Genomic DNA, 72,089 nt, shown 5'->3' with positions numbered 1-72,089 from the left:
GACTATGTACTCTGTAATGTGCTGCAGGAGATGTCAGTGCTATATAAATACATAATAATAATATGGTAGGACATTAGACTATGACTATGGTAGGATTAGAGTGTGAGCTCCTCTGAGGACAGTCAGTGACATGACTATTTACTCTGTAAAGCGCTGCAGAAGATATCAGTACTAAATAAATACATAATAATATGGTAGGACATTAGGCTATGGTAGGATTAGATTGTGAGCTCCCCAGAGAAAAGTCAGTGACATGACTGTGTACTCTGTAAAGTGCTGCAGAAGATGCCAGTGCTATATAAAAACATGTTAATATAGTATGATAGACTATGATTAGAAAGGGAAATGAGTGAGAGACGTGTAGAGGGGTGCAAGATAGGAAGAAAAAAGAAAAGGGGAGGAGGGGAGATTTGCCTCACCAGGACACTGCAGTCTGATTTAGCCATGTTGTTTGGCATGCCCATGAAGACACAGAAGAAACTGCTTTGTGGAAGGCTAGGTTCACACTGTGAATGAAATTTGACCACTTTCTGGAAATGGAGACCAACAAATACACAGACAAGTTGCCGGATCTAGGTTACCTATAGGATTTGTTCAGACATGTTCACTTTGAACATATCAATCTCTGGAAAGGGGCCCATAGACGTAACGATTTTCCCATCGATATACAGCAGATTCGATCACGGTGATCGAATCTGCTGTGAAATTGTTGCGCAAACGCTGAACTATTGATTTTCCGGGCAAAATCGATCATTTCAGTCGATCCGTGCAGAAGATTTCGCTCGTTCGGTGGCGGGTCGGGAGTGTGTCGATAGCGGCGTTCGAATGTCTGACGATCCAACGCTAGCGGCAATACATTACCTGTTCCGCTGGCGCGTGTCCCCGCTGTCCCTTCTCCGCTGGGCTTCGAGTCCGGCAGGCTTCACTTTACTTCCTGTCCGGACAGAAAGTTTAAACAGTAGAGCACCCTCTACTGTTTGAACTTCCCCCGGCAGGAAGTAAAGTGAAGCTGTAGCTGTGGAGCCGAGGGCGGAGAAGGGACAGTGGAGACCAGGGGACTCGCGCCGGCCGAATCAGGTAATGTATGCGGGGGGAGGGGGGCCGGTGTAGCTCCACAGATTGTGAATCGATTTCATAGTGAAATCGATTCACAGTCTGTTTGCAGTAGAGGCAGCCAATAGATCCCTCTCTGATCAGATTCGATCAGAGAGGGATCTATCTGCTGGTCGATTTGATGGCAAATCGACCAGTGTATGGCCACCTTTACAGTAAATCCTGGCCTGAACAACTTTTCTGGACACTACACAGAAAACAGAAATGGATGGACACAGCAGAACGTACATCGGAACTGCAGTGACTGTCCATTTTGCAAGTGCATTGTACTGCTTCCCAGCACATCGTACTGCTGCGCAACGCAGTAGATGTGAACAGTAGAAGGGCTGTCTATGCCCTTTTGCCGTTCCTGCGTTTCAGCACATCATACGCGCTACCATATCCGCACGGAAGCGCTTATGATGTAAGGCCTTTAGGGCTCATGCACACCAGTGCGTTTATGTCTTTTTTCAGCAACATGTATCTGTAACATTATGTGCTGAAAAAAAGCGGATAGAAGCGCATAAAGTGTGAGGGCTGATTCAGACAGGAGGTAAACCTGGCAAAAGTGTTGTTCACATAAATGCTACAGTAGATCCATTTGTCTTGGATGCTACATATAACTTCCAGTGTCAGCTGCGTTCCTGTGCTTCCATGTCCAGCAAGGGGCTCAAAGCTCAATGCGACGACAAATCGCCGGGAACGGATGCTGAGCGCTTATCTGCTCAGTAGTTGCTAGTTCAGCCCATTGTTTAGCATCGGTTACGAGCCGCCATAAATTGTTCCGCAGAAACTCATCTGAACCAGCCCTTATCCTTATCCTTCTGCCTCTACTACAAATCCACACACAGCCGATTCCAAATTACTGGTAACCTCAGTGTCTACAGTATGTCTGTACTTAGATTAGTTGTATGAGATGCAGACACATTTTTTACACTTTGCTATGAAGGTCATAATTATTTTCTAGTGAGCAGAAAAACCTAAATGCTATAAGATGGTGGCCAGCAGCAGTTCAGAGGATTGCAGGACACATCACTTAATACACTGTTCTCTGACTTCATTCAGAAAACCAATTGTGGTACCTTATCCTAGCATACTACCTTATTGCACAGTTCACATTCTAAAGCCTTCATGCACTTTCCTCCGCAGGAGCACATGAAGCTGTCCGTCCTGGCTCCCTCGTGCTGCGTTTGTGTCCGAGCAGGGGGGCGGGGCCGCTGCAGATACACAGCATATTCTTCTCTCCCAGTCAGATCACACTATCAGATAACGGCAGAGGGGGAGGGCGGAGGGGGGGGGGGGAGAAGCGCCCACTCAGCCTCTGTAAATAAACAAATTGAGCTCCGGCTAATATGGAGCATTCAGGCACACTTCTAAACCTCCAGGCAGCTGTGGACGGGCGGACAGGGCTTTTCTATGATAGGTAATGGCATGTGCGGCTCTCCACCCGCCCCATGAAATGACAGTGAAGTCTCCGCCCTAGTCCCCGGCCTTGGGGGCCTGCCCAGAAATCCGGCCCTGCTTCCAGACATCTTAGATGTTTTGGGCGTAAACACAAAAGTTTTTTAAAAGGGCGGGTGAAAAAGTGGGGTACTTTAATGGAGTGGGTTGGTGGGTGAGGTGACACTAATCACTAAGTGATTAGATCACTAAGTGATTAGTACAGTACAAATACAAAATACAATAATCGGTATTGGTAATCAGTAAGTGTGAACAGTGAACACAGTGAGTGTTTCCAATAGTACGCTAACTAGAAATTACAATAATCAGTAGTAATCACAAGGAAATAGAGTGTGTGTACACTACAGACAGTGAGTGCACGCACACACACGCAGGAGCTAGCCTATGAACAGTGACTGAGTGTCCCTTGTACAGTAAGTAGTAACAGTAAGTAGTAAGTACAACTAGAAATTACAATAATCAGTAGTAATCAGAAGGAAATAGAGTGTGTGTACACTACAGACAGTGAGTGCACGCACACACACACGCAGGAGCTTGTCTATGAACAGTGACTGAGTGTCCCTAGTACAGTAAGTAGTAACAGTAAGTAGTAAGTACAACTAGAAATTACAATAATCAGTAGTAATCAGAAGGAAATAGAGTGTGTGTACACTACAGACAGTGAGTGCACGCACACACACACGCCGGAGCTAGCCTATGAACAGTGACTGAGTGTCCCTACTAGTACAGCAAGTAGTAACAGTCAGTAAGTACAATTAGAAATTACAATAATCAGTAGTAATCAGAAGGAAATAGAGTGTGTGTACACTACAGACAGTGGGCCTGATTCACAAAGCGGTGATAACTCAGTTATCACGCCTAAAAGACTTTAGGCGTGATAACCTTTGCACTAGCAAAGTTATCACCGCTTTGTGCTCGAACTCGCGCGAAGCTCCCGCGCGCAAAGTTTTGCGCGCGCAAACGCGTACGCGCGCAAAGTCCCATAGGGCTTAATGGGCGCTGCGCGCGAAGCGCGGTGCGTTGCGTTGCGCGCGGGAGCTTCGCGCGAGTTTCTTCACATCACGCCTAAACTAAGTTTAGGCGTGATAAAGGGCTTTTCACAGGCGTGCAAACACTTTGCACCGCTTTGTGAATCAGGCCCAGTGAGTGCACGCACACACACACACACGCAGGAGCTTGTCTATGAACAGTGACTGAGTGTCCCTAGTACAGTAAGTAGTAACAGTAAGTAGTAAGTACAACTAGAAATTACAATAATCAGTAGTAATCAGAAGGAAATAGAGTGTGTGTACACTACAGACAGTGAGTGCACGCACACACACACACGCAGGAGCTAGCCTATGAACACAGTGACTGAGTGTCCCTAGTACAGTAAGTAGTAACAGTCAGTAAGTAAGTACAACTAGAAATTACAATAATCAGTAGTAATCAGAAGGAAATAGAGTGTGTGTACTGTACAGACAGTGCACGCACACACAAACGCAGGAGCTAGCCTATGAACAGTGACTGAGTGTCCCTAGTAGTAAGTGTAGTAACAGTAAGTACAACTAGAAATTACAATAATCAGTAGTAATCAGAAGGAAATAGAGTGTGTGTACACTACAGACAGTGCACGCACACACACACGCAGGAGCTAGCCTATGAACAGTGACTGAGTGTCCCTAGTAGTAAGTAGTAACAGTAAGTACAACTAGAAATTACAATAATCAGTAGTAATCAGAAGGAAATAGAGTGTGTGTACTGTACAGACAGTGCACGCACACACACACGCAGGAGCTAGCCTATGAACAGTGACTGAGTGTCCCTAGTAGTAAGTGTAGTAACAGTAAGTACAACTAGAAATTACAATAATCAGTAGTAATCAGAAGGAAATAGAGTGTGTGTACACTACAGACAGTGCACGCACACACACACACACGCAGGAGCTAGCCTATGCACAGTGACTGAGTGTCCAGTACAGTAAGTAGTAACAGTAAGTACAACTAGAAATTACAATAATCAGTAGTAATCAGAAGGAAAGAGAGTGTGTGTACTGTACAGACAGTGCACGCACACACACACGCAGGAGCTAGCCTATGAACAGTGACTGAGTGTCCATAGTAGTAAGTAGTAACAGTAAGTACAACTAGAAATTACAATAATCAGTAGTAATCAGAAGGAAATAGAGTGTGTACTGTGCACGCACACACGCAGGAGCTATGAACAAACAGTGACAGTGAGTGTCCTAGTACAGTTACAGTATAACTACAAAATACAATCACTCAGTAGTAAAGGACAGCAGAAACACTGGTATAGATAAGATGAGAAATAAACTAACAGAGGACAGGAGGACAGCTGCCCACATAGGCAAGGCCCTGAGGCCTAAAGCTGTAAGCTTGCCTGCAGCAGCTGGCTGTCTCTCTAGTAACACACAAGCTACTAACTAAAATACAATGTTTATCTAACTAACAACAATATAGGTGTATATAGGAGGTGTATGTGAGCAAAAAGGCTAGGTGATTGACCACAATAAAGCACTTGCTAAGCCAAAGCACAAAGGAGCAACTCTCTCTCTGTACAAAGTCAGGCAAGGACGGAAAAACGGAACATGGCGGCCGCTATTTATAGGGTAGGGGCTGGCCAGGGTCCCCCTCTGTGATTGGCTGCCGTCAGAGGGCCTGGGAGCCCTCTGATTGGCTCTAAGGACATCAATCTGGGCTATGACGCTATTCGAGCTCGGTATTCGAGCTCGAATAGCGCTGTTTGCTCGAATAGCGCGAATAGTGAACGGGCTATTCAAGTTTACTCGAATAGCCCATTCGAATAGCTGCAGCTATTCAGGGCTCGAATACCGAGCTCGAATAGCTGAAAAAGAGCTAGAATATTCGAGCTACTCGAATATTCGAGCTCTGTTGAGCACCACTGCTCAGCAATCATGAGGCCCCCAACAAGACAAATTCAGCAATCATGAGGCCCCCAACAAGACAAATTCAGCAATCATGAGGCCCCCAACAAGACAAATTCAGCAATCTTGAGGCCCCCAACAAATCATGAGGCCCCCCAACAAGACAAAGTCAGTAACCATGAGGCCCCCAACAAGACAAATTCAGCAGTCATGAGGCACATAAATAGACAGCATTTCACATAAATAGGCAGAATGCCCCCTTAATATGGTAGACACCTCTCACCTGGCAGCAGTTCCCCAAAATACACTCAATCTGACAGCAGTGGTTTCCCAAAAATAGGTAGCCCCAGGTCTATAGGTGTCCCCAGAATAGGTGGCCAGCGGTATAGATGCCCCCAGAACTGGTAGCCAGGGGTAGAGATGTCCCCAGAACAGGTAGCCAGGGGTATATGTGCCCAGTAAATGTAGGCAAGGGTATATGTGCCCAGTATATGTAGCCAGAGGTATATGTTCCCAGTATATGTAGTCAGGTGTATATGTGCCCAGTATATATAGCCAGGGGTATATGTGCCCAGTGTATGTAGTCAGGGGTATATGTGCCCAGTATATGTAGGCAGGGGTATATGTGCCCAGTATATGTAGCCAGAGGTATATGTGCCCAGTATATGTAGCCAGGGGTATATGTGCCCAGTATATATAGCCAGGGGTATATGTGCCCAGTATATGTAGTCAGGGGTATATGTGCCCAGTATATGTAGGCAGGGGTATATAAGCCCAGTATATGTAGGCAGGGGTATATGTGCCCAGTATATATAGCCAGGGGTATATGTGCCCAGTATATGTAGTCAGGGGTATATGTGCCCAGTATATGTAGGCAGGGGTATATGTGCCCAGTATATATAGCCAGGGGTATATGTGCCCAGTATATGTAGGCAGGGGTATATGTGCCCAGTATATGTAGGCAGGGGTATATGTGCCCAGTATATCTAGGCAGGAGTATATGTGCCCACTATATGTAGGCAGGGGTATATGTGCCCAGTATATGTAGGCAGGGGTATATGCGCCCAGTATATGTAGGCAGGGGTATATGTGCCCAGTATATGTAGGCAGGGGTATATGTGCCCAGTATATGTAGGCAGGGGTATATGTGCCCAGTATATGTAGCCAGGGGTATCTGTGCCCAGTACATGTAGCCAGGGGTATATGTGCCCAGTATATGTAGCCAGGGGTATATGTGCCCAGTATATATAGCCAGGGGTATATGTGCCCAGTATATATAGCCAGGGGTATATGTGCCCAGTATATGTAGTCAGGGGTATATGTGCCCAGTATATTTAGCCAGAGGTATATGTGCCCAGTATATGTAGCCAGGGGTATATGTGCCCAGTATATGTAGCCAGGGGTATATGTGCCCAGTATATGTAGTCAGGGGTATATGTCCCCAGAATAAGTAGCCAGGTGTGCCCCAGCAGGAGGGGAGCAGCGCAGAGAAGAGGGAGAGCTATGGGCACTCTCCTTAGGGGGCTCTCCCTCCCTTGCTCTCCCCTCCGGAACGAAGTGTGCAGCGGCTGGCAGCGGGCGGAACTTACCTCGTCTCGTCGCAGGCGCCGGATGGATTAGCCGCAACTCTGGTCTGGTCCAGAGTGCGGCACCAGAACTTCCGGCGCAGGAGCGAGACGGGGTAAGTTCCGCCTGCTGCCCAGCCGCTGCACACTTCGTTCCAGAGGGGAGAGCGAGGGAGGGAGAGCCCCCTAAGGTGAGGGAAGGGGGGGAGACGTCCGCCCTTCCCCGCTGTGCCCATAGCTCTCCCTCTTCTCTGCGCTGCTCCCCTCCTGCTGGCTGCACGGGCACGCGGCCAGGGGGGGCAGCGGGCGGCCAGGGTCGGGCAGATGCCCGGTTTTGCCATATGTGCGGACGCCCATGGCTGCAATGTGCCTGCTGACTGTGATGTAGAGGGTCAAAGTTGACCCTCATAGTGCATTATGGGGCGAATCGAACTTTTGCAAAAGTTCGCCTTCGCAGGCGAACGCGAACCACCCAAAGTTCGCCTGGAACCGTTCGCCGGTGAACCGTTGGGGACATCTCTATTTACATGTGATAACTGAGTTATCATGCTTTAGTGAATCGAGCCCCTTGTCATAATAAAATGCCTTTTAAACCAGTGTTTCTCAACATATTATTATTATGTACCCCTTTTAAAGCCCTGTACTCACCAAGTACCCTCTAGCATAGGAAACATTAACACAAGTACCCCTTGACGATAACAGGAATAAAGGGCGCTGGCAGCTAGTTGACAAAAAGGGCACCGTCATTCACTCCCATTATAAATATCGTTTAACCACTTGCCGACCGCACGCTTATACCGTGCGTCGGCAAAGTGGCAGCTGCAGGACCAGCGACGCAGTACTGCGTCGCCAGCTGCAGGCTGATTAATCAGGAAGCAGCCGCTCGCGCGAGCGGCTGCTTCCTGTCAAATCACGGCGGGGGGCTCCGTGAATAGCCTGCGGGCCGCCGATGGCGGCTCGCAGGCTAAATGTAAACACAAGCGGAAATAATCCGCTTTGTTTACATTTGTACGGCGCTGCTGCGCAGCAGCGCCGTAAGGCAGATCGGCGATCCCCGGCCAATCAGCGGCCGGGGATCGCCGCCATGTGACAGGGGACGTCCTGTCACTGGCTGCACAGGACGGATAGCGTCCTGTGCAGCCCGGATCACCGTGGAGGGGATAGGTAGGAGAGGGAGGGGGGAATTTCGCCGCGGAGGGGGGCTTTGAGGTGCCCCCCCTGCTAAATGCCTGCAGGCCGGAGCGATCAGACCCCCCCAGCACATCATCCCCATAGGGGGGAAAAAAGGGCGGCGATCTGATCGCTCTGTGTGCCCTCTGATCTGTGCTGGGGGCTGCAGAGCCCACCCAGCACAGATCCCATCAAACAGCGCTGGTCCTTAAGGGGGGGTAAAGGGTGGGTCCTCAAGTGGTTAATGGGCGCCGAACAGGTAAAAAGGGCGGCGGAGATTATTAACGTTTATGATTTTATTAATGTGCTTGCGATGATTTAAGTTTACAAAATTCGCCCGTGACAAAAAATGTTTACAAAAATACTAAACATGTTAATCGCATTTAACGAAAACATTGTTTAAAATTAAAACATTATTATTCACAACATAAAGCGATCAGTACGTAACGTAAATTGCAATATATTTTTCACAGTCACTATTTGTAAAACATTATTATCCACACAATAAAGAGATCAGAAAGGGGGGGTTTTAGGGTTAGGCACCACCAGGCGGGTGGTTAGGGTTAGCGGCGAGTGGTGGCGAATCGTCGCGGAGCGGTGGCGAATCGTCGCGGAGCGGCGGCGATCGGGCAGTACACACAGCTAGCAAAGTGCTAGCTGCGTGTACTTAAAAAAAATTATGCAAATCGGCCCAGCAGGGCCTGAGAAATCCTCCTGCGCGGCTTACCCCGAACTACATTCGGGGTTACCGCAAGGAAGGTTAAAGAGAACATGAAAACTATCTCCTTGAAGAAAAAGTTAATTGCATATGGGCCCGGGTCTCCCAGAGTGCACTGGGGCATACGGCTGAGTGAAATTATAGGCTAGGCTAAATGTCATTGGGAGAGCAGGGTTACATAAATAGTGCATGATGAAGTACATATCATCCAATAAATTATATGATTTTAAATACTGTTAAGATACCATAATACTCATATGTCCACGTTTTTGTTTGTTTTTTAAACAAACAAACAAATGAAATAGTAAATGAACATTAAATAAATTCTATACAATTGTAATAACTACTACAATAATTATGGCAATCTGGATAGTGGGTGGATAGTGGCTCAATAGTGTAATGGTTATGGGCTTTGCCTCTGACACAGGAGACCTGGGTTTGAATCTTGGCTCTGCCTGTTCAGTAAGCCAGCACCTATTCAGTAGGAGACCTTGGGCAAGTCTCCCTAACACTGCTACTGCCTATAGAGCGCATCCTAGTGGCTGCAGCTCTGGCGATTTGAGTCCGCCAGGAGAAAAGCATGATATACATGTTCTGTGTTTGTTGTTTGTTTTAATCTCAAGGGAACTGTGCGTATACAGTTCTAAATTGCTCACTGGGGACATCTAGTGTTTCAAAGGAAAACGTAACTTTAAAGTGAACCAGAGATGAAAATAAACTAAAGAGATAAACAATTGGATCTGTCCTTCTACTCCTTAAAAATTACTCTTTTAGATATCTCGAAGGTTTTATTTTATGTTTAAACATATACAAAGCGTATTTAATGGTTCATAGTCTCTGCTCAATTGTAGTGTCTCAAGATTCCCAGAGTAAGAATACATGAACTATTGAGCTTTTTATCTTTTTCTCACACAGTAAAAAGCCCAGGTATCTGCTTAGGATAGGAAAGTGTTTTATAGCTGTTATTTGTTATCAGTGAGCCGACTGAGTCCTGAGTGGAGAAAAACTGTCAGATCCATAGCTAATTATAAACTCTTTCAGGCAGGGAAAGAAGAAAAGGAGCACAGCACAGGTGTCTGTATGCTTGCCACTGTATATGCAAATGTCTATCTCATAATGTCACATGTCATTTCTGGTACACTTTAAACAAAACAATACATTAACCTCCTTGCCGGTTATCCCGAACCCAGTTCGGGGTAACCTGCGCAGGAGGATTGCTCAGGCCCCGCTGGGCCGATTTGCATAATTTTTTTTTTGTTACAAGCAGCTAGCACTTTGCTAGCTGCTTGTAACTTCCGATCGCTGCCGCTCGCCGCCGATCCACCGCAATCCGCTGCGCCGAGCCGCTCCCCCCCGCCCCAGACCCCTGCGCTGCCTGGCCAATCAGTGCCAGGCAGCGTTGAGGAGCGGATCGGGATTCCCTATGATGTCCCGACGTCCATGACGTCGGTGACGTCTCCCCCCCCCCCCGTTGCCATGGCGACCGGGGAAGCCCTGCAGGAAATCCTGTTCTGAACGGGATTTCCTGCTTACTCTGATCGACGAAGGCAATCGGAGTGGGTGGGGGGATGCCGCCGCTCAGCGGCTATCATGTAGCGAGCCCTAGGCTCGCTACATGATTTAAAAAAAAAAAAAAAAAACTCCTCCGCTGCCTCCTTGCCGGAGGAATTGAACCGGCAAGGAGGTTAACAAATACACTTTTTATATATTTTTTATGTATTGTACACAGATACATAATACCTTTTTAAAACTAATTTTAGCTTGAGAGGTAAAGCTTAGCAGTGACACAGACAGCCATAAAAATCACTAACAGTATTAGCGCTGAATCCTACAGCCAGACCCTACAGCCAGATCCTGTTCAGTCACACTCCAATGAGTTCTGGGTCACCATGAGCTTGCTGGTTAGTCTGTACTGTTCAGTAAGGAGGCGTCATGCAGAACAATGCTCTAGAGTGGCCACTAACAATATAAGAGTACTCTATGTTATAGATGATCAAAGAGATGCAAATATTTCTGAGATTATACAAATTGATGAAATGTTTTATGCAAATATATGCAGCTTGAAAATGGACCAATCAATTTAAACCTGTGTGGGACTTGATTGGTCCATTTTCAAGCTGCATATATTTGCATAAAAATTTGCAAAAATGTGCAAAAACTCTGATGTATTTGCATATTATTGAACATCCCTACTCTACGTGCTGAAGACAAAAGATGTACAGGCTGTTATAATTTAAGTAGGCCTCAGTTATTTGGACTGAGTTAGTCAAAAAGGCTTGATGAGCAGACCTGCCCTTTAAGGGGATTTTCTCTGTAGAGAGAAAATCTGCAGTTCTGTCAGCAGAACTAGAACATACCAAGAAGCTGTTCTGAACAAGGCCGCAGGTCTCCCTGACCTGGGCCTGGAACAATAAACATCAGTCATGTTTTGTAAATATTCACATTCCTGCATGTATGTCAAATGTCTCATTGATTATTAATCGAGTAGGCGGGTATGATGACACCATGAGTGGGTCCACCAATAGACTGATATAGGGGGTGGCGAAGATGATGTCATATTTAACTCTTTCCTAGTCGGTATTAAATCTGGAGCGAGCAATGGAGAACTCACTTCTGCTTCTTCCTTCTGCACTAGCTCGCAAGGCCGACTTGGACCTCTAAGCATGTTATTCCTTTATGTAAGCTGATATAATGTATGCTATGTACATAGGTAGTTTAGTGTAACGTAGGTAGGAAGAAGGTACCTGATAGACTTCGGTAGGGAGTCTAATCACGAGCTTATAATGCAACATGAAGAGCGGCATAGCTAGGATATGATGACTGTATCTATCTGTCTTTCTGTGACTTGAATAAATAACGGAAACATTGGAGAAGCCTGAGAAAGTCTATTTCCTGTTTGCTGTGTGGAGAGTCAAGTGATCTCACAGTCTGTGAGACGATGGTGTCGAAGCAAGGTGATAAGAACAGTTTATAACAGTGGTGCCTGAAATCCTTCCCTGCCTAACAATACAGGCAGACGGGGCCGGGGCCGAAGGAAAATGGTTTCAAGATATTCCACAGCAAAACAAGCGGAATAGACGGACACGGACTGTAAAGCTTATCAAGCTGAGACTGATAAGCTGGTGTGAGTAGTGTGTGGGAGCCGAGCACACACGGGCACGGGCTGCAATTCGAGAGAACCAGCGGCGACACTCGTGGATGTTAAACTTAGACTGAAAGTGCACATCAGTCCTAGCCTAACCCGGATCGCAGGTGTCTGGAAGCTCCGAGGCCGGCTGGCAGCTGCCGCTGGAGATTGATCCGCTGAGCCAGTGTGGGTACACAGAGCTGACGCTCATTAGTTCTAGAGATCCACTCAGTGTCGTGGAAAGTTGCCAAAAGCTGGTCGAATTCGCAGGCTTACAAAGTCTTCTGCTCAGGCAAGTATGTTTTACGTTGTTGTGTTGCATTATCTTTATTGTATGAGAGGAGGATAATGTGTTAATGTGTATATTCTGTGTTAATTGCAGCATGGTGGCTGCGGGCTGTTGTATATTTACGTAGTGGTTATCTCTGCATTTGTCGCAGGCATGTTTTTGCTGGAAAGAAGTCGATTGGGTTGTTTTTTTTCTCTCTTCTCTTCTCTCCCCGTCTCTACAGAGGCTGGGAAAAAGGGGGGGGGGGGTCCCCCGCAGCAGGAGATAAGCCAGCGGTGCTTCTGTTAGTACTGGATGTGAGGGAGAGGTGATAGAGAGGAGCGTAGTGAGAGGTGCAAGCTTATCTATTTCCAGTCAGAGTTGCTAACATGCTTGTAAATATCTGCATCTGTTATGTTGTTCAGCCAGCTCGTCTGTTGTTCGTCTCAGTAATAGCGCTGTAATAGTTCTGAGTTATGGCTGAGATAAGCTGCAGATGAGTTGTGGAGAGAGGGGATAGAGGGAGAGAGGAGGAAAGCGAGTGTCTTTCTGTTTGTGAGATGTTCTGCACGTTTCTCGCATTTCCAGTCGGTGCTGCTGCTAACATGTTTTTTCAATGTCTGTATTGTGTTGAAGTTCGAGCTGGGATGCTAACAGTTAAAACAGTTACAGTGGTTTGGAGTCGTATAGCTCGCTCGGGCGGTTCTTAGTTATGTCTGTGATAGAGTGAGAAAGATTCCTACGTCTCTGGGGATCCGTATGTCTGATTGCAGTTCAGATTACAGCTGAGACGTGAAGGAATGCTGAGGCTGATTTTTGTGCATTATGGATAGATGCTGTGTGTAACTATGCATAACAAATGTATGTTCTGTGTGAGTTTTGTTCTCTCTCCTAGGTCTATAGGAACGAGAGGCTGCTATGGGAGCAGCCATCTTGGCTGGCAGTCCAGGACTCAAAATGGCGGCAGTGGAGAGAGCCCGCCCCCGTGAGTCATGGCCCCCACACGTCATGGCAGGGGGGAGGAGGGGCTGGGGGATCCACGTCACGTCAGGCTGTGCTCGCGGCTCCGGGCAGAGCAGCTGAAAGGAAGGGGGGTAGAAATACAGAGACATTCTCCTGTGTGTCTCGGTTCTCAAAGTATTTCCCCAGAGCTTTTCCCTGGGTCCATGGAAAGGAATGCCAGAATAGGAAGTGTTTCCCAGCTAGGTGCAGGGACACACGTAGCAGTACAGATCAGAAATGGGTCTGTACTGGGTTGCTTATGGGATTATTCCTGTAAGTGGGGCACCTTAATGGGTGGTGCAGCATGAGTTCCCAATAGAGTATAGGGGGGGACAGTGCATCAGGGGGGTGCCGGAGTTGGAAAAAAGGGAGTTGACCAATTCGGGTTTCCGTCGCCGCTTCTGCAGAGCGGTAACGTTTTTTCCGGTTTTGTCGTGAACAGGGCCAGAGCTGGACTGAGAGGTCTATGCTGGGCTGGAGCTGTTTTTGTGTGCGTTTTTTTTCGTCCACTGATTGGTCAAATATGTTTTTTCCAGCTCCTATCAATTGTAGCACAAAGAACAAGGACTGACAACAGTTCATGGGGCAATTATACAGATGATAAAATTGCCGTTTACAGAGTGACAGTGTATCAGTACGGTGTTTGCCATGTGACTACCTACCAAGTGGGCATTCAGGGATCTGCATACAGGCATGTGACGCTGGTATGCTTAGCCCTGCACCCTGTGTAGTTTAAGTGCAAAGTGCTCCTTCCTACAGGGAGGCAGCCGTTTTTTTTTGTGAAGTCTGGGGGTAGTGGCACGGCAAACATGGATCAGAGGGTACAACACACAGAACTTCTAGCAGAGCTGGTATCGCGATGAAGTTCTAGATAAGTAAATGCGATAATGAGTAAGAGCATTGCAGGCTCACCTGCAAAGCAGCATCAGGTGTGGCATCCATAATCTGTGCATGCGACGGCCGCGCATGGACAGATAAGGGGGGATGTGGAGGAGTGAGCTGCAATGGGGTGAGAGCTTCCAAAGGTGAAGCGAGCTTCCAAAGGTGAAGTCCGCGGGAGCATATTTAAAACAGGTAAGTACTGAGGATAGTACTGAGGTAGGGGGGTGAAGTTTAACTCCAATCTACCAATAAGAGTAAACAGAGTTCATGAGAACCATAAAGCAACGAGATCAATTACGATATATATTGATCAATCTAAAGTGTAAAGAGTACAAGCCGCAGGGCGAATCCCAAATCATTAATAAGAATTGATTTGTTTGTATTTCGATTTCAGGTATTTGGCAATATGGAATTGAGACAGCTGCAGTGCTGGCAGCAAAGATGGAGATGTCAGTCGGATAAGCGAAAGGTTCCAGATGCCAATCTAAGCTTGGAAAACACGAGATTCCTGAAATTGGAAAGAGACTAAAACACGAGATTCCTGAAATCGGAAAGAGACTAAAACACGAGATTTCGGAGATCGGAAAGAGACTAACAAAACTGTCGGAGCAAAGCATAATGCAAAGTGCTAATGTTTTTCTTTCCCAGGGTGGTGCTTTTATAATGAAGAGTACCATGCTGATGGTGATCCTAGGTTGCCATTTCGTCCTAGGAGAACGAAGAGAGGACATTCTCATGTATAATAAGGGGTTAATGAGAATGCAAGGCCCAAGCATGTTAATGTTGGGTGACAAAGGTACTGATCCTTTCACACCTCCCTCTGATTGGCACAGATGGACCAAGCAGGGATGGAGGGAAAGAGCACTTGTGCCAGGAGAAAACAAATTTCATGGCACAATGTGGGTGAAAGGTCTGAAGGGTCAAGTGTGCGGGCAGTGGGAATTTAATGGCAGTGTAAATCTGCTATTGAATGCCACACTCCCAGAATCAATGCACCGATCCAAAGGTTTGTTAAAAGGTACATTGCAGTACAATGGGTACATGCAAAAGGTGGAGTGTGTGATTCAGGGGTACCTTGTCTTGGTTATGCAGAGTGAGATGGGTCCAGATTGGAGAGGAACGAGCAGGAGGCGTCAATTCTCTTACCAGAGAGACGCAGGGGACCACATCACACTCTGGAGCTACCAACAGAGAGTGCCTCTGAAACAACTATACACACGTAAAGGCTGGAAAGCCAAGGGTGGGTGGTTCTCGAAACAAGAAGTAACAATCGAGATCAAGCCACATTTCCAGGTGACAAAGAGGGTGGGGAGAGCGGTCCCGGGGGAGGGAAAGCCCACACAGGGAACCCCATTCACACCACACGGGTCACAACAGGGGACGATATTACACAGTCCATAGGCAGCAGCTTATCCTCATGATAGTTGGGTAAGTGAAGAGGTACTCTTAATCGAAAGATTGCAGAGAGTACAGTCTTCCCGACCTCAGGTACATATTGTGCCTCAGGACGTAAGGGGGGAAGAGGTCTAATCAGGACAGCTGGGGACATATTTTGTCAGCGAGAGATTGGACAAGGGGAGGTATATTAATTTTTCTGGAGAAGGATCTTTTGCATGGCAGCTTCGAGATGTTTGGGTGAACAAATGGAAACGGTGCAACATTCCTTTAGGCACCGCTACTTCCTTAGTTCCCACCTCAACCCGTGTCTTACACCAGGACCTGAGAGGTCAACCTTTTTTGGTGCTAGACGGGGAGGTGAAGCAAGTAGAGTTGTCCTCATGCGGGCAATTCTTGCAGAAGTATCTGCGTTGGCCGGGGCAAGCCAAATTTAGTGAAGAAGCCTGCAGGCTCAATAACGCAGAATGCGAGGCTACCATTCAAAAGATCCACCCTGAAGCCAAACCAATAGTTCCGGTGGCTGAAGGAAAGGTTTGGTTTTTTAACATAAGGTCTAGTGATACATTCAAGGTATATTCTCATAATTGTTCCGATAAGGGGGAGTTTCCAAGGGGAACATATTGTGTGAGTGGAGATCCCATATGGATCCTGTCATCCAGGTTTGATGACGTTGTTTCTCAAATTGTTAAGAGAACTCTAAAGGTCAAAGTTTCACGGGTAGTTCCCGTCCTGAAAGAGAACGCGACATGGGACAAAGGGGAACAGGGTTTGATCCAAGACGACCACATTTTGTTACAAAGGTTAAACAAACAGTACACTAAGTTAGAGGTAAGATTTCACCATGATACAGGTGATCTTAACGAGGTAGAACACAAAAATGAGCAGGTGAGTTCCAGTCTGCCCTGGTGGACAAAGGTTCCGGTGATGTTCCAGGGACACTCGGACGGGGCATCTGCAGTTCCAAAGTTCTTTCTACACCCACTGGTCGTCTGGATGGGGATGACAACTTTAGGCATCATTGTCCAGGTGAGGTTGCGGGTTAAAATTACGTAAAATAAATTAACCTGGTCCAGAGATTGGTGCCTCATAAACAATCTACTGAACCAATAGTTTAAATTAAGGGATCTACAGGGTTACGGGTATAGGTTTAGTAGTACCTGTGATGGAGCTGATTGTATAAAGGCGCTCTTTTAGAAGGCACCTGGCACTGCTCCATCGAGTAACAAACAAACGAGTTTCACTTTTCTGTGGTCATGCAAGTTTGTGAGTGATACGCAAGTGACGCAAATGCTGAGCATGTGGTATTGAGGGACTTAGAAGTAGGGCCTCCCCAGAGAGCCTGGTTACAGGAAGACCAAGAGGTCTTGCTCTCTCTCTTCCAGGGGTAACCACCGAGAGCAGAGAAGTTGTGTGAGCACGAACATCGAAAAGTGAAACATAAACGAAAGAAACCAGGTACTGGGAGGTTCAGATGCTGGGATCTGCGGGTCAAGCCGTTTTAGGGGGGATTGTTATAATTTAAGTAGGCCTCAGTTATTTGGACTGAGTTAGTCAAAAAGGCTTGATGAGCAGACCTGCCCTTTAAGGGGATTTTCTCTGTAGAGAGAAAATCTGCAGTTCTGTCAGCAGAACTAGAACATACCAAGAAGCTGTTCTGAACAAGGCCGCAGGTCTCCCTGACCTGGGCCTGGAACAATAAACATCAGTCATGTTTTGTAAATATTCACATTCCTGCATGTATGTCAAATGTCTCATTGATTATTAATCGAGTAGGCGGGTATGATGACACCATGAGTGGGTCCACCAATAGACTGATATAGGGGGTGGCGAAGATGATGTCATATTTAACTCTTTCCTAGTCGGTATTAAATCTGGAGCGAGCAATGGAGAACTCACTTCTGCTTCTTCCTTCTGCACTAGCTCGCAAGGCCGACTTGGACCTCTAAGCATGTTATTCCTTTATGTAAGCTGATATAATGTATGCTATGTACATAGGTAGTTTAGTGTAACGTAGGTAGAAAGAAGGTACCTGATAGACTTCGGTAGGGAGTCTAATCAAGAGCTTATAATGCAACATGAAGAGCGGCATAGCTAGGATATGATGACTGTATCTATCTGTCTTTCTGTGACTTGAATAAATAACGGAAACATTGGAGAAGCCTGAGAAAGTCTATTTCCTGTGTGGAGAGTCAAGTGATCTCACAGTCTGTGAGACGATGGTGTCGAAGCAAGGTGATAAGAACAGTTTATAACACAGGCGATAGGGCAGGAAGTCAATGATGGCTCCATAATTAAGACATTTAACAAAGCACATTAGTTATAACCTTCTGGCTATTTCTACCACTTATCACTGCCCCTAGATACTTTGGCTGCCTCTCACAAATTAAAAAACAAACAAAAAAACAACAACAACAAAAAACACGACCCTTGCTCCTACCAAGATTGTAATATAATACATAATTAGATTATTACTCTATTAAAATGCCTTTATTTTGGATAAGCCACACACAAACTCTCACTCAATCATAACATATCTCCTTTTATTTCCAATCCTGTATCCTTACTGCAGCCAATCACAATGCACAAATAGCTATGGCTGACATTTTGATTTCAAAGTCGCACACATATGATGTCATATCTTAATCTTACACATGCTCAGTACATACCAACTCAACACACATACTTTTTCTACCCTTTAACCTCCTTAGTGGTAACCGAGCTTGACTTGTGGTAGTCATCAGGAGGGCTCACCTCCCCCAGGATCCAGACACCAGCAACCATTCTTCTTCCGGTCCCCGGAGGCTCTCGGTCCCGCTGATAAAGCTGCTGTTTGTCATCATGATGACAAAAAAAATAGCAGTAGAGCACCCTCTGGTGAACGGAGGGAGTACAGTACTGGATGCATGGGCGGAGTGTAATGTGCTGAGCTGCTGCAGATCTCCCTAGCGGCATGATTTTTTCCCCTGCTTTTATGGTCTAAAAGCTTGTGAAAAAAAAATGCAACGCTTTTAGACCCAGAAAAATTATTGGACACTGCAGCGATTTTTCAGTGATCGCGTTTAGTGCTTCTATAGCACTGAAATGCGATCACCGGGAAATCGTCTGAAAATGGTGCAGGCTACACTTTTGCGCCAGGCGATTTGCTTCAATCGGCAGCGATTCACGCAAATCAATCGCCCAAGTAAGAACAGGCCCATAAGGTAATATAGCACTAGCTCTTTAAAAAACGCTTGAGCGTTTTGCCGAAATCACCAGCAAAACGCTCTAGTGTGAATGGGCCCTTACAAGGCATGGTCCAATTAGCCCCCAAAAGGGAAAAAAATTCCTTCCCGACTCCAGATGGCAATCAAATAAAATCCCTGGATCAACATCATTAGGCATTACCTAGTAGTTATAGCCATGGATGTCTTTCAACGCAAGGAAAGCATCTAATCCCCCTTTAAATGTAGATATACAATGCAGATATACAGATATTCTGCGCTTTTCTGAGGTGATTCAGCCTCAATGTTAAGTATAGGAAAGTGGAAAATCGCTTTGAAAGGCGCTGGAATGGAGCGATTTTCCAAGCGTTTTTGTTACAGAAGCTGTTCAGTTCCAGCTCTACTGTAACAAAAAAATAAAAAACATTACATCAAAAAACTCCAAAAATCGCTAGGCACAATTAGAAAATCGCTAGGCACATGCCTAGAATCGCTTTGAAAAAATCACTTAAAAAAGCGCTGAGCTTTTGCGACTACGCTGGCGCTTTTTGGTGTGCACTGGCCCTCAAAGAGGGACTCTTGGGAGCTATGAAATATGTCAGCTGGTGTATTACAGAGGAGGAATATCACAACAGTAATGTCTAGCCACATTCTCACAACTGCAGTCCCACCACAGGCTGAGAAGCTGCTTGCTGCTTGGGCACATAGAATGGACCCAAAGCAGGTGTGTTACTGGCTGAGGAACATGAGGTATGCTGATGTGGTTATTGTTTGGACCACGCCAAGAAGCCTTGTCAAATCTGAACAATCAAGTTCATGACTGGGGACAGAAAGGAACGTTTTCTTGGAAATCAGTGCTCCTTCTGATAAATGTGTTGAATAACTACCAACATTTCTAGTAAAAAGCAGTTATGTAGCTCCCTTTGAATGTGAAGAAATAGAATGTTTAACCACTTTCCCCCCGCCCGTACGAATTTCTCCGTCCCTTTTTCCATCCTGTAACCCCCAGGGACGGAGAAATCCGTACTTTGCGCACTCCCGCCGCTGTCCGCGCTCCCGCTCGTAAACACGCCGCCCGCCGCTAGTAAACACGCCGCCGCCCGCTCGCCCAGAGATCAATGAACGGGAAAATCCATTCCCGTTCGTTGATCTAAGCCCCGCAATGATCCGCTGCTCTCCGATGGGCAGCGTGATCATTGTGATCTTACCCAGCCTCCAAGTACTTCCTCCAAGCTTCCGGAAGGACACTTGGAGGTCGCATTTAAACAAAAAGTTACTGTGGCCATCTTGTGGCTAAATAGTAAACTACACCCTACACATTTTTCACATACAAATAAATTACTTTTACACAGAAAATTAACTCATTACCTCCCACACTCCCAATTTTTTTTTTTTTGTTGTAATAAAAAAAAAATAAAAAAATGTACATTAAAAAAATACATAAATAGTTACCTTAGGGACTGAACTTTTTAAATATTTATGTCAGGAGGGTACAACACTGTTACTTTATAAACTATGGGCTTGTAATTAGGGATGGACGCAAAACTGAAAAAAATGCACCTTTATTTCCAAATAAAATATTGGCGCCAAACATTGTGATAGGGACAATTTTATAACAGTTTTATAACCGGGACAAAAGGGCAAATACATTTCATGGGTTTTAATTACAGTAGCATGCATTAATTAAAAACTATAATGGCCGAAAACTGAAAAATAATTATTTTTTTCCCAGATTTTTCCTATTTTCCCATTAAAACACATTTATAATTAAAATAATTCTTGGCATAATGTCCCACCTAAAGAAAGCCTAATTAGTGGTGGAAAAAACAAGATATAGATCGTTTAATTTTGAAAAGTAATGATAAAGTTATAGACGAATTAATGGAAGGAGTGCTGAAAGGTGAAAATTGCTCTGGTGGTCAGGGGGTAAACCCCCTCAGTGGTGAAGTGGTTAAAGAAGAACTGTAGTGAAAATAACAATGAATACAATAGCTTATTGTTTACAATTTTAATTAATAGATTATTTAGTCAGTGTTTGCCCATTGTAAAATCCTTCCTCTCCCTCATTTACTACCACTGGTGGTGACATCTTTAGTTCTGCCAGGTGATCTGTACGGAATGTTCAATACTGAGAGTTCTATGCACAGAGCAAGATATTGCTTGCTTGGCAGTTGGCAAAATCAGTTATTTCCCACAGTTCAACGAGGTTCACAGACAGCAAACTGTCAGGGCCATGGTCATGACATCACACTGTGGAAGGGATTTCACCACACTATCAGCCACACAGACCCTCCTGATGATCTATTTGAGAAAAGGTAAATATTTATGGTGGGAAAGGGGGTGTCAGATACTGATTAAAATGAAGTTCAATCCTGTGTTAAAGTTCCTCTCACTGCTTTGGGAAGGATATAGAGATTATACTGAACTGTGTGGATTCAGTTATGTCACTGTTTGATCTAGGATTATGTTCATATAACGATTAATAATTACTAGCTGGTATTAGACGGCTTCCACCGATTTCCACTCTTCTGTTTCCTCCCTAACTCTCTAAAGCTACATACACATGAGGCACGGATGTCTGCAGTTGAATGGAGACAAGCAACAGTTGAAAGTCTCCAGCAACGACAGTTGTATACAAGCAACGATTGTATACACGCGGCAACAACCTGTCTGCAACATAGCGGAAACTGTTGCTCAGCAGGTTCAATGAACTGTCGGACTCACAAGAGTTGCTAGAGACTAGCATACACACGACCGCACCGACTTGAGACTAGGGACGGTTGCTGCAACAGCTGTTGCCGGGGATTGAACAAGTCAATCGCCTGGAGACAGCTCTGACTAGCAACAGTTGCTTGCGCACCCCTCATACACATGGAGGACCTGTTGCCGCAACATGCGTGCGTCGTGTGTTTCCAGCAACAGTTGTAGCCCGTGTGTATGGGCCTTAACACTTGCTGCCCAAAGTGCAACACATCAATCAGTTGGCTTCCAACTGACTTAAAAAAAGGAAATACTGTTATTCCGAATCACTCATTAAGAGACTCTATGCCAACATTTTCCATAAGCACAGGTCTAAGTTGAAATTTTTTCCTACTTCTGCCTCTCGACCCCTGTATGTGGATTCTCCTCTTCACTGTGGCTGGTCTGCATACATCAGCGTCCCTCTGTAGACACCTAATGCTATGTTTTTACCAAGGGGAAGGGGAAAAGATACTGACTGCACTGGTTGGTGGCATTAAAGGGGGAGGGGAGAAATTGCCCACACTGACTGCAAGGGGGGGGGGGGGGAGTAATGAGGAGGGCTGATATGTACCAGGTGGGATTAATGGCTGCACCACTCCTGTTCCCCAAGTGCAGTCATTATCCACTATTGGTCCTCAAGTTCAGCCATTAATTCATTCAGGTTCTTAAATGCGAACTTATTCGTGCGAACAACGTGAGTTCGCGTTCGACTTGAACCGTGAACATATAGCGAGTTTGACCCGCCCCCTCTACTACATCATTGGGCTAAACTTTGACACTCTACATCACAGTTAGCAGACACATGGCAGCCAATCAGGCTGCACTCCCTCCTGGACCCTCCCCAATAAAAGGCAGCAGCGTCGGCCATTTTCTCACTCGGTCTGCTGCAGATATTAGTGAGAGAAGGAAGAGACAGAGGTCTGTTAGCTTGCTGATATTTATTGCTGAAACGCACCACAAAAAAGCTCTTTTGAGAGCTAATGTTCTTGTGGCCCACTGACACTGCATATACAGCCCTGTCTGTCGCAGCTGGCCCTTGCTAATTGCTATACTGTGCCAGGCCCAGCACATTCAGTGCATACCTTTTCACAGCACCTGTGTGACTGCACATTGCATTATACCACCCACCAGCAGTCAGTGCATACCTTTCGCTACATCTGTTTGACAGCACGCTGTTTTATATACCAGCAGTCAGTCCATATCTTTTCACAGCATCTGTGTGACTGCACATTGCATTATACCATCCACCAGCAGTCACTGCATACCTTTCGCTGCATCTGTTTGACAGCATGCTGTTTTATGTACCAGCAGTGTACTGTATACCTTTCACTGCACCTGTGTGACTGCACATTGCATTATACCACCCACCAGCAGTCACTGCATACCTTTCACTGCATCTGTGTGACAGCACGCTGCTTTATGTACCAGCAGTGTACTGTATACCTTTCACTGCACCTGTGTGACTGCACATTGCATTATACCACCCACCAGCAGTCACTGCATACCTTTCACTGCATCTGTGTGACAGCACGCTGCTTTATGTACCAGCAGTGTACTGTATACCTTTCACTGCACCTGTGTGACTGCACATTGCATTATACCATCCACCAGCAGTCACTGCATACCTTTCGCTACATCTGTTTGACAGCATGCTGTTTTATATACCAGCAGTCAGTCCATATCTTTTCACAGCACCTGTGTGACTGCACATTGCATTATACCATCCACCAGCAGTCACTGCATACCTTTCACTGCATCTGTGTGACAGCACGCTGCTTTATGTACCAGCAGTGTACTGTATACCTTTCACTGCACCTGTGTGACTGCACATTGCATTATACCACCCACCAGCAGTCACTGCATACCTTTCACTGCATCTGTGTGACAGCACGCTGCTTTATGTACCAGCAGTGTACTGTATACCTTTCACTGCACCTGTGTGACTGCACATTGCATTATACCACCCACCAGCAGTCACTGCATACCTTTCACTGCATCTGTGTGACAGCACGCTGCTTTATGTACCAGCAGTGTACTGTATACCTTTCACTGCACCTGTGTGACTGCACATTGCATTATACCATCCACCAGCAGTCACTGCATACCTTTCACTGCATCTGTGTGACAGCACACTGTTTTATATACCGGCAGACAGTGCATACCTTTTCACTGCACCTGTGTGACTGCACATTTCATTATACCATCCACCAGCAGTCACTGCATACCTTTCATTGCATCTGTGTGACAGCACACTGTTTTATATACCGGCAGAGAGTGCATACCTTTTCACTGCACCTGTGTGACTGCACATTGCATTATACCACCCACCAGCAGTCACTGCATACCTTTCACTGCATCTGTGTGACAGCACACTGTTTTATATAGATGCAGTCAGTGTATACCTTTCACTGCACCTGTGTGACTGCACATTGCATTATACCACCCTCCAGCAGTCACTGCATACCTTTCACTGCATCTGTGTGACAGCACGCTGTTTTATATTGAAGCAGTCAGTGTACTGTACACCTTTCACTGCACCTGTGTGACTGCACATTGTATTAGACAAATCAGTGCATACCTTTCACTTCATCCCCCCCAGTATGGACAAAACAACAGGCAGAGGCAGAGCCAGAGGCAGGCCACCCAGCATGTCTGTTCGAGGTCATGCTGTCGTGATGTCGTGCAGCCCTGGACCAAAGTACAGTGCTCAGAAGGCACGTGCCATCAACTCCCAAGATTGTCAGGACGTAGTTGACTATTTAACACAGAACACCTAATCCCTGATTCTGGCACCCCACTTAACACACAGTCAGCAGCCACCAAAGTGCCATCATCCCTGGGCTCAGCGGTGTGGAAATTTTTGTGTGTGTCTGCCTCAGATGAGAGCAATGCTATCTGTACTCTCTACCATCAAAAACTGAGCCATGGAAAGACCAAGACCCGCGTAGGGACAACTACCTTACGAAGGCACATGATGAAAAAGCACAAACTGCAGTGGAATGACCACCTGAGGAAAAGCAGCACACAAAAGCAAAGCCACACACCAGAGTGGAAGATACCAGGTCACAACTATTTCTCAAAAAAGGCAATACCCAAACTGTACCTTGATGTTGAAGGGCAAGTGGTGACATCTCTAGGACACAGCGTTGAGTCAAGGGTCCATCTGACCATGGATGCCTGGTCTGCAAAGCACGATCAGGCCTGCCCAAAGACTAAAGGCTCATACACACATCAGACTATAGTCTTTGGAAAATGAAAGATCACAGACCAATTTTACCCCCTTCCATGTAGTATGAGAGCCATACCTACACAGTCTATTCTATTGAGCTGAACTCCCCATCAGATAGAAATCTTTGCAAGATGCTGCACACAAAGATGCTGTACACATGTAATAGATCAGTTAGGCATCACCAGGGGGGTCTTAGGGTTAGGCACCACCAGGGGAGATTTAGGGATAGGCACCACCAGGGGGTCTTAGGGTTAGGAACCACCAGGGGGATCTTAGGGTTATGCACCAACAGGGGAGATTTAGGGTTAGGCACCACCAGGGGGGTCTTAGGGTTAGGCACCACCAAAAGGGTCTTAGGGTTAGGCACCACCAGGGGGGTCTAAGGGTTAGGGGTAGGTAGAGGGAGGGTTCTGCCTGAGAGTAGGGTTAGGTTTAGTTGTAGTAAAATGTTAGTAATATTTGCTAATGTTTTACTACAGTTAATACGAACGTACTTATATTTTTAATGATTTCATTTTTTGAAATATGTGAATTAAGTTTTAATCTTTACGAAATGACTTTTTAAAGGTTTATCAATTTTATAATAAAAATTGTTACAAAATATCATTTAGAAACTTTATAGTAGTATAAAACGTAAAAATATGTTTTCGGATCCCGATCTGGTTAAATCATTAAAACAAAAATTTAACAAACAGTACTTAAACATTGTTTATGTAAAATCAGTGTTAAATCATAATAATTATAATCATCATTGTGAATATACAAACCTTATTCTAAGTTTCCCTCTATAATTACAGAGAATAGCATTTTACCAATATAACATTTCATATACATCATTTAATAAATTGAATTTGTAAAACATTATTGTAAACAAAATATAATTTTTTATAAACGATATTTCAGATTGACGTTTACACCAGGCGCCCTTTTTTTCCTGACGCCCTTTTTGCATGAACGCGCGCCCTGCTATGTGTAAAACTTCTAAAAACAGTTAAAATTGAAATAATTGAGGTGGCTTACCTCAACAACGAGAACTTTGTAAACACAAAGGATATTTATTGAGCACGTGTTGCCTGTGCTCAATAAATATCCTTTACGTTTACAAAGTTCTCGTTGTTGAGGTAAGCCACCTCAATTCTTTCTATTCTGTTTTTAAAAAAACACATACCATGGTGCCTCTTTCCCCAAATGTACTATAATGGGGAGCACAATCAAGGAGGGCATGCTATCTGGTGATCTGTAAAATAGATATATGGAATGGAGGCTAAACAAGCAGGCTATTGCAATAAAAATCTAAATCCCTCCTGTAATACCGATCCCCCTCCTCCCCCCCCCCCCCCCCACAAATGTATAACTTTTATGCAGGAGTTCCCTGCAATCCTGAAATTATTTGGCTGGTTTCTCCAGGGTAAAGCTGGAAAAGGCTGGTCTACGGAGTTCCTGTGGTAGATTTGCTGCTCTGCCTTTCCTGCTGTGATGCGTTTCTTATTTCAATCATTTTTATAACTTCTTCCCTTCGTGTACCTTTCATCTTTGGTACAATTGTCAATTCATAATCCTCCTCCAAATTTTTACACTTAGTCTGAAATTCAGCATCAGGAATCTTTATAACCAGTGCATTTATGAATTCTTTCTCTTCCTCTTTTGCTGCCGTCCTCAGATACTTCCTCTCCTCTTCCTTTATATAATCATTACAACGTTTTGCACATTTACACTTGGACTTCGGTAGGCAGAATATTAATAGAACCACTACAAGTATCAGTAAAAGTCCTGTAATCTGAAAAAGAAAAAAAAATAGCCATTACTAAAAAGCCAACAGACAGAGCCGATTGAAAAAACAAACTGAATGACATGTAATTAGGATAGAAAAGCTACTTAGGTATTATTTATTATTTATTTATGGTATTTATAAAGTGCCAACATATTATGCAGTACTGGACATTAGTTAGGGTTACAGACAATATTTAGGGGTGACATAAAGCAATATGACAATACAGGAAAAACCAGATCACACAGCACACTATGAGCCTGATTCACGTGTTAAAGGACTAAAGTCTGTTAAAGGACAACTGAAGTGAGAAAAATATGGAGGCTGCCATTTTGAATTGCTTTTAAACAATACCAGCTGCCTGGCAGCCCTGCTGATCTATTTGGCTGCAGTAGTGTCTGAATCACACCAGAAACAAGCATGCCGTTAATCTTGTCAGATCTGACAATAATGTCAGAAACACCTGATCTGCTCCATTCTTGTTTAGGGGCTATGGCTAAAGGTATTATGCTGGGCATACACTTATCCAATTATGCGCCGGATCAAGCCGCTGGATCGAGCAGGAAATCTATCCGGCAGGTCATCGGACCTGTCGGATATTATCAATCGAGCCATCAGCGGCTCGATTGATAAGGACTAGAAACTCCGTGTATGCCCAGCATTAGAGGCAGAGGATCAACAGGACAGCCAGGCATTGTGCATTGTTTAAAAGGAAATAAATATGCCAGCCTTCATATCCCTCTGACTTCAGTTGTCCTTTAAGTTACCTCATCTTACTTATTAACTCACAATTTATCTCTCCTTAAGTGACTTAACTCTTGATTTAGCTCTCCTTAAAGTGAACCTCCTCAGCAGCACTGAAAAGGTTTGGTGTTTCTCTAACAGTTTCACAGCATCAGAACATTGTTTTTCTTACTCAAACCTCATTTTTAGCTGCACAGAAGAAAACTGCCCGGGCATTTTTCCCCTGATGCTGTGCAATGCATGATAAAATTTCTGATGTTGTTGTTCTCATTCTGCTGTTTTGGTGCAAATTTTTACTTTGTACCCCTATACTCATTTCTCCTATGGGGGGGCATCTGGGGTCCCCTTCTTAAAGGGGACTCCCAGATGCCACCATGAACCCCCCAGGGAGTTGTCACCCCCACCTCATCCTGGGGCACCGGAGGTGGGGAAGAGCCCCTTGTCCATGGATTAGACAAGGGCTCGAGGGGAGAGGGGAAGGCTTGGTCACCACACTCCCCCAGGGCCCACCCATACCATGGACCATGCGGGCTGGTATAGCTCAGGGTGTGAAGCCCCACGCGGCCTGGGCTCCACATTCTGGCTATCCCAGCCTGCATGGGAGACAAGGGGTTACAGAGAGCTCGGGAGGTGGGACCCACCATCATTTTGGGGGGGAAATTTCCCACTCTCTGAAAAAAACAACAAAAAAGTTTTAATTTATTTTAAATATTGTTTCCCACTATTTTTTTAACATATCCTGCAAATTTGCTTTTATTTAGGATGTAAGGGGCCTTTGCTATAGAACTGTAATTTACACATTTAAATGTATACTCTTTTTCTTTGAATTTTTAAAATTGATTTTCTCAAAAAGTATAAGGTCTTTTTGAAAAAAATGTTTTCCACTCGTAGTCACTGACTCCCTCCATGTAGCCTGCAAATTGGTGTTTCTACTATGTAAGGGGACTTTTCTATTAACTGCTACAATCGGCAGGCGTTTCCTTTTCAAGCTATAGGCTTGCTTGACTTATCAAGGGTGAAAAGAGATAATTTGCATATTTAGTGGTAGTGCATTGTGGGTAACCACAAATGTTCACTTATAACTGAATTATTGCAAATTTCCTTCTGTTTTAAGAAGGCAATTACACCAAGCTTTGCTTTTTTAGTATGAGGGCTTTTTGGTTCCTTTTATCCCCCTATACATTCCTAGTAGTTTGGGTCACCCTGAGCTGCTTGGTTACTAACTAACAGTAAGTAGTGGAGATCTTACATTACTGACAGAGGGGGAGGGGGTTCCCAGGGTTTTCTTTATTTTTAAAAGCACTTAGTGAATGGCAGTTGCTCCGTCCAACTGCCAAAAAAGTGAGGCAGGGCAGCATCTTTATAAAAATCTTTTTTTGGGGAATGTCTTTATAAAGGATAGAAACTCTCCTCCTTATAAAGGATAAAGGCCATATTGAGAATCCCCTATGGAGAGATGGAGTAGCCCAAAATCTGTCGGTAATGTAATAATATGTAATAATTTATGACTCATTTTACTCTAGAAGACAGTGCCGTATTTACCATAAGGCACTGTAGGCACGTGCCTACAGGCGCCTGGTAATGGAAAGGCGGCTCACTCACTCCCCTCCCCAAGTGCCTCCCTCCCGCCTTGCCTATGCAGAGTCCCAAGTGGTGTTTAAAGCGGAATATAACCCTGCATTTCAACTTTGCTCTAAAACATTATTTACAGCATATTATATGCAAAAAGCATTTTTTTTTGACTAGACCAGCATTGGAAGGGTTAAACACAGAGGTTTTAAGTTCCGTGCAGACATTCAGATGGTTACATTCTATTTAGTTAGTGTGTAACTGTTTATCAATAGATACATCTCTTTGGCTGTCCTCCAAGCTCCTTCTCAGTGAGAGAGATGAGTCATAATAAACACATATTTGTAAACAAAAAGTATCTAACTCAAGTTCGGATTCGGTTGCAGAAATCTCTAGGGACTTTAAAGCCCTGTGTAACCCTTCCAATGCTGGTCTAGTAAAAAAAAAAATGCTGGTTGCATATAATATACTGTAAATAATGTTTTAGAGCAAAGTTGAAATGCAGGGTTATATTCCGCTTTAAATGATAGGTTACTCACCCAGGTCTCGGTATTCCACTGACCATATCTTTCTTCATTTGGGGGCACCTCTAGCAACCAAATACTTGGGGGTAGCTCTAGCTACTAAATACTGAGGATAGCTCTGACTACCTTATGCTATGGGACACCTGTAGCTACCTATGACCAGCAAGGGTTCATGGAGGGTTCGTGGAGGGCAAAGTCTAGGGTGCCGGGACATCTGTGCCTGTAGGCTCCTGTGATGTAAATCCGGGCCTCCTTATAGAAATGAACTTCTTATTTGTATGTGTTTTAAATTTAAAGATTTTCGTGATAGTTCCTCTTTAAAGGGGCACTACAGCGAGAAACTGTAAAATTTAAAATATGTGCAAACCTATACAAATAAGAAGTACATTTTTTCCAGAGTAAAATGAACCATAAATTACTTTTCTCCTATGTTGCTGTCACTTACAGTAGGTAGTAGAAATCTGACAGAAGTGACAGGTTTTGGACTAGTCCATCTCTTTATAGGGGATTCTCAGGGATATATTTATTTTCAAAAGCACTTAGTGAATGGCAGTTGCTCTGTCCAACTGCCAAAATAATGTACAGTGAGCAGGGAAGCTGGCCAGTATCATTGTTTAAATCCTTTTTAGGGAATATCTTTATAAGGGATAAAAGCCTTGCTGAGAATCCCCTATGAAGAGATGGACTAGTCCAAAACCTGTCACTTCTGTCAGATTTCTACTGCCTACTGTAAGTGACAGCAACATAGGAGAAAAGTAATTTATGGCTCATTTTACTCTGGAAGAAACGTACTTCTTATTTGTATATGTTTGCACAAATTTTAAATGTTACAGTTTTTCGTTGTAGTGCCCCTTTAAATCATGGTTTAGCTCTCCTTATCTATTTATCTCACGAATTATCTCTCCTTATTTGTTTATCTACTGCATTAGCACTCCTTAACCACCTGAGCGGTATGGACGAGCTCAGCTACAGTTTATTGCATTGTACTGTTGCTCATTGTTGGAAAAAAAAACAGTACTGTCAGTGCCAACTGGGATCAGTTGTGTCCATAAAAAAACACACTTTATTGCATTGTGCTGTTGCTTATTGTTGAAAAAAAATACTTTCAGTGCCAGCTGGGATCAGCTGTGCCCATAAAAAACACAGTTTTTTGCATTTTACTTTTGCTCATTGTTGGAAAAAAAAACTACTTTCAGTGCCAGCTGGGATCAGTTGTGCCCATAAAAAATACAGTTTATTGCATTGTACTGTTGCTTATTGTTGAAAAAGAAACAGTACTTTCAGTGCCAGCTGGGATCAGCTGTGCCCATAACAAAACACAGTTTATTGCATTTTACTGTTGCTCATTGTTGGAAAAAAAACAGTACTGTCAGTGCCAACTGGGATCAGTTGTGCCCATAAAAAAACACAGTTTATTGCATTTTACTGTTGCTCATTGTTGGAAAAAAAACTACTTTCAGTGCCAGCTGGGATCAATTGTGCCCATAAAAAACAGTTTATTGAATGTTACTGTTGCTTATTGTTGCCAAAAAAAGCAGTACTTTCAGTGCCAGCTGGGAAGAGTTGTGCCTATAAAAAACACACACTTTATTGCATTTTACTCTTGCTTAGTGTTGTATAAAAAAGCAGTACGTGATTAGTGTGTTTAGTGCAGGCAGGTAGGTTCAGAGTGCTCACCTGTATTCAGCTAGCCAGTCATACACTTCAGCTACTACTTACAGACAGTCACACTGCCACTTCCAGTGCTGGTCATTCATTAAGTTTTGTGAGTGACGTTGTGTACTGTGCTCACTGCTCATAATCATCTCATTTGGCACTGGCAGTGATACCCTTCACTTAGGTTGTACTGCTCACTGCTCACTGGTATTATTCAGCTCGTTAGCCAGTGATTCGCTTCAGTTACTATTTACAGACAGTCAGACTGTCACTGCAGTTTGTTCACCATGTTTCGTGAGTCCATCGTGAGTTTCTCACAGAGCTCTGCTGTGAGCAGTACTCCCAACAGCAGCAACAGCCAACGCCCCATGCAAGTTATAACATCCACCCCAGCAGCCAGTGGTCAGCTGCCCTCCCCGGACGAGAGCGTTGTGTCTCTCAGTCCGGCGCCAGGGTGATTACTGAGGGCTGCCGTTGAGGAGATGATGGGGCTTGATGTGGAGGAGGAGGTTGAGCTCGGGCCAGCATCCCAAGGTAATGTTGAGGACGATGAGGGGTCTGTGTCTGGGAATGTTGGGGTGGCAGAGGTGGTGGGGGGGTCAGGAGAAGAGTTCTATGATGATGATGATGATGATGATGATGATCGGGACCATCTGTATGTGCCCCAGACCCCAGAAAACATGTTGTATCGTGTGTTTAGGTACTAAAATCTGCGTTCCCACTGCCCGGGTCCATGGATGCATATAATTTTTGGGCAACACTATCAAACTGTGGTACTTCAGTGAGTTGCCATGGTCCTTCTGTGCTGCCGCACTGACCGTCCGCTTTGTCCTCCTGACTCAGACGCTGCTAAAGTCTGCCTTCACGGACGGTCAGTTCGCGCAGTTCCACCTCCAACACCGCTCGCCTGCAGAGGATGGTCAAGGACTACATGTCAGATGGCGTAGCCGTGTTGAACGATCCATCAGTCCCCTTTAATTATTGGGTCTCTAAGCTAGACACCTGGCACGAACTGGTGGCAATGTACGCAATAGAGGTGCTGGCTTGTCCTGCCGCCAGTGTTATGTCGGAACGTTGTTTCAGCGCTGCCTGAGGCATCGTTACAGATAGGCGACGTATCCGCCTGTCCACAGCAAATGCAGACCGTCTGGCACAAATAAAAATGAATAAATCGTGGATTGGAACCGACTTCGCAACACCCCCCGACCAAGCAGCGCCATGAACATCTGTGCTGGGTTACTGTTGCCGGTGCCAGATAGGAATAGGACTGCTTTTCAGGAACATCTCCTTTGTATAATATTTATCAATGGATGGCGGCAAAATGCATTGGTTTAAAGTGAACCTGAGGTGAGAATGAGATGGAGGTTGCCAATGCCAAATTTATTTCCTTTTAAACTATACCAGTTACCTGGCAGCCATAATTATTATTATTATTTAGTATTTATATAACGCCAACATAGTATGCAGCGCTGTACAGTGTATATATATATATATATATATATATATTGTCTTGTCGCTAACTGTCCCTCAAAGGAGCTCACAATCTAATCCCTACCATTGCCATATGTCTGTATTATGTAGTGTAAGTACTGTAGTCTAGGGCCAATTTTAGGGGAAGCCAATTAACTTATCCGTATGTTTTTGGAATGTGGAAGGAAACCAGAGTGCCCGGAGGAAACCCACACAGACACGGAGAGAACATACAAACTCTTTGCATATCTGCTGTTGTGTGTGCACTGTCGCGGGGTGGCGACTAGGTTGGCGCACACACATACAACCTGTCCCTTTGCTCGTCTCATTCGTAATCGCCTCTCTTGCGATTACGTTCTGCGCTTCGTACAATTCCTGTCTGGCATTTGTGGAGGTACAGAGGATTGGTTTCTCTGCACTCCCCAGCGCCATCTGCCGACAGGAATTTTCCCTCTACGGGTGTTTAAGCCCCATACACACACTCAACAGCGGTATTTTAACCACTTGAGGACCCACCCTTTACCCCCCCTTAAGGACCAGCGCTGTGCTGAGTGATCTGTGCTGGGTGGGCTCTGCAGCCCCCAGCACAGATCAGCGTGCAGGCAGAGAGATCAGATCACCCCCCTTTTTTCCCCACTAGGGGGATGATGTGCTGGGGGGGTCCGATCTCTCATGCCTGCATGTGGCTGGCGGGGGGGGCAGCTCAAAGCCCCCCTCCGCGGCGAAATTCCCCCCTCCCTCTCCTACCTGCTCCCCACCCGGAGATCAGGGCTGCACAGGACGCTATCCGTCCTGTGCAGCCAGTGACAGGACGTCCCCTGTCACATGGCGGCGATCCCCGGCCGCTGATTGGCCGGGGATCGCCGATCTGCCTTACGGCGCTGCTGCGCAGCAGCGCCGTACAAATGTAAACAAAGCGGATTATTTCCGCTTGTGTTTACATTTAGCCTGCGAGCCGCCATCGGCGGCCCGCAGGCTATTCACGGAGCCCCCCGCCGTGAATTGACAGGAAGCAGCCGCTCACGCGAGCGGCTGCTTCCTGATTAATCAGCCTGCAGCTGGCGACGCAATACTGCGTCGCTGGTCCTGCAGCTGCCACTTTGCCGACGCGCGGTATGAGTGCGCGGTCGGCAAGTGGTTAAGGTGCGTACACACACACTACTGTAATGAACGACGGGTCCGTTAGACCCTCCCGCTGGGCGGGCGTTCTGCCGACAGTAGCGCGTGTGTACTGTCTGTCGGCAGACTGATAAGATGTTTCTGAACGATCTGCTCAGCCTGACAGACGTGTGTATGCACCTTAAGGCTCTCACAACTTTTCTTGTGAAACACCTAAAAAAATATCTTGCTATTGTTCAAGCAGCTGATAAGACTGATAAGAGGTCAATTCAACATTTGTTTCACAAGAAACGTTGTGAGAGCCTAAAAGACCGTTGTTGAGTGTGTGTATGGGGCTTTACAGTTAAGGTGAAAAATAAGTAACCTTTGTGAATCAACCCCAATGAGTACATTGTAATGCTTAGTCAGTCACTGGATGGGAGCATGGAAATTAGGCAAGTTGAGTTCACTCAGATCCATAGGATGGGTGTACGTAGATGGAGGTGCATAAACAGGTAGGAGACATGAGGAGGAGGACCCTGCCCAAAGGCTTACAATCTAGAGGGAGAGGTAGGGACATGAAAGGTAGGGGACCAAAGTTAAGCGTTTAGCTGTGGGTTTAGAGCACCAGTGAGGGGGGTAGGTCAGGGTGAAAAGGTGTGTTTTGAGGGCCTTCTTAGAGTCGCACCATCCTTCAACATCTTAAAGATGTTGAAGGATAGTGCGACCCTAATGGGGGGAGGTAGGTAGTTCCATAGTGTTGGAGCAGCTCTTGAGAAGTCCTGGAGGCGTGCATGGGATTGGGTGATGCGGGAAGTGGTCAGGCGAAGTTGATTGGAGGAGTGGAGTGAGCGGCTAGGTGTGTACCTAGGTTGGGCAGGTTTTGTGAACAGACACAGCTGTATCTTGAATGTGATTTTGGATTGGATAGGAAGCCAGTGGAGGGATTTACAGAGGGGAGCCGCCGTGGTGGAGCGAAGGGTTTCTGGCTGCCACATTCATGATGGACTGCAACAGGACAATTCGGGTCACAAGGAGACCAGACAGAAGTGGTTTGCAGTTGTCGAGGCAGAAAATTATGAGGACATATTATGCATACTATTACACTTAGCACTAGTATATTGCGCAAGTGATTTTACTGCACTTAGTGCAGTCAAATCACAGTACATTCTCATGATTTTTGAGCGATTGCGATTAGCGCTTTTTAAGCACCGTATCACAATTGCTGTAGAATCGCGGAAAAATGCTGCTTGCACCACGTTTTGCAATTGCCACTAATCACAAATTGCCCACAATTGGTGGCAATCGTGGCAGTGACATCATTGCCATTTAGTTAATGTTGCGCTAGCACTTTAAAAGGCGCTAGCGGTTTCGCGATTAGCGGTAAATGGGCGCTAATCTCCTACGTGAAAATGAGCCCTTGAAGTGGATCTACAGCCCTAACTTTTGTTTTGGATAGAGTAGTGAGGAGAAAATCTATCAGGTTTTTATTGCTGTCTATGACGCCCATGAAAAACATTTTTTTCCCATCTACCATAAACATTATTAACTCTGAATCTTCTCTGAGATATTCTCAGATTCTCAGAATCAAAGTGCTAGAGCGGCATCCACTAGGGCATGCTCAGTAGGCAGTAGCTGTGTTAGAGAGTCTTGCCCAAGGTCTCCTTACAAAGCCCTTAACCAGTATACTATCTAGCCACTGCTACTGGTATGTGTAATATACTATTGATTAATAAGTGCAATAATATCAATAGTGATGCTAAGTACTTAACACTGTGTACAACATTTTAAATATTTTAAATCTTTGGCATTCTTGTAAAGTTCCTCTATTTCTACTTTTGTTACTGTCACTATAGCGTGTATGCAATAAACTGCGTAAAGTAGCATTATATGTGTAAAGTCTTACCAAACGATGAGTAGAATGCAATACATTACATGCACTCCTTGGGCTTAATTCACTATACCGTGATAATTGATATCACGGTCGCGCTTGCATTTTACGCGTGTTATAACGTGCATAACATTTCTCGCACACAATTGCGGATTTTTGTGTGAAAAAAATTTTGCGCATGCAAAAATTCGCGATTACGTGCGAAAAACGTTACGTGCCTTATAATGCACGGGACCGTGATATCAGTTATTATGCTTTAGTGAATTTAGCCCATTGTGCGCTAAAGGTAGCCACACATGTTACAATTTCACATGCTCCTCAATTGCAATCGTCTTTTCACTTAAATTAAAAATTTGACTCATGAAACCAATCACACACGTATATGATCGAATAAGACTTTCCTCAAGCGGTAGTCATACTTAATGCTGAACCACGTTAGAGCTGCTAGGACTTGAAAGTAATCAGCACAGAACTGAAAATGAACAATTCTCACATTGCCTTACTGCCACTATACTTACAGTATAATGTCCTTGACTTGTAATATACACACTGTCTGTCCTTGTATTGTTTTTGTTTGTGTTTGTTAAGCAACTGCCAAGACAAATTCCTTGTAGGTGCAAACTTACTTGGCGAAAATAAATTGATTCTGATTCTGATGTGAACTGGATTGAAAGTAAAGTTATTGTGGATTATTATTCCACTATAACAATTACAAAAAAACACACAGCCGAAACAACTAACAAGTGGGTAAACAAGCAGCAATAATCCTGGAGTCAGCCTTCCCACTCTTCACAACTGCATCCATTAGGACATCTTTTAATTATGATAGATGTACATACTATTAGTAACTTATTGATCATTAATGTGATGATATGATCTGATGGTATATGTGGCGATCACGTGCCCTTTGCCATGAGCATTCTGCGCATGCACAGTTCTCAAAAGAATGAACCGCACACGCGCAGAACACTCATGGTGTTGGGCGCGTGATTGAAACAAGCTCACCAAAGATCCCCTGACATGTGTCGCGGTAAACCACTTCATCAGGTTTTACTGTTATTACAGCAATTACTTATGCAATTTGTTGTTGTTCTGTTCTTAAATGTTTTTTGAAAATGGCATTTTAATAAAGTTTTGGTTAATAAAGCTTGACATGTTTTGATTATTCATTGGTTTAGTGTGGTTGTGTAGATCTGCTGTTCTAGGTAATTGTAGTGTCAGAGCCAGTGGTGGGCAGCGGAGCCAGTGGCGGGCAGCGGAGCCAGTGGTGGCGAGGTGACCAGAACCCCTCCTCCCTCACCTGAGTCCTCTCCTTCTGTGTCCCTCCCCCTCCAAAGATTAGCTGCAACTGCAGGCTCAGTTTGCAGACAGTGGAGAATTACTCACCTCACTTCCATGTTCCAAGCGCTGGAGCGCAGCATCATGTCGTCACAGGTCTCCCTCTTCAATGCCGCCTGCTGTGCTTCCTGATTAGCGGAAGCATAATGGGGGAGAGTTATCAACACTTACCGACAGTTTTTTCTTCTTAATCTGTTCTAACCAGCAGCAAGAACAGATCTGCATGATAATAAGAACCTTCTTAAATCCTAGGTGACGGTGGAAATTAAGCATGCATTTCTAGAGCTGCACTACAGTTAAGAAAATTGCAAATCCATCCCTAAACTGGCGCAGATTAAAGAGAATCTGAAGAGAATCTGAAGTGAAAATAAATCTCGCATGTGAGCCCCTGCTAAAACGCCGCTATACCGCCGCTAAACGAGGGTCCCTTACCCCCCAAATCCCCCCCCCCCCTGCAAAATCCACGACCAATTTGGTTGTAGATTTTGCTGCTGCTGGAGGCAGGGCTAATGGCCGCAGCCCTGCCTCTCAGCGTGTCTATCAGCGGCGGATCTCCGCCTTTCCCCCGCCCCTCTCAGTGAACGCAGACTGAGAGGGGCGGGGAGAGGCGGTGATCAGCGTTGACAGACGCTCTGAGAGGCAGGGCTATAGCCGTTAGCCCTGCCTCAACAGGAAGTGATCCCCGCGCTGCACGGAGTGGATTTGGGGGGTAAGGGACCCCCGTTCAGCGGCGGTATAGCGGCGTTTTAGCAGGGGCAAATATGCCCCTGCTATATATAAGAGAATCAGCGAGATTTATTTAGTGCTTGATAGCAATTCTACAGGTGTAGAACTGCAGGCTAGACATGATTGCAGAGTGCAGGCTAGGCATGATTTGTGTGGTGCTCCTCCCACCTGCTGAATTCCTCCTCAGAGCCTGCTGCTATCAATACAGCAGGTGCGTTGGTTACCTCAGCAACAGCAATTCCCCTCACACACTGCACTGTCTGAGAGACCTTCCTAGCTCCTCCTATTTTACAACAGTTTTAGAAGGAATCTGCACTGTCTAATGATTTCTTAAGATGCCCGAGACAGTTCTGCACAGATTTCTAAAAACCTACCAATATTTTGTCTCAGATACTTTTGATAAATGTCCCCCAATGAGCGGCTTTGAAGGCAGAGAGCTGTGACAACGGTGATGCTGCGCTCCATCGCTTGGAACGCGGAAGTGAGGTGAGTAATTCTCCGCCCGCCACGCGCCGAGCATGCAGTTGGCGATAATCTATGGAGGGGAGAGAGGCAGAAGGAGGGGATCCAGGTTGGGGAGGTTTCTGGCCCCCCTACCCGTCGCTGTCCCCACTGCACCTCCTCCTTGCACTGCTTCCCCCTCGTGGGGGAACTATATTAGCTATACTGGGGGCAACTATATTACCTATACTGGGGGCAACTGTACTAGCTATACTACTGGGGCAACTATACTAGTTACCTATAATGGGGGCAACTATATTACCTGTACTTGTGGCACCTATTATCTGACATTACCTGACGTGGTGCGCTTAGTATGGGGGGTGTCTTATAATACCCAGCACCGGGTGTCAAATGCCTTAGGTACGCCACTGATGGGCACGCAGTGCCCATCAGTGGCCATGATCATGGCCATACTGTGCCTGCACAAATACAGGCAAGCCTGCACTTTAAAGTGGACCTAGGCTCTTCCACAGTACATAAGGAAAACATAGATAAATGCACCCTGTATGTATTTAAAGAGTTTAGCCTTATTTCGCCTCTTCTTTGACTAATCACAACTGTAATTTGATCTCTCAGCTGTGCCCGCTGGCTGACTTTTCAAAGCAGCTAATTAGTAAACTCATGTTAACCCTTCGTCTACTTCCATGAAAGCAGGAAGTAGACACACTTTATTGCAGGATTTGTATCAACTGTAACAAAGAAATGTTTTTTATTAAAGGTTATTATGCCGTTGTTTATCTTTTAGAGCAGATATAAAGTTCTGAGTTTAGGTCCCCTTTAAGCTGAAACCCCTTATTCATGAGGGGTGCCTTTGCATAGGTGTGACTGTACCTATGCAGGCGCAGGATGGCTGTGCTTATACAAGTAGGATCCTGGCTATCGGAGGTGGGAGTGAGGAGGGCATGGGCAGCCTCTGGACTATCCAGAGGCTTCCCTCTACCTAGGTAAGTATCTGTTTTTTGTTTTCCTACGTTTTGCCTTAGGTTCTCTTTAACCACTTGAGGACCACAGTCTTTTCGCCCCTTAAAGAGGAACTCCAGTGAAAATAATGTAATAAAAAAAGTGCTTCATTTTTACAACAATTATGTATAAATGATTTAGTCAGTGTTTGCTCATTGTAAAATCTTTCCCTGATTTATATTCTGACATTTTTTACATGGTGACATTTTTACTGTGGGCAGGTTATGTAGCTGCTGTTAGCTGTTTTGGCTGTTAGAGACAGCTGTAAACAGCTAATTCCTGTCTGTGAACATTGTTACATTGTGGCAGTTTGCCCAGAGTACCGCGGTACTCAGAGCTTCTTGTGGGAGGGGTTTCAGCACAAAATCAGTCACAAAGCGCCCCCTGATGGTCTGTTTGTGAAAAACATTATATTTCTCATGTAAAAGGCGGTATAAGCTACTGATTGGGATAAAGTTCAATTCTTGGTTGGAGTTTCTCTTTAAGGACTAGAGCCTTTATTTCCATTCAGACCACTACAGCTTTCACGGTTTATTGCTCGGTCATACAACCAACTATCTAAATGAATTTTCCCTCCTTTTCTTTTCACTAATACAGCTTTCTTTTGGTGCTATTTGATTGCTGCTGCGATTTTTAGTTTTTATTATATTCATCAAAAAAGACATGAATTTTGTCAAAAAAATGATTTTTTTTACTTTCTGTGCTGACATTTTTAAAATAAAGTAAAATTTCTGTATACATTTTTGTCCAATTTTATTGTGCTACATGTCTTTGATTAAAAAAAAAAAAAAACATTCAGTGTATACTTATTGGTTTGGGTAAAAGTTACGAATGACGCGATCGCCGCATAACCACGCCACCGCCGGTGGGCGTATTGCGGTCCATCGGCTGTGGGCGGTCGGCAAGTGGTTAAAGCAGATCCGAGATGAAAAACTAACTATGAAAAGTAACTTGTCTATATACAGTGGGTTGCAAAAGTATTCGACCCCCTTGAAGTTTTCCACATTTTGTCACATTACTGCCACAAACATGCATCAATTTTATTGGAATTCCACTTGAAAGACCAATACAAAGTGGTGTACATGTGAGAAGTGGATCGAAAATCATACATCGTTCCAAACATTTTTTTACAAATAAATAACTGCAAAGTGGGGTGTGCGTAATTATTCGGCCCCCTTTGATCTGAGTGCAGTCAGTTGCCTGTAGACATTGCCTGATTAGTGCTAATGACTAAATAGCATGCACCTGTGTGTAATCTAATGTCAGTACAAATACAGCTGCTCTGTGACGGCCTCAGAGGTTGTCCAAGAGAATATTGGGAGCAACAACACCGTGAAGTCCAAAGAACACACAAGACAGGTCAGGGATCAAGTTTTTGAGAAATTTAAAGCAGGCTTAGGCTACAAAAAGATTTCCAAAGCCTTGAACATCCCACGGAGCACTGTTCAAGCGATCATTCAGAAATGGAAGGAGTATGGCACAACTGTAAACCTACCAAGACAAGGCCATCCACCTAAACTCACAGGCCGAACAAGGAGAGCGCTGATCAAAAATGCAGTCAAGAGGCCCATGGTGACTCTGGACGAGCTGCAGAGATCTACAGCTCAGGTGGGAGACTCTGTCCAAAGGACAACTATTAGTCATGCACTGTACAAAGTTGCCCTTTATGGAAGAGTGGCAAGAAGAAAGGCATTGTTAACAGAAAGCATAAGAAGTCCCGTTGGCAGTTTGCCACAAGCCATGTGGGGGATACAGCAACCATGTGAAAGAAGGTGCTCTGGTCGGATGAGACCAAAATGGAACTTTTTGGCCAAAATGCAAAACGCTATGTGTGGTGGAAAACTAACACTGCACATCACTCTGAACACACCATCCCCACTGTTAAATATGGTGGTGGCAGCATCATGCTCTGGGGGTGCTTCTCTTCAGCAGGGACAGGGAAGCTGGTCAGAGTTGATGGGAAGATGGATGGAGCCAAATACAGGGCAAACTTGGAAGAAAACCTCTTGGAGACTGCAAAAGACTTGAGACTGCTGGAAGGTGGAGGTTCACCTTCCAGCAGGACAATGACCCTAAACATAAAGCCAGGGCAACAATGGAATGGTTTTAAACAAAACATATCTATGTGTTAGAATGGCCCAGTCAAAGTCCAGATCTAAATCCAATCGAGAATCTGTGGCAAGATCTGAAAACTGCTGTTCACAAACGCTGTCCATCTAATCTGACTGAGCTGGAGCTGTTTTGCAAAGAAGAATGGGCAAGGATTTCAGTCTCTAGATGTGCAAAGCTGGTAGAGACATACCCTAAAAGACTGGCAGCTGTAATTGCAGCAAAAGGTGGTTCTACAAAGTTTTGACTCAGGGGGGGTTGAATAATTACGCACACCCCACTTTGCAGTTATTTATTTGTAAAAAATGTTTGGAATGATGTATGATTTTCGATCCACTTCTCTTATGTACACCACTTTGTATTGGTCTTTCACGTGGAATTCCAATAAAATTGATGCATGTTTGTGGCAGTAATGTGACAAAATGTGGAAAACTTCAAGGGGGCCGAATACTTTTGCAACCCACTGTATCTTATCTAAAGTTTAGATAGTTTACACAGCAAATCTAGCTGCATACAGCTTCAACAGTTTATGATTATTTATTCCTGTGATATAATCAGAGTGGCCATGTTTTGTTTGTCTCATTACACACAGGTAAGCTGAACTGCATCTCCAGCCCTCAGCCTGTGAAAACTTCACTCCCCCTCTCCTCCCCTCTGACTTTGAAATCTCTATCAAGTAACCTCCTCCTGCCCAGACTGGGCAACCACAAGCCCTTGCTACTAATGGTGTGTACACACTTCAAAGAATAATGAAAGATCTTAGACCAATTTTATCACCTTCCATGTAGTATGAGAGCCATACTCTACACAGTCTATTCTATTGAGCTGAACTCCCCATCAGATAAAAATCTTTGCAAGATGCTGTACACATTTAAAAGATCAGTATCTGCCAAAGATCTGTTCCTGCAAAAGATCCGTTCCTGCAAATTGCATTCATAGTCTATGATATCTGCAGATCTAATACACACCTTGTTTAACAGACAGTCATCTGCAGATCATTTGCAGATCAGATCCACCAGGATGGATCTTCAGATCTGCAGATGATTGTAAGATATGCAGATGAATGTCTGTTAAACAAGGTGTGTATGAGATCTGCAGATATCATAGACAATGAATGCAATTTGCAGGACCGAATCTTTTGCAGGAACAGATCTTTTGCAGATACTGATCTTTTGAATGTGTACAGCATCTTTGTGTGCAGCATCTTGCAAAGATTTTTTATCTGATGTGGAGTTCAGCTCAATAGAATAGACTCTGTAGTATAAGCATGTAGTATGCTCTCATACTACATGGAAGGTGGTAAAATTGGTCTAAGATCTTTCATTAATCTTTCAAGTGTGTACACATCATAAGGCTCAAAGTGCCAAGGCACTCTGGAGAAGCTGTGGGCGTGGCTTGTTTACTTTATAGGGAATAAGAGTATTAAAACAAACAAAAAAAAGTATTTGGCTTGAGAAATGCCCTATAAACTATATGAAAGGAACACAATTATGCAATGAGTAAAAGTTTATCTCGGATCCACTTTAACCACTTCTGTGCCAGGGGGTGGTTTTGCTGATCGGTGCTGCGTGGGCTCTCCAGCCCGCAGCACCGATCAGCTAGCAGCCAGGGCGATCAGACTTCCCCCCTTCTTTCCCCACTAGGGGGATGTCCTGCTGGGGGGGTCTGTTCGCCGCCGGCTGCTTGCGCTTGCGGGGGCTCTTCAAAGCCACCCTCCGCAGCGCTTCCTGGCCTCCTTCCCTCCCTCTCCCTCCCCTGTGAGCGGCGCAGGACGGAGTTCCGTCCTGCGCCGGATAGGATAGGCTTCAGCCTATCAGGTGCCGGCGGTCCCCGGCCAATCAGAGGCAGGGGATCGCCGATCTCCTCTTCGGCGCTGCTGCGCAGCAGCGCCGTATCCATATAAACACCGGGGAAGATCTTCCCCGTGTGTTTACATTTACCCTGCGAGCCGCGATCGGTGGCTCGCAGGGTGTTCACGGAGACACGCTCCGTGAACTGACATGGAACGGCCGCTCGTACGAGCGGCCGTTTCCATGCAATCCACTTCAGGATTCAGGGGCGTAGTTAAACGTACACCGAATCCTGTAGTGGTTAAAGTGAACCCAAGCCAAAGCTTGGATTCAAAACAATATCTTACCCTGAAGAGAGTGAAGCCTCAGGATCCTATTAAAGTTTCCCTCCTTTGTCGGCAGCCCTCTGTTGCTGAGCGCATCCCCCCTCCACATCGGTGTCGCACAGCTTCACTTCGTTATTCATGGCCGCGCTGTAGCTGCGGGCGTGGTGCCTCTTACTGGGCATGTGCGAGTGGGCTCAGTCAGCTATTGCGCAGCCATGAATAAGGAAGTGGAACTGCTCGGCCCCGATCTGATTAGCGACAATGGCCTCAATTCACTAAGCTTTATCAAACACTTTAAAGTGAACCTCCGGACTAAAAATCTACTCAGCAGAACTGAAAAGGCTTGGTGTTTCTTTAACAGTTTCACAGCATCAGAACTTTGTTTTTCTTATCAAAGTATCATTTTTAACTGCATTTTTAGCTAAGCTCCACCCATCACAGAAAAAAAAGCCTGGGCTTTTTTTCCCTGATGCTGTGCAGAGCATGATAGGATTTCCTATGTTGTTATTCACGTTGCCTAGCAACTGGTAAAGGTGTTCAGGACACAGGACAGTTTGAACTGTGTCTCATGCTCCCTGTCACCTCCTTTCAACCAAAAAGATGGCTGCCTGTAACGATGAGTGTTAGCAAATAACAGAGTTCTGATTATTTGGTGATCTGCAGTATCACCAATAATGCAGATACTGTATCTGATTATATGGTGATCTGCAAAATCACCAATAATACAAATATAGCAAACACAAAGGTAAATACGTGACCTAGTCACCACTTTATTGCACAGAGTGAAGTGATTGGTGCAGACAGTAAGTACTGATAGGTTTAACTACACCTCACCAGAGGAGCTGGTGGGTACTAACAGTACAGAGCCCCTCACCAGAGACAAGGGCTCCCTGGTGAGAGTAGAGTGGTCAGACAAACAGAGTCAGCAACAGACGGGCAGATAAAGTACAAAATCAACAGGCAAAGGCAAGAAGGTTAAACAGGCAGAGGTCGGCAACAAGATCAGATGGGCTAAAGTACAGAAGTGTAAAGCCGAAGGGTAGTCAGAAACGAGCCAGAGTCATACACAGGAGAAAACACAGAATACAATCAATGAACTAACTATAGATAGATGTATATCGCAAACACTGCATATACATCTATCCCAGCAGGAACCTGACTAGGTCTGAGCGCTAACACGAAGTATTCGCAGCAACAGACATCGGGCAACTGAAAGCCCATGTCTTTTATGCAGGAAGGGATCCCAGAGCCGCCCAGCCAATCAGCGGCGAGGCGCGTCCCCCGTGATGTCAGCCGACCCGCAGGTCAGCTGATGCGTCTACGGGACGCGTAAAGGTCTCGGCGCTGGCCGCACACATGCGTAGACCTGAGGCTGTGCGCGGGCGATAGTCCCGTGTGCGGCGTGTGCAGCTGAGCGGCGGGGATGGCGGCGGCGGTTACACTGCTCTCCGTGACCGCCGTATCCCAGCCGCTCGTTACAGTACCCCCCCCCCCCCATTGAGGCGTGGACTCCGGACACGTTTTACACGGTTTCTCCGGATGTAATTCATGAAACCTATGTCTCAACTCCTCCGCATGAAGACGATGGCCAGGTACCCACGATCTTTCCTCAGGCCCATACCCCTTCCAGTGGACCAGATACTGCACTGAATTCCGAACCCAACGGGAATCGAGAATCTCCTCAATCTCGTATTCAGGCTCTCCATCAATCACTACAGGGGGAGGGGGGGGGAGAGGAATCCACATGCACAGCAGGTTTTAATAAAGACACACGAAAAGACTTCACACCTCTCATACTAGATGGCAGTGCAATCACATACGTCACATCATTGATCTTTTTGGAAACGGGGTATGGGCCGATAAATTTGGGACCTAATTTTGCCGAGGGTTGTTTCAGCGACAGATGTCGGGTCGAAACCCAGACCATGTCCCCAGGTACAAACTCCCATTCCACTGACCGTTTCTTATCTGTCTGTTTTTTCTGAGACTGGAAGGCCTTTTCCAGGTTATTTTTGACCATACACCAAATTTCTTTTAAAGATCCCTGCCAATCCTCCAGAGCAGGGAAAGGAGAAGACACTACTGGCAACAGGGAAAATTTGGGAGATCTACCTGAGACAACCTGGAAAGGAGAAAAGCCCAATGAAGTGCTTTTCAAGTTGTTGTGTGCAAATTCCGCGAATGGCAGAAACCTTGCCCATTCCAACTGAGCATCCACTACATAGCACCTAAGGAACTGCTCAAGAGCCTGATTAACCCTTTCTGTTTGCCCATTGGTCTGTGGGTGGTAGCAGGATGAAAATGACAGGTTCATCCCCAAATGATGACAAAAGGCTCTCCAGAATTTGGATACGAACTGGACTCCCCTATCTGACACCACATTCTCCAGAATACCGTGTAAACAGAAAATGTGTTGAATAAAGAGATCTGCCAGTTCCTGAGCAGAGGGGAGTCCGTTCAGAGGGATAAAATGAGCCATCTTGCTGAACCTGTCGACTACCACCCAAATGACCGTCTTCCCCTCTGAGCTGGGGAGTTTGCCCACAAAGTCCATGGACAAGTAGGTCCAAGGTTCCTCGGGTACTGGCAACGACTGGAGAGTACCCGCAGGAGCCTGTCTGGATGGTTTGTTTCTGGCACAGACTGAACAATCCCTCACGAATTCTCTACAATCCAGGGCCAGAGATGGCCACCAAACACATCTAGAAAGTAGATCCTGGGTTCTTGCGACCCCAGGATGCCCTGAATTTTTATGTGCATGGAATAACTGCAAAATCTGCAACCAGAAGTGTAGAGGTACAAACAGAACCCCATCAGGTTTCCCCTCTGGGACATCTTGTTGGTAGGAGTCTAATGTACGTGACCAATAGAGTTGGGCCGAACCTCCGATTTTAGGTTCGCGAACCGGGTTCGCGAACTTCCGCGGAAGATTCGGTTCGCGTTAAAGTTCGCGAACCGCAATAGACTTCAATGGGGATGCGAACTTTGAAAAAAAAAAAAAAATTATGCTGGCCACAAAAGTGATGGAAAAGATGTTTTAAGGGGTCTAACACCTGGAGGGGGGCATGGCGGAGTGGGATACACGCCAAAAGTCCCCGGGAAAAATCTAGATTTGACGCAAAGCAGCGTTTTAAGGGCAGAAATCACATTGAATGCTAAATGACAGGCCTAAAGTGCTTTAAAACATCTTGCATGTGTATACATCAATCAGGTAGTGTAATTAAGGTACTGCTTCACACTGACACACCAAACTCACCGTGCAACGCACCGCAAACAGCTGTTTGTGTAGTGACGGCAGTGGCGGGTTCACTGAACAGGAATACAGTGGCGGGTTCACTGAACAGGTATGCAGTGGTGGGTACACAGAACAGGTATGCAGTGGCAGGTTCACTGAAAAGGTATGCAGTGGCGGGTTCACTGAACACAACAGGTATGCAGTGGCGGGTTCACTGAGCAGTACAGGTATGCAGTGGCAGGTTCACTGAACAGGTATGCAGTGGTGGGTTCACAGAACAGGTATGCAGTGGTGGGTTCACAGAACAGGTATGCAGTGGTGGGTTCACAGAACAGGTATGCAGTGGTGGGTTCACTGAACAGGTATGCAGTGGTGGGTTCACAGTACAGGTATGCAGTGGTGGGTTCACTGAACAGGTATGCAGTGGTGGGTTCACAGTACAGGTATGCAGTGGTGGGTTCACAGAACAGGTATGCAGTGGTGGGTTCACAGAACAGGTATGCAGTGGCAGGTTCACTGAACAGGTATGCAGTGGTCTCACTGAACAGAACAGGTATGCAGCCAGGAACAAGCTAAGCCTAACTAATCTTTCCCTATGAGAGACAGTCTGCAGCAGCTCGCCCTACTCTCACTAATGCAGGCACACGAGTGACCGTAATGGCCGCCGCTGCCTGCCTTATATAAGGGGGGTGGGGCTCCAGGGGCTAGTGTAGCCTAATTGGCTACACTGGGCCTGCTGATTGTGATGTAGTTGACCCTCCATGGTGCATTATGGGGCGAACCGAACTTCCGCAAAGGTTCGCCTGCGGGACACGAACGCGAACCACGGAAGTTCGCATGGAACCGTTCGCAGGCGAACCGTTCGGCCCAACTCTAGTGACCAATCCTCCTAAGTTTCAGTGGCTGCCACAACGGCTTTCTCGGGCAGGATATTTCCGGGGGTTGGTGGCTGTACTGTCTCAGGCTCAAAACATCTAGATAGTGCATCAGCTTTCATGTTTTTATTCCCTGGTTTGTAGGTAATGATAAATCTGAATCTTGAGGAAAATAAAGACCAGCGAGCTTGTCGGGGACTGAGCCTCTTGGCCCCCTCAATATATTCCAAGTTTTTATGGTCAGTGTAGACCGTAATAACATGTTCCGCTCCGTCGAGCCAATGTCGCCATTCCTCAAACGCAAGTTTTATGGCCAAAAATTCTCTGTTTCCAATGTCGTAATTTCTCTCGGCGGGAGAGAATTTACGTGAAAAAAAAGCACACGGATGCAACCTGCCTTTGAAACCAGAATGTTGGGACAGTACAGCCCCAAACCCGATCTCCGAGGCATCCACTTCCACTATAAAGGGACAGGTGACGTTCACATGTAGCAAAATAGGGGCGGAGCAAAACAATTTCTTTAATGATGAAAAAGCAGCATGTGCTTCTGGTGACCAATTGTAAGTGTCCGCCCCCTTCTTGGTGAGATCAGTGAGAGGCGATACCACAGAAGAGAACCCCTTGATACATTTTCTATAATAATTAGCAAAGCCCAGAAATCTCTGGAGTGCCTTTAGCCCCATGGGCTGTGGCCATTCCAGAACTGCCGAAACCGTTTTGGGATCCATGGAGAGGCCGGAAGTAGAAATTACATACCCTAGAAAGGGGACTTCTGACACTTCAAAAACACATTTTTCAAGTTTAGCATATAACAAGTTTTGTCTAAGTTTTTTTAAGACAAACTTTACATGCTCCCTGTGTTTTGCCAAGTTAGGTGAGAAAATCAGTATATCGTCCAGGTACACCAGGACGAACCACCCCAGGACCTCTCTGAAGATCTCATTGACCAACTCCTGGAAGACAGCGGGAGCGTTACACAACCCGAAGGGCATAACAAGGTACTCACAGTGCCCGTCGGGTGTATTAAACGCCGTCTTCCATTCGTCACCCTCCCTTATGCGTACCAGGTTGTATGCCCCTCTTAGATCAAGTTTAGAGAAGATACATGCATCAGTATCCTGGGAGAACAAATTGTCAATTAAAGGGAGTGGGTAATGATTTTTTTATGGTAATCTTGTTCAATTCTCGATAATCGGTACATGGGCGAAGCCCACCGTTCTTTTTCTGGACAAAAAAGAATCCTGCTCCGGCCGGAGACTTGGAAGGACGGATGAAACCCTTGGCTAGGTTTTCTTTAATGTAATCCTGCATAGCAAGTTTTTCAGGACCGGAAAGGTTATACAAATGACCTCTAGGGGGCATACAACCTGGTCTTAATTCAATGGGACAATCAAAACTCCTGTGCGGAGGAAGTATGTCTGCCGACTTGGGACAAAACACGTCAGCAAATTCCGCATATTGAGAAGGCAAGCCTTCCAACTGAACCTGGGTGGCACAAATCGCAACTCTTTCCAAGCAATGTTGGTGACAGAATGGAGACCAGCTAAACAACTGGCCGGAGCTCCAATCTATCTGGGGAGAGTGCTTTTGTAGCCACGGCATCCCAAGAATCATGGTGGAAGTGGCCATTTTAAGCACAAAAAACTGTAATCTTTCTTTGTGTACCCCCACGTGACACAGGAGACTGGGCGTTTGTGAAAGGGCCTGTCTGCGCTGTAATGGTGAGTCGTCAACTGCTGTAACAAAAATTTGCCTGTCTACAGGAACAAGTGGTATACCCCATTTCTTGACAAAATCATAATCAATAAAATTGGCAGCAGAACCCGAGTCTATAAATGCCTGGGTAGACAAAACTTGGTCTTCCCAGGTAATAGAACAAGGGAGCAGTAAACGATTATCGGTTAGAGGTAAAGCTGGCTCGCCTAGGGTAGTACCTCTAGCTACACCTAGGCGGCAGAGTTTTCTGACTTCTTAGGGCAGTTGTGTGCTAAATGACCCTTTTCCGCACAGTACAAGCAGAGCCTCTCCGTCCGTCTCCGATTTTTCTCTACCTCTGATAGCTTTGAATGTCCGATCTGCATCGGCTCATCCTGAGGAGGAGAAGGAGAAGGAGAGGTGGTGGTAAGAGATCTCACTGAGTATCTACCGCGAGTTTGCTTTTGGTAACGAATACGGCAATCAATCTTAACTGCTAATGAGATTGCATCGTCAACGGTTTTAGGCTCCGGATGACTCAGCATCACATCCGAGATGGGGTCAGATAAACCCGATAAGAAACAATCTAATAGAGCAAAGGGTCCCCATCTAGCCGACACAGACCATCTTCTGAATTCTGCGGCATAAGTTTCCACAGTGTTATGTCCCTGCCTGAGGGTCTTAAGCTTCCTTTCAGCAGTAACTGCAATGTCAGGATCGTCATATATAATCGCCATGGCTTTAAAAAATTCCTGAACTGAAGATAAAGCCTCATGACCACTAGGTAGACTGTAAGCCCATGACTGTGAATCCCCTGATAACAGTGTCTTGATAAAAGTCACCCTCTGGCTCTCAGAACCTGAAGAAACAGGTCTTATTTCAAAATAAGAAAGGCAGCGGTTCCTAAAATTCTGAAAATCTGACTTATGCCCTGAGAATTTTTTGGGCATGGGCATTCTGGGTTCAATGACTTGAGGGGACTGCCCTGGTGCACCCGCAGTCTGGAGGGTCCAAATGGCCTCAGACAGCTGGTTGATCTGTGCCTGTTGGTTATTGACCGTTTCGGTTAAATTGTTCACCGCTGTGGTCAAGGCCTTAACCTGGCCGCACAGAGTGTCCATAGACATGTTGGTCTGTTGTTCTGTAAAGATGAGTGTTAGCAAATAACAGAGTTCTGATTATTTGGTGATCTGCAGTATCACCAATAATGCAGATACTATATCTGATTATATGGTGATCTGCAGAATCACCAATAATACAAATATAGTAAACACAAAGGTAAATACATGAGCTAGTCACCACTTTATTGCACAGAGTGAAGTGATTGGTGCAGACAGTAAGTACTGATAAGTTTAACTACACCTCACCAGAGGAGCTGGTGGGTACTAACAGTACAGAGCCCCTCACCAGAGACAAGGGCTCCCTGGTGAGAGTAGAGTGGTCAGACAAACAGAGTCAGCAACAGACGGGCAGATAAAGTACAAAATCGACAGGCAAAGGCAAGAAGGTTAAACAGGCAGAGGTCGGCAACAAGATCAGATGGGCTAAAGTACAGAAGCGTAAAGCAGAAGGGTAGTCAGAAACGAGCCATACACAGGAGAAAACACAGAATACAATCAATGAACTAACTATAGATAGATGTATATCGCAAACACTGCATATACATCTATCCCAGCAGGAACCTGACTAGGTCTGAGCGCTAACACGAAGTATTCGCAGCAACAGACAGTGGGCAACTGAAAGCCCGTGTCTTTTATGCAGGAAGGGAATCCCAGAGCCGCCCAGCCAATCAGCGGCGAGGCGCGTCCCCCGTGAGGTCAGCCGACCCGCAGGTCGTAAAGGTCTCGCCGCTGGCCGCGCGCACGCGTAGACCTGAGGCTGTGCGCGGGCGAGGGTCCCGTGCGCGGCGTGCGCAGCTGAGCAGCAGGGATGGCGGCGGCGGCCACACTGCTCTCCGTGACCGCCGTATCTCCACCGCTCGTTACACTGCCATCATGAAATCAAACATTTGCCTGTTCTTTTAAAACAGTGTGGGTAAGAGATTATATTACCTATCTATTTTAATTAACATAACTAATGTAACTTAATGACAGTATGTTTGTTTAGGCTGGAGTTCCTCTTTAACAAACGTTTGATAATTTACCTCATGGGTAAAATCTAATTTTGAATTCACTAAGATGTTATATATTTATTGAATGTTTTATCGATAAAACGTTCAATAAATCTATAACACCTTAGTGAAGTCAAAATTAGATTTTACTCATGAGGTAAATTATCAAACTTTTGATAAAGTGTTTGATAAAGCTCTGTGAATTGAGGCCAATGCCTTGTTAGGGCCGGTTCTAATTTTTTTGCTGCCTGAGGCAAACTTGTGAGAACAATCGCACAGCACCCAAAAACTTTCACCCTCACTATACAGTAGGTAGGTAGCCAGGTATAGTTGCCCCCTGTATAGGGTAGCCAGATATAGTTGCCCCATTATAGCTAGTGTAGTCGCCACCAGTATAGTTGTCTCCAGTATAGTTGCCCCAGTATAGATAGTATAATTGCCTCCTTATAGGTAGTATAGTTGCCCCAGTACAGGTAGTATAGTTGCCCCCTGTATAGGTGGTATAACTGTACTCTGTATAGGTAGTATAATTGCCCCCCATAAAGGTAGTATAATTGTCCCCTGTATAGGTAACTAGAATAGTTGTCCCAGTACAGGTAGTATAGTTGCCCCCATATAGGGAGGGATGCTCATCCGGATTTCGGATATCCGGGTAACCCGGACATCCAAACTTTTTAGCACTCTCCGACCAGATTCAGATTCAGGATACCTGGGCTGAAATCCGCATGGCACTATGAGGATTTCGGGCCGCATACCCGGATATCCGCGGATATCCGGATCCGATTACTACAATTTATATTCTGGTAGGAAAAAAAATACAAAGTACTACTACTCTTCCACCTCCTCCTCCATGGATCTTGTCTTCCAGGGATTTGTAGGATGTCAAAAGCACGCTTACATACCTTGGCCAAGAATCAAACCCAGGTCAACTGCTTGGAAGGCAGCTATGCTCACCACTATACCAGGGCTGTATTTAGGGTTTGGGCTCCCCTAGGCACCCCAAACCTATGGCGCCCCCCACCCCCACCCCAGAAGGACGTTGGCGCGCCGCGGCGAAAAGTGGGCGTGGCTACAGAATGCAGTGGGCGTGTCCATAACATACAGTGGATGTGACCAATTAAAATTTCCTAGTAAGAGTGTAGCCCAAAGTCGGTGGGGCCATGTTTTCTCCCCGGGTATGAGTAAAGTGACCCTAAAAAAGCAAGTACGAAATGTTCCCCCGCAAAAAAACAAAAACAAAAAAAAAACCACACATTAGCCAGTGTTCTCTCGCACAAAATAGTGGTAGGTATTAGATTGTGAGCTCCCCTGAGAAAAGTCAGTAACATGACTATGTTCTCTGCAAAGTGCTGCAGAAGATGCCAGTGCTATATAAATACATAATAATATGGTAGGACATTAGACTATGGCAGGATTAGATTGTAAGCTCCTCAGAGGATAGTCAGTGACATGACTACGTACTCTGACGTACTGCTGAAGATGGCAGTACAATATAGTACAGTAGTATGGCAGCACGGTGGCGTAGTGGTTAGCGCTCTCGCCTTGCAGTGCTGGGTTCCCGATTCAAATCCCAGCCAGGTCAACATCTGCAAGGAGTTTGTATGTTCTCCCCGTGTCTATGTGGGTTTCCTCTAGGCACTCTGGTTTCCTCCCACATCCCAATACCATACGATACAGATAAGTTAATTGGCTTCCCCCTAAAAATTGGCCCTAGACTACAATACATACATACACATATGACTATGGTAGGGATTAGATTGTGAGCTCCTCTGTGGGACAGTTAGTGACAAGACAATACATACTCTGTACAGCGCTGTGTAATATGTTGGCGCTATATAAATAATTAGTATCAGTATAAAGTAGCCAGGTCTATAGGTATCCCCAGTTTAGGTAGTAGTCAGGGGCGTAACTAGAAATCACTGGGCCCCCTTGCGAAAATTTGGATGGGCCCCCCCCCATTAGGTGCCAAATAATCGTAATGGGGCAGCGTTTCACTACAAAATAATTGTAATGGGACAGCGTTTCATCATAAAATAATTGTAATGGAGCAGCGTTTCATCATAAAGTAATCGTAATGCAGCAATGTTTCACCAGAAAATAATCACGAGTGCAACATTTCAGCAGAGAATAATCGCAATGTGGGCAACATTTCAGCAGAGAATAATCACAATGAGTACAACATTTCAGCAGAGAATAATCGCAATGTGTGCAACATATCAGGAGAGGATAATCGCAATGAGTGCAACATTTCAGCAGAGAATAATCGCAATGTGTGCAACATATCAGGAGAGGATAATCGCAATTAGTGCAACATTTCAGCAGCGAATAATCGCAATGTGTGCAAAATTTCAGCAGAGGATAATCGCAATGTGTGCAACATTTCAGCAGAGGATAATCGCAATGTGTGCAACATTTCAGCAGAGGATAATCGCAATGTGTGCAACATTTCAGCAGAGGATAATCGTAATGTGTGCAACATTTCAGCAGAGGATAATCGCAATGTGTGCAACATTTCAGCAGAGGATAATCGCAATGTGTGCAACATATCAGGAGAGGATAATCGCAATTAGTGCAACATTTCAGCAGCGAATAATCGCAATGAGGGCAACATTTCAGTAGAGGACAATCGCAATGTGTGCAACATTTCAGCAGAGGATAATCGCAATGTGTGCAACATTTCAGCAGAGGATAATCGCAATGTGTGCAACATATCAGGAGAGGATAATCGCAATGAGTGCAACATTTCAGCAGAGAATAATCGCAATGTGTGCAACATATCAGGAGAGGATAATCGCAATTAGTGCAACATTTCAGCAGCGAATAATCGCAATGTGTGCAAAATTTCAGCAGAGGATAATCGCAATGTGTGCAACATTTCAGCAGAGGATAATCGCAATGTGTGCAACATTTCAACAGAGGATAATCGCAATTTGTGCAACATTTCAGCAAAGCATAATCGCAATGTGTGCAACATTTCAGCAGAGGATAATCGCAATGTGTGCAACATTTCAGCAGAGGATAATCGCAATGTGTGCAACATTTCAGCAGAGGATAATCGCAATGAGTGCAACATTTCAACAGAGAATAATCGCAATGAGGGCAACATTTCAACAGAGAATAATCGCAATGAGGGAAACATTTCAACAGAGAATAATCGCAATGAGGGCAACATTTCAACAGAGAATAATCGCAATGAGGGCAACATTTCAACAGAGAATAATCGCAATGAGTGCAACATTTCAACAGAGAATAATCGCAATGAGGGCAACATTTCAACAGAGAATAATCGCAATGTGGGCAACATTTTAACAGAGAATAATCGCAATTAGGGCAACATTTCAACTGAGAATACTCGCAATGTGGGCAACATTTTAGCAGAAAATAATCGTACAGTGGGAAGCATTTCTGTGAGAGTTGGAAGGAGGGTTAGAGAGGGTGGGTAGAGAGAGAGAGAGAGACATAGGGTAAGCAGATAGACAGGTACAGAAAGTGTCACAGTGTTAAAGAAAGAGAGAAGGAGTATTGGCAAGAGAAACATGACAGAGCATTGTACATTATCTAATCTCCCTCTGTCATGTGTCTGGCAGGCTCTGTCTCTGTGCACTCTGCTGGGCTGGCTTATGGCAGCTATGTCCCTCTGGGTGTCTGTGTGAGGCAGGCTGGAGGCTGTCACTGGCAGACTCGGGCTGCAGCTCCTCTGCTGTCTGGGCTCTCCCTGACTTGTCAGGGCTGGCTGGCTGCTTATCATTCACTCCTGTCTCTCTCCAGCTCTTGTATTTCCCGCCGGTGCCACAATGTTTGTGAAGATGCAGAGACGTCAGGTCAGCGTGAGTACGCCTGACGTCTCTCTCAGCATCAGGGAGCTGGAGGGGGAGGAGGAAAAGGGGGGCTGCCAAAACCTAAAGAGGTTTTGGCAGGGCTCTTTTCCAGTTATGTGGCTAAGCCTGGGCACTGGGCAGCAAGCGGAGTTCTAGGAGCCTGGGAGGGAGAGACAGGATTGCGGCCATGTCCCCTAGCCAGCCCAGCGGTAAATCTCGCGCTGCTCACTGCACGCTGCCTGGGAGTCACCATGGCAACTGGACGCTAAGCAGCTCTCCCCGCCAAGCGTCCAGTTACCATGGTGACTCCCAGGCAGCGGAGGAGAGTAGCGAGATTCGCCGCCGGATTGGGGACGCTAACAACCCCTAACCTTCCTTCCCCCCCTCCCCAAACCACCTACCACTCTTGGGACTTGTCCCTGCCTCCCCAATGCAGGAGATTAGAAAAAAACAAAACAAAAAAAAAACACGCAGTGCAGTCAAGTAGCTGCCGCCCCCCTTCAAAGAGCCGCTAGGGGCCGGTGCCCACGAGTGCCTCTTAATAGATACGGCCCTGCACTATACCACCACCAACACTACATGTTGTGGTGTCACAAATCCCTGGAAGACAAGATCAACAAAACCTGTATATATCAAATTTCTACATTTATTACTATGATCCTTTCATGATGACAAAGGCCAGAAAGAAGTAGGCAAAGGAGTGCCCATTTTTCCGTATGGCTAAGCGGTCTCACTCACTTTTTCCTAAAACGAAGCATCTGCTGTACGGCAGCAGAGTGGCGCTGCGGAAGCGTGCTGGGCCCATAACCCAGAGGTGAATGAATCGAAACCATCCTCTGCTAGGTGAACTTTGTTTTCTACACCTTGCTTTACCACATGGGCCAATCGGCGGCCATAGCCCCTTAAGAGAAAGTGTCATTAGGGCCTTGCTGTAACATAGATTGTAGTGTAACTATTTCAACTAATGTACCCTTCTTAAACTTGAAGATTGTATACAAATGTAAACAGACTGCAGATTGGCGCAGTGGAAGTGGGCCGGGCCCATAACCCAGAGATTTTTGGATCGAAACCATCCTCTGCTAGGCATGATTTCATTTTTGCACCTTGCTTTATCGCATGGGCAAAACGGTTTCCATAGCCCTGTAAGAGAAAGTGTAATAAGGGCCCTGCCGTAACACAGATATTATGGTAGCTAAGACTACTCCTGGGCCTTTCTTGTAGTTGAAGAGATGAGTGAACTGTGCCACTACAGCATGTAGCGTTGGTGGTATAGTGGTGAGCATAGCTGCCTTCCAAGCAGTTGACCTGGGTTTGATTCTTGGCCAATGTATGTGAGCTGGCTTTTGACATCCTACAAATCCCTGGAAGACAAGATCCATGGAGGAGGAGGAGGTGTAGAAGTAGTAGTATTTTAGCTTCCAAAACGGTTTGGAATCATTTTAAAGCGTACTTCCGGTTTTCTATCCGGATATCCGTATCCGACCGGATATTGTGTTCGGATATCCGATTCTACTCGGATACTGAAAAGTTCGGATTCGGATATCCGATTCGGATCCGGATAACTAGGTATCCGGATCCGAATCTATTCGGATTTTAAAAATTGGTATCTGAGCACTCCTGCATATAGGTAGTATAATTGCCCCCCCCCCCCTCGTATAGCTAGTATAATTGCCCCCAGTATAGGTAACCTGGAGGGGGTAGCAGCCAGGAAGGGGGGGCAGCGGGCACAGTGGCGGTGAGGGGGGACAGACCCCCCTCCCACATCTGGGTCCCCCTGTTCCACGCTCTCCCTCCAGCTATTAGATCTGTGTGTATAAGACTCAGGCAGCAGACGGAGAAGGAATGACTTCATGTACTCCCATACAGGGCCGGATTTGTACTTCTTACCGCCCAAGGCCGACTATTACCAGCCGCCCCAACCGAAACCGTATCCTACCACCTCTCTCCACACACACACCCACCCAAACATTTTTGGGCCGCTGGTGTCCTCTATTGCGGCTAGTGCCGAGGTCTCCATGGCAATATGAAGTGAATCAATCACGTCACACGGGGAACTGATCAATCAAGCGATCTACAGGTGACGGGCGTGGTGGGAGCCATCCCCCACACACACATTGTCAAAAGTGGCTCACAATTGGACATTGGGTGGGGTCAGCAACACGTAAAAGTGAGTCCTGTACCCACTGCTGTTTTCAGGGCGCTGGCCAATCAATAATTAAGAAATGAGTACTGTGAGAGGCTGCCTTCTGTATTCTGTACTATTTGCTGGTGCTGCCCCTGGTCCTTTCATCCCCCACGCCAAGTGCATGAGACCCGGCCTTCTGTAACTGCCTGCAGCTGCTGCTATGTCATTGGACAAGGCCTGGCTTTTTGCTAGTCACACACTGTTCACAAACGTTTGGTTAACGGACTGCAGCTGCCTGTAGCACAGCACAGGCAGGTGCCAGCTGGTACTAATAGTGCAGTTATCCTGACCCCTTTCATTTGTTTGGACACTTGCAAATAATGCCCTGCAAATAATGCCCACTGTCTGCAGGCCGCCCCTTGTTTATCTGGTGCCCTAGGCCATGGCCTATGTGGCCTTGCCAGAAATCCGGCCATGCTCCCATACCTAAGTGCAGTCGCACAAAAGCTGTAGCAGACAGTGTGATTGCGCAGTGTCAATGCGCACAATCTCCTTTAATAAATATTACCCCCATGGTATATTGGAGGGATATCAACTGGGGTTTTGTGGGAGGTGTGCAGTCTTACCTGGGATATGGGCAGATAGTTGTCTTTTATAGCCGTCCAGCCCACTGGAAGAGCCATCCGTGTCCGGTTGGTTTCTGCTAAATTAGCCGCAGACTTCACGAGACACTCCAAATACCGCCCATCAGTGATGATAATCAGCAGCCAGAAAATAGGAGCTTTATAATTAAATAAGCAACATATGATTGACTTGCAGCAGCTACCTTTTGTGGTCTTGTTCTGAGTGCCCTTTTTTCCTGCAGGCACTTTTCCACTTCTCTGGGGGTTCTGAGTGTCCTCATTTCCATTATCATCTGGAATGGGATCAAAATAATGAGCCACAATGGCTACAATCCCAGTTGGAACAAAGAAAAACACCATGCCGTAGACCAATCCCAATATATTGTCCTTGGGACACTTGAATTCTAAGTCCATGAGTTTTTCTAACATAAAAAGTATTGCAAACAGAATGGAGTTTTCAATTATTTTAAAGTTGCTCTTGATGAAGGAGCCTGCATTCTGCGATTTTTGTCCCTCAGCCATCACAAGCAATGGTTAGCTGTGTCTCTGTAGAACAAACTAAGTATAATGACAGGAGCAGTGTGAGGTTGCGTTGTGTTTGTCTCTTTAGTCTTTTTTAGTCAGTTTCCTTTTTTGCTGAAAAGGACAATGGATGTTATTCTTATAAAGGAAGGAAGGAACTGTGGGAAAAAAATAGAGGTGGGACTGCGTAACTTATCAGAAAGATTAATAGCTTAGGAAATCTGCTAGAAAAATAAATGAACGAAGCACTGTTTATCTGTACACTTGTCGTCAGGCCTGGATTTACATGACAGGAGCCTGTAGGCACAGATGTCCTGGCACCCTTCATTTCGCCCTTCAAACACCTACAAACCCCCGCTGAACTGCACCGCAACTGTGCAGGCTGTCCCAGCTGTGACTTCTCCCTTACCAGTCATAGGTAGCTACAGGTGTCCGTTAGCATTAGGCAGCCAGCTAGTGGTGCCATGACTGAAGGAGGCTAAACTCTCATTTACGCTCTGCTAAGAATTCTCCATAGGGAAGGAGGGACTCTGCGCTAGGGAAGGGGAGTGAGCCGCCCCTCCATCATCAGGCGCCTGTAGGCGCGTGCCTACATTGCCTTATGGTAAATCCGGCCCTGCTTGTTGTGAATATCAATTCTGCTGTAAGTCAACATGAATACATTGTAACTATTCACTACATACCAAACTTGACAAAAAGGATGGAATTATGAAAGTGTGTGTGTATATGTATGTAAAAAAAGAAGAAGATGGAAATAGTATGTTATGCAGTGAAAATAATATATGGAAACTGGAAAAGTGATTCTTTGGTAGAATTATAATGAGATTGTGATGATTTACTCAGCTGCCTGTGCAGGCAGGCAGCTTTTTGACCATTGTGTAGGTTTGCATGCTGCAGGACTCTGGAAAGAAGAGCTTCTGTCAGTTTTGCAGCTTGTGCTTGCAGAGGAATTTGCATATGTTGTCATGCAAATTGCCTGGCCACATTCATTGGAGGCGTGTACTATAAGTACTATGTCTTTCCCACAATGCTTCGCTGTTCATAAGGATTTCGTCCTATGTAACACTCCTGGTGGGGTGTCAGCCTTACTCTCTGTTTGAAGATCAGCTTAGAGTAATTCCTGGAAACTGTGCTAGGCAGATTTCCCTAGTGCAGTTAGGATTGCATTATCTGTTTTGCCTGTTCCGTCTGTCTTGTGTTTGGATCGCACAAGCCCTAGCGTTAGCGGCTGTGGATCCTTCTGATTGTGTCTGGAGTGTAGGTTGGAACAGCGGTTGTTTCTGCCTACCTCATCTGTTCTGTCTCCTGGGATCGCGCTAGCCACTTTTCGCTAGCGCTGTGGATCCTTCTGTTCTGTCTCATTGGATCGCGCTAGCCACTTTTCGCTAGCGCTGTGGATCCTTCTGTTCTGTCTCATTGGATCACGCTAGCCACTTTTCGCTAGCGCTGTGGATCCTTCTGTTCTGTCTCATTGGATTGTGCTAGCCACTTTTCGCAAGCGCTGTGGATCCTTCTGTTCTGCTACTCTGTCTTCTGGGATCGCGCTAGCCACTTTCCGCTAGTGCTGTGGATCCTATCTCTCGCTTGTCCCTGTTTTCGTGTGTCTGTCTTGTCTGCTACGACTGCTTGCTGGAGGCTCGGTGAGGTAACCGTTAAGCAAGCGTTCGCGTCCTCTGTTTCATGTTTGTCTGTCGATGGTTAGTTAGGCGTGCTTGTCTCTATTGTGCTTATCACGTGGAGACCGCGCATAACCGCGTGCACTGTTGCGAATGAGTGCGGTGTTCGCGGTTAGCTAGCGTTTGTTATTTTACGCATCTTCTCATTGTATTATTTGCTGTGCCTTTGCTACCCTCGTATTCTATTCTGATCTGCCTTGTGTCACGTCTGGCGATCGCACCTCTCGCGATCGCGTTCCTATTTCGTATCTGCTGTTGTGTGTGCGCGGTCGCAGGGTGGTGACTGGATTGGCGCACACACATACAACCTGTCCCTTTGCTCGTTCTCATTCGCAATCGCCTCTCTTGCGATTGCGTTCTGCGCTTCGTACAATTCCTGTCTGGCATTTGTGGAGGTCCAGAGGATTGGTTCCTCTGCACTCCCCAGCGCCATCTGCCGACAGGAATTTCCCTCTACAGGTGCGTAGCACCTTTTGCTGGGTGCCTGCAAATATACGCTTGTGGAGGATTTCCGCCGTGTCAGCGCACGCGTTGTGCGCTGATCACGGAGAGAATTCCACAATCGTTACAGAGATATACCTGTATTGTATGTGTGTAACGATTGGTGTAGCAACACAGACGTCTGATTATTGTGTGATCTGCAGTATCACCAATAATGCAGACACTATACGTGAGTATTTGAAGATCTGCAGAATCACCAATAATACAAGTATAGCTAACAGATATACTGAGTGTATAGTGCTTGGTGCAACAGTACTGAATAATTTTACAAGACCTCACCAGAGGAGCTGGTGGGTACTATCAGAAGCACCTCACCAGTGACAAGGGCTCACTGGTGAGTGGAGTGGTCAGACAGGCTAGGATCGATAACAGGCTGTAACAATTGCGGAATTATTTCCGTGGTCAGCGCACAAGATGCGCGCTGACACTGCGGAAATCCTCCACAAGCGTGTAATTTAACAGGACCCAGCTATGGTGCTACGCACCTGTAGAGGGAAACTCCCACTGGCAGATGGAGCTGTGGAGTGCAGAGGAACACAGCCTCTGCTCAGCCACAGACACAGATGCCAGATGAGAATTGTACGAGTTGAAGCAATGCAGGGCAAGATAGCCCTTAGAGAGAGAGAGCACAGAGACAGAATGGATGTGTGTCCACCAATCTAGTCGCCACCCAGCGACGGTGAACACACAACAGCGGAAACGAAGTGGGAACGCAATCGCAAGAGTGGCGATTGCCAATGTATGTGTGTCCACCAATCTAGTCGCCACCCAGCGACGGTGAACACACAACAGCGGAAACGAAGTGGGAACGCAATCGCAAGAGTGGCGATTGCCAATAGTGACACAAGACCGAATCAGACAGAGCACAAGTGTAGCAAGAAAGACATAGCAAATAACAATGATCAGAACGTCAAAGAAAATAACAAACGCTAGCTAAACACGAACTCCGCACTCACTCGCAACAGCGAACGCGTTAAAGACACGATCACCGCGCGTTAGGCGCCCAGTGATAAGCGTGCCACCCTAACTAACCAATGTAACACAAACACGAAATGGAGAACGCGAACGCTTGCTAAATGGTTACGGCTCTGGCTTGCACCCCTACAGACAGAACCATTTCCTGTCGACCGCCGCCAGCGACAAGACAATCGCAACAGATAGACAGTTACAAGGCAAAACAGATAATACAACCTGACTACGCTAGAAGGGATGCCTAGTGCAGTCCCAAGGAATTACTCTAAGATAATCTTAGCAAACAATAGCAAAGGCTGATACTCCAGGTGAGTTAGCAGGAACAAACCATCATGACCAGCAGGGAATTCTGGGAAGAAATGGTTTTTATACTGCAAGCCATCAGAGGAAGCAGCTAAGCAATTTGCATGACAAGTGGATGCAAATTCCTCCCCAGAACAGCAACTCTGCAGAATGCAAAGTGGAGACAGGTCTATTTTCCAGGGACCTGCCACACTCAGATTTACAAAATGGTCAAACAGCTGTCTGCCTGTGCAGACAGCAGAGCAGATCATTACACAGGCGAGCATAGACAGTACAAATTCGGCAGGCAAGAGAATAGTAATATTCAGGCAGAGTCAGCAACAGAATCAGATGGGCAGAAGTACAGAATCGATTAGCAAGAGCAGAGGTCAGAGGTGAGCCAGAGTCATACACAGAATATCAAGTAATAACAATCTATATATATAATAGACTAAGTGCCTCAACCTTCAAACAAGAAGAAGAAGTACTTTGCATGAGAAAATTTATGCGTGCTCAAACACCAAGTTTAAGGCCTCTTTTCCACGGACTGTTGAGCTGTGTGCTCAGCAAGCAGTTACCAGGCAGCAGTGAGCAGATACCAGGCAGCAGCAAGCAGTTACCAGGCAGCAGCAAGCAGTTACCAGGCAGCAGCAAGCAGTTACCAGGCAGCAGCAAGCAGATACCAGGCAGCACCAAGCAGTTACCAGGCAGCAGCAAGCAGTTACCAGGCAGCAGCAAGCAGTTACCAGGCAGCAGTGAGCAGATACCAGGCAGCAGTGAGCAGATACCAGGCAGCAGTGAGCAGATACCAGGCAGCAGTGAGCAGATACCAGGCAGCAACAAGCAGTTACCAGGAAGCAGCAAGCAGTTACCAGGCAGCAGCAAGCAGTTACCAGGCAGCAGCAAGCAGTTACCAGGCAGCAGTGAGCAGTTGTGAGAGTTTGAGAGGCATTTCACAATCAAAAGAGGCCTTACCCTAGCAAGTCTGACATTGCAAATCTGGCCTAATTGGCTATTCATGAGGCAATGCTCATGCAAATGCATGCACAAACCAATACCACAAAGCAGTCACCCTGCTACATGCTACATTAGCACTATCCGGCTTAGTGCACACCAGAGCGGTTCGGCAGCGTTTTGCGATCCGCTTGCGGCTGCGGATACGCTTGGGCAGTGGTGCTCAAATACCCCTTTTTAAAATTCGAGTTTGGTCGAATTCGAATAGTAAATTATTCGAGGTCAGTCGAATATTCGAGTCGAATAATTTTTACTATTCGATTCGACCTCGGACTTCGAGCTCACTATTCGAGTCGGTATTCGAGCTCATTATTCGAGCTGACTATTCGAATTGGCCTTAAATAGCTTCCAACACTTGTTTTGAGGGTGAATGATGCAAGAAACATCTTTTTTTCCAAGTAACAACAGCAAGTGATTATGTGGGGATGTTCCTTTAAAAAAAAAAAGGTGGAAAGAGAAGTTGTGTCCAGAATTTTGTTCAGTACTGTATATACTTCTTCTTCTTCTTCTTTATCTTCTATATCTTCTTCTTCTTCTTCTATATCTTCTTCTATATCTTCTTCTTCTATATCTTCTTCTATATCTTCTTCTTCTTCTTCTATATTGTCTTCTTCTTCTTCTTCTTCTTCATCTTCTTCTTCTTCTTCATCTTCTTCATCTTCTTCATCATCATCTTCTTCATCTTCTTCATCATCATCTTCTTCTTCTTCTTCTTCATCTTCTTCTTCTTCATCTTCTTCTTCATCTTCTTCGTCTTCTTCATCTTCTTCATCTTCTTCATCTTCTTCTTCTTCATCTTCTTCATCTTCTTCTTCATCTTCTTCTTCTTCTTCATCTTCTTCTTCTTCATCTTTTTCTTCTCCTTCTTCTTCTTCTTCATCTTCTTCTTCTCCTTCTTCTTCTTCATCTTCTTCTTCTTTATCATCTTCATCTTCTTCATCTTCATCTTCTTCATCTTCTTCTTCATCTTCTTCATCTTCTTCATCTTCTTCTTCTTCTTCATCTTCTTCTTCTTCTCCTTCTTCTTCTTCTTCTTCATCTTCTTCTTCTTCTTCTCCTTCTTCTTCTTCTTCTTCTTCTTCATCTTCTTCTTCTTTATCTTCTTCATCTTCTTCTTCATCTTCTTCTTCATCTTCTTCATCTTCTTCATCATCATCTTCTTCATCTTCTTCATCATCATCTTCTTCTTCATCTTCTTCTTCTTCATCTTCTTCTTCTTCATCTTCTTCTTCTTCATCTTCTTCTTCATCTTCTTCATCTTCTTCTTCTTCATCTTCTTCATCTTCTTCTTCATCTTCTTCTTCTTCTCCTTCTTCTTCTTCTTCTTCTTCTTCTTCTTCTTCTTCTTCTTCATCTTCTTCATCTTCTTCTTTATTTTCTTCTTCTTCATCTTCTTCTTCTTCTTCTTCTTCTTCATCTTCTTCTTCTTCATCTTCTTCTTCTTCATCTTCTTCTTCTTCATCTTCTTCATCTTCTTCTATATCGTCTTCTTCTTCACTTATTTCTCTTTTCAATTTTTTTTTTTAAAGAAATGCAGCTATTTTTGAGCGTAACAAATAGCTGGTGGGCGCATGCATGTTGGAAGCGCCATTGTATGTGCTCCCTGGCAGTGGAAACACACAGACAGCAGGAGGTAAATTCAGCAGCAGGAGAAGGAGGATGAGTGTGTGGCAGCAGGCAGTCAATGAGGCAGGCAGCGTGACATAATAGCCCTGGTACCTAGCGGTGTTACCAGGGCTGTAAATAAACACAACAGGAGGTCCCAGACAGCGGTCGTGCAGCCCACATCGTGTCCAATACACAACTGGGACAACACAGTTTTCAACCCGGGCACCTCAGAAAAATTAAACCTTTTTTTTTTTTTAAATGGTTTTTTGGTTTTGTTTGTACAACCAATTACACAGATATATAGCTATTGTTTGACGTAATAGCTGGTGGCAGAGTGGCAGCAGAATGTAATTCTGTGTACCCTGGCAGTGGGAAACACAGACCGACAGCAGCAGCAGCAGGAGGAATGGAGGAGTAATGTGAGCAGCTATTGTTTGACGTAATAGCTGGTGGCAGTGTGGCAGCACAAGGTAATTCTGTGTACCCTGGCAGTGGGAAACACAGACAGACAGCAGCAGCAGGAGGAATGGAGGAGTAGTGTGAGTGTGGCAGCAGGCAGGCAGCGTGACATAATAGCCCTGGTACCTAGCGGTGATACCAGGGCTGTAAATAAACACAACAGGAGGTCCCAGACAGCGGTCGTGCAGCCCACATCGTGTCCAATACACAACTGGGACAACACAGTTTTCAACCCGGGCACCTCAGAAAAATTAAACCTTTTTTTTTTTTTTAAATGGTTTTTTGGTTTTGTTTGTAAAACCAATTACACAGATATATAGCTATTGTTTGACGTAATAGCTGGTGGCAGAGTGGCAGCAGAAGGTAATTCTGTGTACCCTGGCAGTGGGAAACACAGACCGACAGCAGCAGTAGCAGGAGGAATGGAGGAGTAATGTGAGCAGCTATTGTTTGACGTAATAGCTGGTGGCAGTGTGGCAGCAGAAGGTAATTCTGTGTACCCTGGCAGTGGGAAACACAGACAGATAGCAGCAGCAGGAGGAATGGAGGAGTAGTGTGAGTGTGGCAGCAGGCAGGCAGCGTGACATAATAGCCCTGGTACCTAGCGGTGATACCAGGGCTGTAAATAAACACAGCAGGCAGGAGGTCCCAGACAGCGGTCGTGCAGCCCACATCGTGTCCAATACACAACTGGGACAACACAGTTTTCAACCCGGGCACCTCAGAAAAATTAAACTTTTTTTTTTTTTTCAAAATGGTTTTTTGGTTTTGTTTGTACAACCAATTACACAGATATATAGCTATTGTTTGACGTAATAGCTGGTGGCAGAGTGGCAGCAGAATGTAATTCTGTGTACCCTGGCAGTGGGAAACACAGACCGACAGCAGCAGCAGCAGGAGGAATGGAGGAGTAATGTGAGCAGCTATTGTTTGACGTAATAGCTGGTGACAGAGTGGCAGCAGAAGGTAATTCTGTGTACCCTGGCAGTGGGAAACACAGACAGACAGCAGCAGCAGCAGGAGGAATGGAGGAGTAGTGTGAGTGTGGCAGCAGGCAGGCAGCGTGACATAATAGCCCTGGTACCTAGCGGTGATACCAGGGCTGTAAATAAACACAGCAGGCAGGAGGTCCCAGACAGCGGTCGTGCAGCCCACATCGTGTCCAATACACAACTGGGACAACACAGTTTTCAACCCGGGCACCTCAGAAAAATTAAACCTTTTTTTTTTTTTAAATGGTTTTTTGGTTTTGTTTGTAAAACCAATTACACAGATATATAGCTATTGTTTGACGTAATAGCTGGTGGCAGAGTGGCAGCAGAAGGTAATTCTGTGTACCCTGGCAGTGGGAAACACAGACCGACAGCAGCAGTAGCAGGAGGAATGGAGGAGTAATGTGAGCAGCTATTGTTTGACGTAATAGCTGGTGGCAGTGTGGCAGCAGAAGGTAATTCTGTGTACCCTGGCAGTGGGAAACACAGACAGATAGCAGCAGCAGGAGGAATGGAGGAGTAGTGTGAGTGTGGCAGCAGGCAGGCAGCGTGACATAATAGCCCTGGTACCTAGCGGTGATACCAGGGCTGTAAATAAACACAGCAGGCAGGAGGTCCCAGACAGCGGTCGTGCAGCCCACATCGTGTCCAATACACAACTGGGACAACACAGTTTTCAACCCGGGCACCTCAGAAAAATTAAACTTTTTTTTTTTTTTCAAAATGGTTTTTTGGTTTTGTTTGTACAACCAATTACACAGATATATAGCTATTGTTTGACGTAATAGCTGGTGGCAGAGTGGCAGCAGAATGTAATTCTGTGTACCCTGGCAGTGGGAAACACAGACCGACAGCAGCAGCAGCAGGAGGAATGGAGGAGTAATGTGAGCAGCTATTGTTTGACGTAATAGCTGGTGGCAGAGTGGCAGCAGAAGGTAATTCTGTGTACCCTGGCAGTGGGAAACACAGACAGACAGCAGCAGCAGCAGGAGGAATGGAGGAGTAGTGTGAGTGTGGCAGCAGGCAGGCAGCGTGACATAATAGCCCTGGTACCTAGCGGTGATACCAGGGCTGTAAATAAACACAACAGGAGGTCCCAGACAGCGGTCGTGCAGCCCACATCGTGTCCAATACACAAGTGGGACAACACAGTTTTCAACCCGGGCACCTCAGAAAAATTAACCCTTTTTTTTTTTTTAATGGTTTTGTAGTTTTGGTTTTACAACCAATTACACAGATATAGCTATTTTTTGACGTAATAGCTGGTGGCAGAGTGGCAGCAGAAGGTAAATCTGTGTACCCTGACAGTGGGAAACACAGACAGACAGCAGAAGGGCAGTACACAGCAGCCCACTGTAGGTGTAAAATGTGTGGCTGCAGGCGACGTAATAGTCAAACTGAACCAGGCTGGCGTAGTGAGCAGGAGCCAGGAGGTGGTAAAGGGTGGTAAGGCACATTAACGATGGTTCTTAGCCAGTTCATGTCCCCCTCTCGCCGACAACAGGGGCCAGGAACTCGCCTTCCACCCACGCCTGGTTCATCTTGAGAAACGTCAGTCTGTCCACAGACTTGTGAGACAGACGTGAGCGTTTCTCGGTGACCATGCCACCAGCTGCACTGAAGCAGCGCTCGGACAGCACGCTGGAAGGGGGGCAGGACAGCACTTCCAGGGCGTACTGCGCCAGCTCGCTCCAGATCTCCAGGCGCTTGACCCAATACTCCATGGGATCAACAGGGGCATCGCTGTCAAGCCCGCTGTAGGACCCCATGTAGTCAGCCACCATGCGGGTCAGGCGCTGGCTGTGACCGGAGGAGGATGCTGCTGCATGCACCTCCTCTCTAGTCACTGCTGCCGGAGCCTCTACAGTCCTGTAGAGCTCGTGGCTGAGAGACAGCAGGTCTGTGGGGCGCTTGCTGCTGGATGCAGGCACCTGCTGCTGCCTCTGTGCTGGCTGGACAGTGGGGGTGGAAGGCTGGGGGAAAGCTTCCTCCAAGAGCTCAACAAGGGCCTGCTGCAAGCTCCTTATTTGTTGCGCTGGGTCTCCTCCTGCAGGCGGCAGGAACTGGCTCAACTTCCCCTTGAGGCGTGGGTCCAACATCATGCTGATCCAGATGTCCTCCCTCTGCTTCATCTGGATCACCCTGGGGTCCTTGCGCAGGCACGCCAGCATGTGAGCTGCCATTGGGAAGAGGCGGGCCACGTGTGCTGGCACATCGATGGCAGTGCTGTCCTCATCCTCCTCCTCTGCCTCGTCAGCCTCATCCTCTCTCCACCCCCGCACCAACTCAGCTGCACTGTGCTGCTCCCCCTCATCAGCAGCAAGGTCAGGGACCTCCACCAAGTCCTCCTCCTCCTCCCCCTCAGAGGTGGACTGTGCAGCTGCTTGCCACTCCTGCTGATCCAAGGGCCCTGTTCAGCAGACAAACCAGGGGCACCCACTCGCAGACCATAGCATGGTCCCTGCTCACCATGTTAGTGGCCTGCAGAAAGGGAGCCAGCACTAAGCACACCTGCTGCATGTGCCTCCAGTCATCATCGGGGACGATGGACGGGATGTTGCTGGTCTTGTCCCTTCTCTGAGCGGCGGAAACAGTGGCCAGGGCAAGGTACTGGTTGACAGCGTGCTTCTGTTCAACCAGACGCTCCAACATCGCCAGGGTGGAGTTCCAGCGAGTCGGAACGTCAATGATCAGCCGATGGCGTGGCAGCTCCAGCTCCTTTTGCACGTCTTCCAGGCTCGCACAGGCTGCAGCCGAGCGCCAGAAGTGACGCACAACGTTCCTTGCCGTTTCCAGCAGTTCGCCCATCCCCTGGTAGGTGCGCAAGAACTTTTGCACCACCAGGTTCAGCACGTGGGCAAGACAGGGGATGTGGGTCAGGTTTCCCCTGTCTATTGCGGCAACCAGATTGGCCCCATTGTCGGCCACCACCTCTCCGACTCTGAGGCCTCTGGGGGTCAGCCAAATCCTCTCCTGCTCCTGGAGTTTGGCCAACACATGGGTTGCCGTCAGCTTGGTCTTCCCAATGCTGACCAACTGCAGCAGCGCTTGGCAGTGGCGGGCCTTCACGCTGCTGCTGAGGCGGGGGGTTTGGCCAGGTGTGCCGGAGGATGGCAGAGGATCGGAGGAACCTGCTGCAGTTCAATCAATAGGTAGAGGGGGAGGTGCACAAGACTCAGGGCCCCAAGCTACTCCGGAGTGCTTCCAGCCAAAATCAGGTTCCAGCAGGTTAAAACAGTGTAGAGGCACAAAGCGGCTAGGCACATCCAGTAAAAACAGGCTGCCTGATGAAGCACTCCGTGCTGAGTGCGAAACAGCTGTAGACGTTCTTTTCATGCTTGTGACTCTCCCCTTTGGCTGACCACTGCCTTGATCTTTTGCACCGCTTTTAAATGGAATTACAATAAAAGCCTGTTTTTACTGGATGTGCCTAGCCGCTTTGTGCCTCTACACTGTTTGAACCTGCTGCAGTTCCCCTGACCCTGCGGGGGGGCACCACCCACTGTGTTGCTGCTGCTGTGCCCGCTGCTGCTCTCCCATCCTCACCCCCTTCCACCAAGCTGACCCAGTGGACAGTGAAAGACAGGTAGCGGCCTGTCCCGAAGCGGCTGCTCCAGGAGTCCATGGTGACGTGGACCCTTTCACCAACCGCGTGCTCCAGCCCTCGCTCCACATTGGCCATCACAAAGCGGTGCAGTGCAGGAATGGCCTTGCGGGCGAAGAAGTGTCTGCTGGGGAGCTGCCAGTCTGAGGCTGCACAAGCAAGCAGCGCACGTATGTCGCTCCCCTCCTGCACAAGCGTGTACGGCAGGAGTTGGGAGCACATGGCCCGTGCCAGCAAGCCGTTCAGCTGCCGCACGCGACGGCTGCTGGGAGGCAGAGCCCTAACCACCCCCTGGAAGGACTCGCTCAAAAGGCTCTGGCGTGGCCTTTTGCTGGCACGGGAATCAGCAGACACAGCAGAGGAGGCCACTGAGGACTGGCTGCCAGAACAGGCCTCAGTGTCGGCGGCAGGAGTTGCAGAGGGGGGAGGAGCAGTGCGTTTCCGCACTCCTGCTGGTGCTGCTGGAGGAGCAGGAGGGCGGGTGGCTGCTGTTGCTGCTGCTGCTGAAGGCTGTGCAGTGATGGGTGTGGTGCCACTGCCAGCACCAGATGCCTTCAGCCTCTGGAACTCCTCATGCTGGTGGAAATGTTTCGCAGCAAGGTGGTTGATGAGCGAGCTGGTGCTGAACTTTAAGGGGTCTGCACCTCTGCTCAACTTCCGCTGACAGTGGTTGCAAGTGGCGTACTTGCTGTACACTGTGGGCATGGTGAAAAAGCGCCAGATTGGTGACAAAAACAACCCCCTACGGCATGGAACCGCTGCTGCCTGTCTCCCTGTGGTGGTTGGGGGGGGGGCTTGGGTGCGGCTGGTGGTGGTACTGGCAGATGCTGCTGCTGCTGAGCCTGAGACACCAGCAGGCTGTGGGACCTGCCTACTGCTGCCAATGCTTGCAATGGTGCGCCTCCTTGCAAGGCCCACAAGCGCATCCTCCTCCTCCTCCTCAGAGCTGCTGATGACGACATCCCCTGGAGGTGGTGGCACTCAGTCTCTGTCTGTCACCGTGTCATCATCATCCTCCCCCTCCTGAAACATGTCCTGCTGGGATGATGAACCTTCAAACTCCTCTCCTGATGCATGGATGGGCTGCTTGACTGTCGCCACAGTCTTGCTGTCCAATCCCTCCTCCCCCAAAGTGCCCATCAGCATCTCCTCCTCAAAATCGCCAACAACAGCAGACAATACCCTGATGGTGCCTGGGGTAAAAAGACTGCTGAGTGACAGGTCGGCGACTGACGGTGAACTGGCCTCCTCCCCAGGCCCTGCTGGGCGGCTGCTGCGAACAGGGGTGGTGGTGGTGGTGGTGAGGGTGGAGGCCTCGGATGCAGAGCTGATGGCGGGCTGCTCATCCTCCGTCATCAGTTGCACCACAGTGTCTGCATCCTTTTCCTCAATGGGACGTTTCCAACCCGGCTGGAGGAAAATCGGAGCAGGTGCTACACGCTGCTGCTGCTGTGTCTCTGCAGCGTGAGTTGCAGATGCTCCTGCTGGGTGGCGCCCAAGGCGTCCACGGCCAGTGGCTATGGGAGGAATGTTAGCCACTGACGCTGCTGCTGCGGAACTGTGCATGGTGGCGCGGCCGCGCCCGCGGCTTGCCACAATGCTGCTCCCTCTCCTCCTGATTCCCTTGCTGCCCTTCCCCTTGGCCAAACCACGCTGGCTGCCACTTCCAGACATCTTCGATGTTTTGGGCGTAAACACAAACGTTTTTGAAAAGGGCGGGTGAGGTGACTGAGTGAGTGTCCCGACTCCCTAGTACAGTAAGTAAGTAGTAACAGTCAGGAAGTACAACTAGCAGTTACAATAATCACAAGGAAATAGAGTGTGTGTACACTACAGACAGTGAGTGCACGCACGCGCAAACACGCGCAGGAGCTGGCCTATGAACAGAGACTGAGTGAGTGTCCCTAGTACAGTAAGTAAGTAGTAACAGTCAGGAAGTACAACTAGCAGTTACAATAATCAGTAGTAATCACAAGGAAATAGAGTGTGTGTACACTACAGACAGTGAGTGCACGCACGCGCAAACACGCGCAGGAGCTGGCCTATGAACAGAGAGTGAGTGAGTGTCCCTAGTACAGTAAGTAAGTAGTAACAGTCAGGAAGTACAACTAGAAGTTACAATAATCAGTAGTAATCACAAGGAAATAGAGTGTGTGTACACTACAGACAGTGAGTGCACGCACGCGCACACACGTGCAGGAGCTAGCCTATGAACAGTGACTGAGTGAGTGTCCCTACTACAGTAAGTAAGTAGTAACTGTCAGGAAGTAGAATTTACAATAATCAATCAGTAATCAGAAGGAAATAGAGTGTGTGTACAGTACACAGACAGTGAGTGCACACACACACGCAGGAGCTAGTAGCCTATGAACAGTGACAGTGAGTGTCCTAGTACAGTTACAGTATATAACTATTCAGAAGGAAATAGAGTGTGTGTACACTACAGTACACAGACAGTGAGTGCACGCACACGCAGGAGCTAGTAGCCTATGAACAGTGACAGTCAGTGAGTGTCCTAGTACAGTTACAGTATATAACTATTCAGAAGGAAATAGAGTGTGTGTACAGTACACAGACAGTGAGTGAGTGCACGCACACGCAGGAGCTAGTAGCCTATGAACAGTGACAGTCAGTGAGTGTCCTAGTACAGTTACAGTATATAACTATTCAGAAGGAAATAGAGTGTGTGTACAGTACACAGACAGTAAGTGAGTGCACGCACACGCAGGAGCTAGTAGCCTATGAACAGTGACAGTCAGTGAGTGTCCTA

General features: G+C 46.4%; 1 protein-coding gene across 1 annotated transcript; it reads right to left on the bottom strand.

Annotated features, from left to right (window-relative positions):
• Positions 1-26,084: 26,084 nt before the first annotated feature.
• On the bottom strand, positions 26,085-58,287 carry LOC137545095 (uncharacterized). Its single transcript, XM_068266205.1, has 2 exons — positions 57,693-58,287; positions 26,085-26,515 (listed from the first exon to the last, which is right to left on the bottom strand). The coding sequence occupies exons 1-2, from the start codon at positions 58,209-58,211 to the stop codon at positions 26,168-26,170; spliced, it is 867 nt and encodes a 288-aa protein (XP_068122306.1). The 5' UTR covers positions 58,212-58,287; the 3' UTR covers positions 26,085-26,167.
• Between the last annotated feature and the right edge of the window lie 13,802 nt (positions 58,288-72,089).

This window comes from Hyperolius riggenbachi, chromosome 2 (assembly GCF_040937935.1).
Source record: "Hyperolius riggenbachi isolate aHypRig1 chromosome 2, aHypRig1.pri, whole genome shotgun sequence".
Taxonomy (NCBI): domain Eukaryota; kingdom Metazoa; phylum Chordata; class Amphibia; order Anura; family Hyperoliidae; genus Hyperolius; species Hyperolius riggenbachi.
This window is presented reverse-complemented; position numbering and strand designations above follow the sequence as displayed.

Excerpts from the sequence above, each read along its gene's own strand:
- LOC137545095 (XM_068266205.1), bottom strand. The coding sequence starts at position 58,211 with ATGGCTGAGGGACAAAAATCGCAGAATGCAGGCTCCTTCATCAAGAGC. Across the intron at positions 26,516-57,692 it reads ACTATCTGCCCATATCCCAG|ATTACAGGACTTTTACTGAT; the intron begins GTAAGACTGCAC and ends TTTCTTTTTCAG.